Source organism: Glandiceps talaboti, chromosome 22, assembly GCF_964340395.1.
Source record: "Glandiceps talaboti chromosome 22, keGlaTala1.1, whole genome shotgun sequence".
In the NCBI taxonomy this organism is placed as follows: Eukaryota; Metazoa; Hemichordata; class Enteropneusta; family Spengelidae; genus Glandiceps; species Glandiceps talaboti.
This window is the reverse complement of record NC_135570.1, coordinates 9,991,154-10,048,728: the sequence shown is the minus strand read 5'-3', so window position 1 is coordinate 10,048,728 and position 57,575 is coordinate 9,991,154. Positions and strand designations below refer to the sequence as shown.

Genomic DNA, 57,575 nt, shown 5'->3' with positions numbered 1-57,575 from the left:
GCATTCATTGGTTATTTTTGGACCGAATATCAATAAGTCTTATATCTGTTTCTTGCATTTTTTTTCCTAAGATCGTTACTACATCTACGTTCTGGGTAACAAAGACACTGTCATGACTCTACATGTTTAGTATTTTAAAAGATAGCTTGTCTGGAAAACATTGTCCCCAAGGCGCCCTTTTGTTTCAAATTCAAGCGTCATTCGACCGCCTTAAATTTTACAAATCACTTTACTGGAAAACTTGGCAAGTCTATTGACTATTGTCTAAACATGACTAATAGATGTAAATTACGTGAATGACACTTACGTCCGCGCCTTGAGGACAATTGTTTTCCAGACACGCTAACTTTTAAAATATTAAACGTGTAGAGTCATGACAACACATTCACATTATCACACTACATGTCAAAAAGTATAACGACAGAGTAAATTGGGGTCCCAGTGTTATGTGCAAGCTTATGGACTTGACAGATATTACAGGTTGCAGGCGGTATTTTGGGGGGGGGAGGGTCGCTTTTTTTCATTCAAGTGTTTTGGGGGAGAGTCACCATATTTTGTGCATGCATTAGAACGAAGGTCACTTTTCATACATGGATGGGGTTTAACATTTTTTCGTGCATCTAACTTTTGAAAAACACCGGCCCTCCCCCTGTACTTTGCAAGATATTCCGATAAATTTAAGTGGATTCGCAACATAGAGGATACGTTTGTTTTTATGTAGGTAATATTAGCATAAATTATGCAAATTATTACTGGTGTTTCGTTTTTTTTTTGATTATTCGAAACAGGTAGGTCCCAATTATTTTGTTTCCTGTTTCCTTGGTCACGTACCTATCTGCCCATAGAAAACACGTGACACAATATTATGTACTAAATTGGTTTTATTTCAAGTAAAATCATATTTAAACCCTCATTGACAAGAGTCTACACATGGAACGATATATACATCGAGTAAAATATCTTACAGGCCTACTTGCACTGACATTCAATACGTTACATTTCTCGTCCATCCCATATATGTAATTGATTTCCACACCCCTTCCAAGGAATGTAGACGCAAAAGGGTCGGTTAAAATCGGTGAAGGAGGCATCACACTGTCGTCTTTCACTTTTCACAGCTAAAATGGCGTAATTTTAAAACATGAAATATATTTGTATTATTTTAAATATCAATATATACAGTCATCTATTTGCTTAAAATCCCACATTTTCTATGTGTTCTCGAACATTTGACAACTACATAAGCTTATACACAAATATGTGGAGGTAAAACGTTTCGGATTATTCTTCACCGAAGTGGCGATTGTTAAGTTCGACGTAAAGTTGACATTGTATAGTAGGCCTAAACCTTTAGTAGTTTTGATGGGCATACAACTTGTTGTGTGATGTTTTTCTGAGAGAAGTTCTTGAGATTGTCGGCGATACAATGAGTAATTGATACATTGAGTCGTAAATGATGGACACGTCTTTCTCTTTTATGTAAAGCACCAAAAACTCTTTAACACCAATCCAGGTTTTCAAGTACAGTACCTTTAGAGTTTAAAAAGAAATAATTATTGCATTTTGACGATTTCGACCAACTCTGCACAAAATGACTTAATATTTATACTGAGTGCTATGCCTATAGGCTACAGTTGATTTAATACGTACATTGCAACGCAATAATTTTTGAAAAAAATGAACAACTGAAGCTAAAATGGAGGTCTATTTCAGTGTTATTGATGAGAAAGGATCATACTTACTACTGCCCGTGATAAAAATTCGAGCTCAACTATTGCTATAAATCGAAATCCAGATCATGGACATTTAAATTGACCAACACCAGTCAGTCGTCCACTGCACTGGGACGCCGAGTCAGTCTTCAAACGCCAATGTGCGAGGGCGCCCTCAGCGTTGGTGGTAGTGTGTGCTCTCGTTTTAATAGTATCACATAATGATTTTTTTTTTGATTAACAGTGTGTGCGCCATATATTAGGTCTGTAGCAAATAAAACTTTAATTTAGTTAATTAATCTATGGTCTTTCATCTTTGTTTTCAGTGATTGAACAGCTTGTATGGACACCTATGAACAATACACTCCTCCCACTTAATTTCTAGAGGCTTGTTCTCGGATTTGCTGTTACTCTATACATCAGTTCATCGATATCTCTGGAGAAAAGCACACTGTGCCCAGATCTGAGGATTCTGTAAATGATGTATTTGGACTGTAACTGTAAGTATATCTACATTAGCAAATATTTGACTGTAAGGGAATTGTAAAATTTATTCATTTGAGAAAGGTGGATAAGAATGAACACAGCAGCCAACTACAGCTTGTATAATTTCAAGTAATATAGGTGGAGTCAGGTAATCGGAACCAAACAATTATTTTTTTAGGCCTTAGCAGAAAACTCTGTGTACAAATTGACTTTGACTATGTTAGAAAGGCCATATACTAGACTTATGTGTAAAGCAATTGAGAAAGTATAGTCTTACACGTGATATGAATTCTATAAACGAGTGTAGCACATAGGGAAAGTGCTTTACTTCAGTGTTAGTTGTACTAGCAAATGAAACAGTATACTATTATACTTGATGTGAATTCTATAAAATTTAATTAGTGTGGCACTACTGCAACATATTGATACATTACCAAAGTAGGTTTGTGTCTCTGTACAGAATTTAGTTGGGTCAGATCAAAGATGTGCTGCAACTAATGAGTCTTTGTTGTGAGTAGTTAGGTAATTTTGCAGCGATAGGTTTCTCATTGGGGTGAATTAGCGCCCTCATCGGTTGCCCAGGACAGCCTTCCTCCCTTTGTTTTTCCCATGATCCTTCACTGTCAGCCATTACTGTTTTTGTTGTACCATGGATGGTTGTACGCACATTTGCTCAACGACACACTCCCTGCTGTGTTCTTTTTTGCTTCATTACTTCAAATTTGCACCTCTCCAGTTACCAAAGTTTATTCTCTAATACATTATCATGATTATTGTACATCTAGCCAAAATGATATTTACCAATAGGCTGGGTTTATTTGCACCCATTTGGCAGTGTTATCAAAGTAAAGTGGTAGTCAAATTTGCCACTCAAAATCCTATAGTTAAATCTACATCAGGGCAAATTCAGTAATGTATCAATATGTTGCAGTGTAAGGTGTACACCACACTCACTCGGTCACAGGTCACAATCATTCACTCTTGAATTACAACACAAATGTCTCCTTTTTGGAATTATATTTTATTAATCAAATTCTATCTGTAGAGATACAGAATTCAATTTATTGAAACTACTCACTATGGATAAAAAAATAGCATCAAAATAGTTACTCAGAAAGAAAGATATTGTTTTATTTATCAACAACACATATACGGAAAACAACATCAAGTTAATATGTGAATTGGAAATCTACATTTCAAGTGAAGGTATAATGATAATCCTAAATAATACACATGTTCTAATTGGACGATCAGTGACTTTTGCATTAGTATGCATCACTTCTGACCAATCATGTATACTTTTATAATCCCCTGTAACTGTTGCACCAGTTTTGATATATATAAAGCTTATATTGGAGAAATGGGTAAACGGCAACAAAAAAGTCTGAAAGCGAGATTATCAGAAACCCTAAAGATGAATGTATTCATATGCCATGTAATAAAGGTGCAATTTCTATTTCAGTTACCACAAGAATAAAGTTAATTATGGTGAAGGCTAAAAGAAGGAACACCTCCAACCAATGATCATCAACTTTGGTTGCCTATCTGGGGGCGCACTCCTCTAGTTCAACCCTCGGTAAGCATACAACTTTTAAATTACTTTGTCAGGGTGAGTTGGACTATATACATACACACTTAGACTTCAGGAGAATATCATGAAGACTAGTGTGTACTCGCATAGGTCATGACCTTTGAACTCTGAAGCACACTTGGTCCAATATTTCTGTTCTGATCGTACCTCTCTGAGGGACAATGTGAAACTATATTTAACAGGGCTTGGTAGTAAGGTTATAAAGCCAAGTGAACTGTTTCAGTTACAATTTTCAATTAATTTTCATTAGTCTTACAGACTAATACACCCCCCTTGTAATTTGGTAGTTGAGATACAATGTCTATGTGCCCTGGGATAGTTATGTTAAACCTACAGGTTCAAATTGATGTCAACCAATTCAAAATTATGATCACAGAAACAGTGGCCTCGTGTCTATCAGATGTACCAATCTAATACACAAATGAGCTGTTCTTAAACTAAACCAGAATAACTCCTCAAGATTGGTGATTTTGACAAACTGTCTACTAACATAGTGATGCAATATGAGATATCTTGCAGACAAAAATAAAATATGATTTGAAAAAAAAAATAAATTCTTGCTAAAGTTACAGGTTTGGATTTTTTTGCTTTGAAATGTACAATACAGCAACTAGTTCTAAATCTCTTGTTCATTGCAAATTTGGGGTTCTACACACTTAAATTTTGAGTAACAGCATGTACTTTATGTAAAAACGATGTTTCACTAAGAATCTGATGAGTATTTTGTTTTTTGTATAGCTGAGTTTACGGAGACAAAATAACATTGATGCATAATTAGTAGAAATCCTCTATGCTGTAAAATATGGCATTGATAAACACAGTTACATCTATTTGAGAGTATGACCTGTATCGATAACAATTTCATGTTTTGCTAATTAATGAAGCAGTTAATTAACTATGATACATACAACGAAGTGATATAACATCTTTTATATGTACAGTGAAATCTGTCTATTGACCCACTCCCCCACCCCTTGTACCTCATTTTGCCATAAATGCTTTTAAGCCTAGGAAAACAACTATCTGATGTTTGTACTGCATTACTCACCTGAAACAGAACTAAAGGTGTCTTCACAGGAGGCAAATATTGATGATTCTTTGATGGCTGTGATGATCACACTCACACAGGGAAGCTGCCCACTCAGTGCGGCATTTGCATGTATGTATTTTGATAGACAGAGCAAGGAAAGAAATGCCACTTGTCTGCCCTTTACAAATTTATATCTAGACATTTTCATTAATTTAGACTATGCCCTCGATAACATTAGCAGTTGACCACTTCCCAGGACACATTTCACTGTACATAGACACATTCATACAATATTACAATTTACAAATTGGTAAAAACACTGACATTGGTTACTTTCAAGGCTTCTAACTCAGCATATTTCTGATCTCTTTATGCATGTGACACAGGAAATCTACATATGAAGCTCCACCATTGAATCCTTTATCTTCACACAAGAAATGTTTGAACCACGGTTCCAGTGTATCGCGTTGTCGTACAAACGTCAGCTGAAAAACACAAATGCAGACAACCACAGTGATATCAAGGTACTCAAAGACCTGTAGGGGACATGCTAGTAGCATAGCTACAGTTTTAGTGTTCGACTTTTGTTAAGAGAAAAAAAACAATTGTGTGTTTCCGATAACATGGCCTCAGAAAATAGGGTAGGTTGGGATTTTATTTAATTTTTTTTAATTAAAATTTTTATGAAATGTTGGTCAGATTACCCCCTTCTGTGATAGTTTGATGAAATATGTACATACATCACTGGGGAAAGAAGGTCAAGATTTTTTTTTTCAAATGTTTAAAAAATGTTTAGTGTTGGGTTATCAGACACATACAATGATTTTCATATTTGCTTCTATATACACTTTGTCCAAATAAGTTCAGTTGGGTGAATTGTTGACCCCATTAACAATTAGAAAATGATGTATATTAATGCTCCATAGGATATATATGATAAAAACCCTCTATGCATACGAGTTTTGTAGACTTTAGTAGTACAGCTTCCAGTACTGGTCAGTAAAGATTAGTGAATAAATTGTAAGAGCTACATACCTTCATATATCGTTGCCTTTCTTCTCTGACTTGTTCAATAACATTTCGTACTCTAATAGATATAGGGTTGTCAAGCGCTAGTAGTTTGCCGGCATCGATGTCGATCTGTGCTGGGGAGTGTACACTGAACACATTCTGTACCCAGTCAGCACTGACATGAAGTCCAATCCACATGTACATGGAGACACCATTCTCTAAAAGGTACACACCGTCTTCTCTAAGTCTTTCAACTGAACATCTAACAGCTGCTGGCAACTCAGTACTGCCTGGATCCATATCATGCTACAAAACAAACAAACACACTGCTTAATATGGCACTTACAAATCTACCATCTTGAATGATGCATTGTGGGAAATGTGGTTCCCTTAAAGGGACACAAGCTGAGTTTATAACCTTTTTAACTCAAGTGAAACTACTTAAATACAACCACATTCCAGTATAATATTAATATTGATGTCCTCTGGCACTGTTACAACAGTTGATTGCATAGTATGAATTTCCTGAACATTTTTTGATAAATCGGATCATTTATGAGTTATATCTTAATACCAGGTTTTAGTTAAGTCAATTGCAAGTGATGGATAAATTTAACCATAGTAGGTACAATAATGTGAGTACCTTTTAAATATGCAGTAAAAGCTACGCCTAAACTCGCCTAAACTCAGCTTGAGTTTATATTAATCCATATATTGAACTATTCTATTGAAACTGTGGGGTGGATAGTTTACTCACCAGTGGAATCAATCTTGGGTAGAAATAGACGTGTGATGATTCTATGTCCATGGCAGAGACTGTTTGCATCAACCAACTCCTGTCATCAGTTGTAATATCGGCACCACCAGATAAGGCATCACTCTTGATCAAACTATTTGCATACAATGGCAGTAATTTCATACATTCTGGTAAAATTAACTGTAAACAAAAGATATGAAGGAATTAATCGAACATTCTGACAATGTAAATTTTTTAGACAACTACATAAGCTGTCACCTTTACTACTATCATTTTATGTACATTGATTATAATATGCAGTTTTGATTTGTTGTATTTTTAATGTCAAATAAAATATACAATACTATATGCTATTTTCTAAATTCATGAGAGAGAGAGAGAGAGAGCAATAATATGGAAGGGTTGCCAAAAGACTGCATATCATACACATTTTCATGTGCGCACAAACAGTGCCTCTTTGACAGCAGGAGTATGGTGTTGTTTATATTTGTAATGACTGGTCAGTGTTAAGCGTGTGTTTCTTATCGATATAAATTGTAATTGGGGAAAATAAAATGTGTATGATATGCAGAGTCTTTCGGAGACCCTTAGATATTTCTGCTTGAAGTATTTACTCTATTTTAGGTGGTCTACTGTTCTACATCTTCTATGATAACATTAACAACAATGTAGTACCCTAATGGGAGACATCCATCATCTACTGCAATGGACTAGTGACAATTTTCTAGTACAGTACAGTACAACGCCTACAGACTTCCTTGGATTGTATAAGTTTACTTACTTGACCCGGTGAGGATGGGCTGGCACAATTTTTCCTGTAACATGTTAGAATTGTTGCACACTGGTTGATGATGTTTTCTCGGATTACTTTAGGTGTTGAATGGACTATTTGGTGAATGCCTGGGTAGAAAGAATAAATCAAATGATGAGATTTCAATGATTTACATTTAAAGACAATACAACTCCAAGTCTGCAGTGGTTGGTTACAAAATACATACATGCAGTTAATAATATATTGATACCCAAATTACACTGCTAAATTTGACATATTTTATAGACAATGTCACACAAGTTCAATAAACAAACTTCCTTCATTTAGGACACCCCCCTCACCCTAAAAGAATGTTCACAAGTGCAACATTGGCACATTTATATATGATGTAAACCATGATGAAAATTGTAGTGGTCACACCACTGCAGTCGATGCAATGTAAAAACATGATTGTAAACACATTAAAATACCACCAGAAACCCATCACTGTATATCACATTAGAAGTAAATTTTAATCAACTTAACATCCCAGTAGGAAATACAGAACCTGTTATCATTGAAGGTCTGAAATTTTTCGAAACTTTCTTAGAAGTTGGAAAATGAAGTTCAGCAATCACATTTATGCCAGACCCCCCCCCCTCCCCTACACAAATGAATGAAGATCATTTACTGAGCTTGTGTGACATTATGCGATCGTCCCCACTAGGTGGCAGTATGATCTGTCTTGGTCGATGAGCCTCATCAGAATGACAAATTCCGTAGTTACAGCTGACCACTAGGTGGCAGTATGATCTGTCTTGGTCGACAATCCTCATCAGAATGACATATTTCCTAGTTACAGCTGACCACTAGGTGGCAGTATGACCGGCCGATTGTAGATGTCAGGTAGATGTCTCTGTTGATCTTGGAATCTAGTGGTCAGCTGTAACTATGGAATTTGCTATTCTGATGAAGATTGTCGACTAAGACAGATCGAAAGCTCAATGCTAAAATGCTTTGAACTGGTTGTGTGTTATAACCTGTGTAAGTTATCATCCAGAATGACCACGATGGACATAGTGTATGTGGTAATGATTATTATACAATGCACAAGCCAAGTTGAACAATAAAATATGGAATTTATACTCTGACCGCTCTATGCCATGACAACGTGTGTCTATGTCACTAGTTCTGCTGTGTTCAAAATATGAGTCAAAATGTTCAAAATTAACATCACTTTCCCCGATTTTCCTTTCATTCAGCTGGAAAATGCTCTTGACCTAAGGGTTGTCTCTACAAGTCTAGCAACTTGTAGTGACAAAGCCCCTAAGGTCACTCATATTGTCCTTGGCTGAATGAAGAAAAATATTGGTCAATAAGTATATTTCCTACATGATCATATATTTTTCTAAACCATATGGTGTATTGTTTTCTATTACTGACCGTGTTTAGCAACGATATTGAGTACTGCGTCCATCTCACAACTACGGAACATGTCTGCCATCTGATTACAACAATTCAGTGATAAGTTGTGTATTCTGAGTTTACGCTGACCAGCAATACTTGTATACAGTACAGCAATCTGAAAATAAAGAAATGTATCACAATGTAAGCTAACAACACAGACATACTAGAATGGAAAGCACTCAGCCTGAAGAGATAGATAGAAAGAAAGGTGTCAACAAGAAAACCAAACATAGAAACACTTTAGACTAGAAATTGAAGATATGGCCACAAAAAATAAAAAAGCTGTTCAACGGGGCGCAATCTTGCCCATCACAATGGGTAGGTAGGTCGATTATTTTTTTCACAATGTTGGACAAAGGATGTAAAAACAAGCCCAATATAACAATGGCAAAACATTTCAAGTTGAGTTTATATAGTACTTATTTAGTCATTTTGATTTTATCTTTTGCAATTTGTCTCTATGGCAATCGATTTCTATCAGTTCTACAGTTATGAAATGTACACAATCTACGGTCAAACAAATTTTGTCGCTTCTCTCCCTCTCTCCTCTCAAGAAATGTTAAGTGTTTTTGAAAATAAGACAATGTAGGAGGCTATTTAGAGGATTAAAATATCAAACCATAGACATAATTTAAAATCTTCCAATTCTTGAATATGGTATTAAAATACCACTATTGAGATAATTATACTGTGCAGTACATATTATCTGGCTAAGAAGTGTATTTTTTTGTGACAAAGCTGAAGATATTTTGCAGATGTGTACTTGGTAAATGAGTTTAATTTGGTTCCAAAAAATCACAAATAAAGAGCCAACATTTCATGTACCCCTTTCAGGCTATCAGAATTTTGATGGCCCAGTGACTTCTCAGCCCCCTTCCCATAGTTGTACATTTTGTTCATTCCTTTTAATTGTACACAAATTGATGGATATGCAATAGCTTAGTTAAATCTCAATTCACTCTTGTATGCATCAATCACCAGAGCCAAGTAAATCATCGTATAAGATACTACATAATTTGGAATTGACTCAAATGTATATGGTCACATGTATTATTCAGAAAATATAATTTTGAAGAAATTCCCCTGAATAATTGAAGAAAAGTGTGCATAGTAGTCCAACAGCCTTTTTACTGATGTGTGAAGGATGAGGATATATTGCACATCACCAAAAAAAAAAAAAAAATTAAAATGCCAAAAATATGGGTAGCTTTTTTTATTTTTTCTGGCCTGGAGATATAAGATGAAGATAGGTATGAAATAAAAGAGTAAATCGTATTTTAGTGTTGTCTGGATTACACAGTTCATAATACACAGTTTTTGCTAATATTGGGAAACCATGGAGACAGAAAAGGGAGAAGGGGTTTAAAGTGACATAGTTTTTCATACAATCTATCATAATTTTGTTTGGGAACCCCACTAAAATTACTGGAGAACCTCGGTAGATTTTACCTGCTTACCTCCCTTAACTGTTAATCATGTATTTCACAAAGGTGCAGTGAAAAATAGTACGTGTGTAAATAATATTGCATTTTTCACTATGCATGTAGGGATAAATGCAATGGTATGCAGTTTCACAATTTACAATTGATCACATTCCTTTTTCCTCTCCGTGTACTCAACTTTTTCTGCTTAGGTGAAAAAAAAATAACCGTGTCTTTCAAATAACATGGCCTCAAAAACATAGGGTAGGTAGTTTGGAATTTTATTTTATCTTATTTTATTTTATTTTAGAAAATTATTGCTTTGATCCAAAAACAACCAAAATGTTCGTCACAATACCCCTTCTGTTATAGTTTGATGAAATATGTACAGACATCACTGGGGAAAGAAAACAGATGTGCATGAAGGTCAAAGAAGATAAAGAATTCTTATCTTTTTTGTTTTAAATGTTTTAAAAAAATGTTTACGGTCAGAGGCTTAAACCAGGATCAGTCAGGTTATCGGAAACACACAATTTTTTTTATTTGCTTTAGTAAACGAAAAATATCATCAGGGGTGAACAAATCATTTCATGAACTGGTGGTCCCTAGACCAATGCCTTAAAAAATCCAGTGGTCCTGCTGAAAGAATTAGTGGTCCAAGGTCCCACTAATGTGGAACATTAAATCTTACCTATGAATCTGTATATTCAGATGACTTTTTAACATAATTATTAACAGTATAAGGTACTGGTCCAACGGACCAGACAAGGTAAAATGTGTGTGGGTCCGCCCCAAAAAATGCTAGTTCCGGATCCAGGACCAGTGGATTTGTTTTCCCTTGATTATTTCTCATCTACACAAAACAGCAGTAATTCTGATGACATCAATGAATGTAAACTTGTGTCCTACCCTGTGTAAATGAATGTAAATTTGTGTCTTACCTGTGTAAATGAATGTAAATTTGTGTCTTACCTGTGTAAATGAATGTAAATTTGTGTCTTACCTGTGTAAATGCACCGGTTTCTTCTTGTAACTTGTCATCATGTTTAATCTCGACTGCAATGGCTTTATCACTGTCAATAGATCCTAACTCTACATCTGTAGTATTACTCATGTAGAAACTACCATAGAACCCTGTAGGTCGTATTCCAGTACTTGTACGCACCCTCATGATGGCGTCAAATGCTATCTGACGTTCCATATTACGTGTTAAATCGTAAATGAACCTTTCACCATCAGTTGATGCCTGAAAAGAAAATATACATATTACTTTATAAGAAATGGGTGACAAAGAGTTACAAAAAATAATATTTTTGAATTACAAGAACAGTAACGCTTTTAAACTATCTGAGGAACATTCTTTTCACAAATTACAATTCCTTCACTGAAAGACTAAAAGTTCTATGAATAAATTACTATCTGTGGGGACACTAACAGTTCATAACTGGGCTAATAAAGTGATGGTGACAATCGTAGTTCAATCTGAATTTTATGATTTTAAATTCACAGGGGGAAGTATTTGTATTGTCCACCTGTGATGGTAGACTTCATCAGTAGATAAATCAGAGTTTGAATATATCATCTTATTCTCACCTGGAAGTAATTGTATTTAAAACACTGTCCACCTGTGATTGTACAGACTTGACCAATAGTAGCTAAATCAACGTAGGCATTAGGGAAGAGGAACAAATCTACTGAACACCCGGCAGCAACACAGTTTTGTGCAATTTTGCTGTAGAAGTTGGTCTGTGGTTGTAAGACAGTCTGGAAATATAAGAAAGGAGTACACTTAGTGTTATGCTGTAAACCTAGAAATGGTTGCAAAAGATTAATTATCGTGTCTTTCACTGAAACAAAATTGTGAAAATAAGTAGCGACTAAAATGACATCTTGTACATGAACACAATGTACCAGTCTGGTAATTAGTAAAAATAAGTAGTGACTAAAATGTCTTCTTGTACATGAACACAATGTACCAGTCTGGTAATTAGTAAAAATTAGTCTTTGTCTGACTGGATAGATGGAGAAAGGGTTTCATGTTGTTTCCATATTTTTGTTTAAAAGGCAACTTTTGCTCATATCACTGAACCATTATTAGAGGGGGAGGGTGGATGACTTGACAGATGGGGTGAGGGGAGGGGAAATATTGGAATAGTTTATTACAAAGTTTTCTTTAATAAACTATTTTTGTTATTTATATCACTAATACACACATTTCCGATGCACCACAAATTGTCCTGATTACACCCCAAGGACTTTGTTATTTACTGTCAAAACAGTGTTAAATTATATTGACAACAAAGTCTACTACTACACACCTTTTCTTTGTCAGATCCAAGCAGTTTTCTATCATCTCTGTTTTTCAACTTTCCAGGAGCCTCTGCTATTGGTAATGATGAATGGAAGATAAAAATTTTACCTGTACAGTCTGCAGCCTGTAAATGGTGATAAACAATACAATGATCAAGATAGTTATAATGTAGTCAGTAATTCAAGTTTGCAAATATTGTTATAGCTATAGCAGTGATCTAGTAAGAGTTGAGATGATGCTGGACCTGGCCAATGAAATGCTCCCTCTGGTGGTGAATTAAAGCTATGGTGTGTGGGAGGGGCAGAAGACAACTACTAACTGTAGGACATATTATAAAATTATCACCACAATAAACTGCAGTAGGTCTGCACACTGAACATATTAATACTATATTGTATTTGAATAAAAATCCTTTAGAATGATGTGTATTTTGTTGATATTCAATGTTTTTCTAGTAACAAGGGGGAATATGGTAAAGTTTGCATTTGGAATTACTTAGTCATAATAAAAACAATGATTGAAACTATGGTAAACTAATATGCTATCATCAGAAATATTGAGATATTAGTATCATGTACCATCATTACTATGGGTGTGGCACTGTACAATTTTTTACCCATAACACTCTCTGATTTGTACTGTCGGACATCATCTCCTTGAAGTTAGATAAATCTCACCTGTGTACAGGATTTTGTAAGAATATTTTTTGCCATTTGGAAAGTATAGAATTGCCACTGATGAGTTTCTGAATACCCATTTTCATCGGTTATGGACTCAATAATTTATTGCAGGAGTAGCAAGCATAGAAATTTGTCAACAGATTTTCTTGAAAGACATGCAGAATAATTGCAATGAAACTAAGGAAAATATATACGCCTGTTATGACCCAAAGATATAGATTTCTCTGAATAGGTATAGCAGAAGGAATTTACATATTAAAGCTATTCATACAAACTGGCTACCCAAGTTAGTGATACTTTGACATTTGCAAGTGTTTTATTCAGAGTACATGTTTAATTTAGCCTAAGCTGATGAATATAACTTCATATTACACCAGAATTTTCAAGTAGCTCACCAAAGTGTTCGCCAGGTACGCACCATGGCTTTTTCAGTTTGATTTAGTTAAGTTAATTTTTTGACAACATTTAGAACTTTACTTTTTATTGCTAAGCATTCTTTTGTTACATACTATTAAAATTTACTTGTTATGATTAAAGAGTTGAGAAATATGGGTTATTGAAAAAGTTCTAAAATTACGAACCTCCAAGCATACTTATCAGAGAGAGTTGTGGGTACGACATTGTACAGTGTGTGGTCTTTGTTGCTAGGTATCTAGTAGTGTATTTTCTTACCTTGAGTGCTTCAAGACCAGCCTGTACTACAGGACCAAGCATTGTTTCTGTTTCTCTAGTTTCACTAAACATCTGTGGGATCTGTTCCAATAAACTAAAAGTCAAGAAAAAACACACAAATTATTCATGAGACTGTATTCTTATAAGTGTTTTTGCTAAGGTTGGGGAACCTTGTAACAGAAAGGGAGAAAGAGGTAAAAATGGCAGTGTTTCTGATAATTTTCTTTGGGAACCCCAGTAGATTTTACCTACTTTGCAAAAAACTGTATCCCCCCCAAAAAAACATAGGAATATTCATTTCATGTTTGTTGGCTCTCTTTGCAAACAGAACTGTTCAGAAACTTTTGACTACAAATAAAGTAATTGAAAATGTTTCTGTTATTGTCATATTTTGTTAGTCTTTGCTAAAGACAGTCTGTGTACAGTTAAATAAAATCCTGGTTAATACCATTCAGACTTTCATCTCTTCATTTCTAACATAAGTAATACATTACTACTAACTGTAGTTGACAGATATTTGGTTTATTAACAAACTCTGTTTAAGAGGGAACACAGGTAAGGCTTGTTTCATCTTAGCTGTATTTGTTATGCTTGGGACAAACAGAAAAGAAATGTGTACCAACCCTGCATTACATGTATGTGGTCACTGTAAAATACAGTTATGAAAATTAGCAAATTTGGCAGAGAAGAAACTTGCTGGACACTGGGGTGAAGCATTTTGGGAAGTAAATGAAGTTAGGAGCTTCACAAATATTGTACTAATGCCAAAACAATGCTAAGGCTATTTCTTCAAGAGGTGTGAAGCTCCCACCTAAATTTATTTCTGAGCTGGCCTCTTTTAAGCCAGATTTCACAATTTCAAAGAGGTCACACTATACAGGACAGGTGAAAATGATTTTTCTGGGTCACCTCCGCATAAACAAATGTAGTGGAGATAAAAATCAGCCACACCTTTGACCCCCTTTAGTTATAATCTTTATGACCCAGGTATGGGTTTTGTGGACCGAGGTGGTACAGCCGAAGGGTCCGACTGTAAGAGGGCCGTAAAACCTATATCTGGGTCGTACATGTTTTATCATATACTCCATGTAGTGGCAAAGAAATGTCATTTGAATCACATAATCAGATAAATTGGCACTGAAATATTATTTTATTTGCAAAAATGTACAAATAGTGAAGAAATTAACAAAGCCAAATCACTGAACAAATGGATATCGATGAGCGTGCCATTTGCCATATTTGGGCAAAGTGTGCCAGGCCGTGATACTGAAAATTACTGCCCAGGTTCGATGCACATGTATATGATAAAGATACTTACCTATCTATAACAGGTCTAGCTTCCGATAATTTAACTAAGAATCCATCTAATAGTGGCATGAAAACATCATTGACATCTGATACAACTAACATTTGTGGCTGGGCAAGAGCACCATTGATATTGTAGAAATGTAAAGTGTTATTATACGTAACAAAACCAACACGCACTGATGACTCATCCTGACCAGACTCTCTGAAAAAAGATGAAAAGTTGAATCAGTAATTAGGAGAGAAAGACTGAGGAACACTTGGATCACTACATATTTTTGCACCCTATCCTGTTTTGTAAGCCAATCAAAAAGGAGGAGACTGGTAAGATTAGAGTTAGGGATGTTAGAGTACCCACCATGGCAAGACTGAAGAAACGCAACCCAATATATATATTAGGTTCCCTAGTCTGTTTTGTAAACCAAACAAAATATAGGAGGTAAGTAACATTAGAGTTAGAGATATTACAGTACCTACATGACAAGACTAAAGAACACTTGACCCAATATATATGTTGTGTTCCCAAGTTTGTTTTGTACAAACCAAACAAAATGTGATAAGTAACATTAGGGTGAGGGATAATAGCATAATGCTTGTGTTGTTGATAGATTCAATTTGTTATAGATTGTATCTAGTTCAAAATTGTTACCACACGAAGAGCAGACTATGAACACAAGTATACTATTTAGAACAAATAAACTTAGGTTATTGGAGCAATCACAACAAAATAGTTGCATTTTCATTTGAAAACGGCACCATATAAACGGACCTAAGACACCCAACTTACTAAAACACTCTACAAAAGATAGAATACTAAATTATGTAAATAAGTAAGCTAACATAATACAAAATATATTTACAAAATAAGAGTTATTATGAAAAGTCAACTTAACAATACATTTATAACACTGATTTAATTTAGCCTAGGAAGAAACTGTTTTACATAGATGTTGATAGATTACTAGTATTGGTTTCAATGTTAGTCTCCAAGTTTACTTCACTTGTAGAAGTGTACAGTAAATTACTTGAAGATTTTATGATCTTATCTCACTTGGATACTGATAAGCAGTCAATGGATTTGCCTGAGTGAATAGACAACTTTATAAAGGAGTTTTCTGCATGACCAAGTCTTGCTTTATTTTCAGAGATATATGCCCATCAATTTTGTGTTTGAATGAGTCCATGTAAATATCTGCAAATTATAACTATGACAGAATGAATGCACATGTTCGAAGTAGAATTGCTTACTATCGTAGCAACCATATCATTCAAAGAAAATACACTGGACTTGTATTTCCAGACAAGGCAACAATTACAAGTGTAAGTTTGTGCACCCTGGTGTTTACTGCTGATATTATCTCTAAGTTTTAGTGTAACTTCAACAATGTCTGTCACTGTTGTAGCAAATGTTGAGACAAAGTTTGAAACCAATTCTAGTAATCTAACAATATCTATGTAAATATATTCATTCTAGACTAAGTTAATTCAACTGTAAAGGTAGTCTCAGTTATCCAGACTCTCACTGGGGGCTCTGCATAGAAGACCTCCCCAAACCGAGAAACTGGGGAAACCAAATCTCAACTCGCAACTCTTGCCTGGGTGGTCTCGTAGAAGAGCCCCCACAGCAGTGAGAGTCTAGGTAACCGAGACTACTGTAAAGGAACCAAGTTTTGACTTACTTTGGTAGCCTGTCTAATAAACTATGAAGTTGTTTACAAAGTAAGGGAACCATTCCATTCTTGACACTGTTATATGTTACATCAATCATAAAGACAAAGGCAGGAGGGTTTGGTAATTGATTATTCTGAAAACAAAATAGATTACATTAAGATAGTATTTCAGCATGTCTTTTGATTTACCATACCTTCTCTAGAATTCAGATTCAGAATAGTAATCTCCACCAAAATCGATTCAATTAGTCCACATCTCACGGGCAATGCACAGACAAACAAATAAACACACAGACAGACAAACAAACAAACAACAGTGAAAACAATCTCTATCCAACCTTGTTCCCAGAGGTAATGAACACAGTTGTGCATATTATTGTAACATTATATTTTATGTCAGACTGGATTGATATCTTATTGTCAACATTTCCACAAACAAACAAACAAACAAACAAACAAACAAACAAACAAACAAACAAACAGCAGTGAAAACATAACCTCCATCCAACCCTGTTGCCAGAGGTAATGAACACATTTTTGTAACATTACATTTTATGCCAAGACTTCATGAATGCAAACTGACAGACCATAAAAATGTAAATACACATGTTGTGAAACTTACTTTGCAGTAGTCTGTTGTGGCTACAAATTCATACGACCCAAGAGATAACTCTGGTCTCTCATAGTAATCTATCCTTCGACCCATGTGATCTAAATGCTGAAAGTATTCTGGAGGAACTGGAAAAAACAAAACAGAAACAACATCTATCAACATCAGTTCAATAAAAAACCCAACTGACTGGGATAGGTTGTTTTGAGTAATACATGTACCTTGTGTAATCAGTATGCCCTCTAAGGCAATTTGACACAATGACGATCAGTAATTTCTTATGATACACCAAGATTTGAAGTTCTCCTATTCCTCACTTTGTGGTGACTCACAAGAAATCAGTCTATATAGTATTTTCACCCACAATTATATTTTTTCATTTCATCAGAGGGTGAAACTCCTTCTAGCCATTTGAGCAGATTCTAGAGTAATGCAATTGTATGATTGATTCCAATCATGAAAAGCTAACTAACCAATAAAATTACCCCAAAATAAAATCATACTCAGGATATAAAAACCTTTGCAATCCGTTAGCTAGCCTGTCCACAGCACTGGATCTGTGACTGCGCTAACTCCTGACCTACTATGAGAGTTAGCATAGTCACAGATCAGTGTTAGAGACATTCTAGCTGACTGATCACAAATTTATTTTATTGCAAATTCACCCATGATGTAGAAGAAGTAGTCTGAGTTCATCAACGTCTTACTTTGGATAATAAACATTGTAAGCTAAGGTTCTAGTTATCGTCTAAGAATATTTTAGTCAATTTTTCAAGAATGATATTGCATTTTTCATCCAGTGAGACAAATGCCAGCATTCCCTATAGACGTAACATCAACCCCTTCCTAAGAGGACTCAGATCATTCAGTTCAGAGCATAAGTAGAAAATGCATCCATAGAAGCCATCCGTATCTTTCTAACTTACAAACTCATACTACATTCCTCACAACCTGCTTGTAGTAAACATAATCATTTTGAAAGTTGGATTGAACCTAGCTTCATATCAAAAGTTAGTCTTGTTGTAAGACACTAGATCTGTGCTGGGGGTTGCTTGGTACAGCTCACAGATAATGAGTACCTCTGGGCACAGGCTAGCACCCTCAGTAGCAACCTTCGGTCAGCTATAAAGTAAACAGAAGAGCCCGAGGAGTCTAGCAGCAAGACTAATCAAAACAGGGAGTATAAACTTACCTTCAGTGATACAATTACAGAAGCTACATTGAAACCTTCGTCCACCGTCAATAAATTGCATAAATGGACACATGTATGCCTTGCATCTATTACATCGTATTGGTCCATTTGGTCCATGGTCTACCAGAGGTGGTTCTTGCTGTTCACGAACACAAACAAAGTTTAACATGAGTTTAGTAGACTGAATACTTTTGCACTGACCACAGTATACCATTAATCTACAACACAGTTTAAAACTTTGCTAATACACATTTCTATTCAATGAATCAAAATATTTCTTGAGGGCTAATCCTAAATTTTGCGAACATCTCGTCAGATGATGCTGATGAGATGTTGGCAAAAATTTGGGATTTAATTGCTTCAAGGAAATATTTTGACTGTGAGTAGAAACTGTCATTAGTAACTATGAACTCTGAGTCCATGAACATTCATTCTCACAGCTGTTATTTTAACTTTGTAATTAAATAAAAACTTTAGTAATATCAAAATAGCATGACAACTTCTCTTAAACTCGCAATAAGTGTTGCAATTTTCATTATCACCTCAATTAACCAATACCCACAATACACTTTATGCAAATACTTTCAAATACATGAAATTCTTCAGTCTTGGCATAGCCTTAACATTTGTAATGCTAATTCAATGCGTCTCAATCATGTAGTTTGCTTTTTACAATCGCTGACATCAGACCGTGGACAAATGGAAACTGTTACAAACTGGGAAAGTAAACATGAATTGGACTAATAACACTTGGCACAACATGTTTGAGAGACTTATATTACATTCAATCATTTGATAAGAACAGTTGTTTGGCCTCTTTACATAATAGTTCAGTTCACAAACAAATTTCCAGTTTCCATGGTAATTCATGTACATGCAAAGAGGCCATAAAACTGTTATCTAAAGCTAAAAATTCTACAAGCGAAACTTTAAAACAGGCTTTGATGTGAGGATCAGGTATACTTGCAGCATCTTCATGTGACTTGGACATTACTATTATTCCAGAGGGGTGACTAACAGTTCAACACCTTATAGCATATGTCTGTGGGTCCCTAAAAGAGGGTCACTAACCCTCTGAGAGAATGACATGATCTAAGTCCCTGTTTAGGTACAGTAAACAATCTGATACAAATATTATGAACAGGTTAATTCTATTCTCACCTCATCTGTCTTGAGCTTGGCGAAGGGTGAGATCACAAACCCAATGGGTATCTGAGACTGTTTTATCATATCTTGAGTACATGGAATATTGTACATTGTTGAACGTATAAATCTTGGACTGGCATTACCTGAAAATGAACACAAGATTATCGTGAATCTAAAGTGATATATTGTTGGAGAATTAAAATTAATGAGATATTAATAATTGTCTTTATTTATACTGGATAGTTCTTTAAGTATATAAACACTTGTCGCCAAAGAAGTCCAGTGAGGGCCATCCCTCATGGGTTCAATGGAGAGTCAAACTGAACGACACTCTTCTTTCATAGAGTGGTAAATTTAATCAAACCCTGAATGGGTTTGAACCCCGACCGCTGTGGGAAGAGGCAAGTGGTGTAACCACTCGGTCACTGTCAACCCTATTGATATTATTAGGAGCTTATAATAGACAATCGAAAACTGGGTCTTGCAATAAAACAATGAGTTTATGAGGTTGAACATTGTCAAGACCTAACAGAGTCAAATTAGACAGTGTGTTGTTGACGACTCAAATGGCAAATAGATTTTCTATGGTCAAAACAGAAAATTAATCAATGAATGGCAAAAATTGGTAAGATCACTGGAGATTTGGGGCAACAGTGACCCAGTCATCACTATTGAATTTCAAAACAAGTGTAAAACATGGAATCAGATGTGTATACAATAGATTGCTCCATCTATAGTTTCATCTTTTTTACACCATCATTTTATCGACCAAATCAATTATCAATGTTGTAAGACCGACTAAACGATTTACCTTGATCTACTACCCTGAACTCTGTTGTCACAAGTGGTGGCAGGCTACCACGTTGATTTGTTGTAAATTGTTGGTTACCACGGTTACGTCTGTCATCTTCTATCACTTGAATCTACAGGTAAAACAAACATAAAATTCAAAAATGGGGTAACATTTCATAGTTGCCATAGCAAATAAATCTTGAATATATTCAATTGTTAATAAGTTTTTTTATAGAAAGGATTTCAGAATACAGTACAAATGGTATGTTACTGCATATATAGGTAGTTGCTGATTTGATGATGCTCTGAGAGTAAGTTAGTCACAATATTTAGAAATCTTCAAACCCAGTTTTGTTCAGACTATCCATTTTTCTAGCTGCATACAATGTGTTTTGGAAAGTCAGAACTAGCCCTGTCATTGATCAGTGGTTTCTTTTACTTTCTTCGTAATAGGAAAATTTGATAACTTACCGGACTTGGCATTTGGTCTGGGTCAAGTCTCCTCTGTTGTTGCTGTGGTTGTGGTTGAGGCTGTTGCGGCATTATTCCTGGGTGTGCTCCAGCCATTCCTGCACCACCCATTGCCATGGCTGCACCAGCTGGCATACCACCTCCCATGGGTGGTAAGCTCTGTAAACCACCCGGTCCAGGGGGTGGCATACTTGTACTAGTAGGTGTATCTGGAGTACCAGGCGGCTGATACGCACCCGGTCCAGAATAGTTGCTAGGTGGCATACCTCCTGGACCTGCCATTCCTGGCTGTGGTGGACCAGCTAGTGATGATGGCGGGCCACCCATTGAAACTGGTGGGACACCGGCTTGCATGTAACCAGCCTGTCCGTGTGGTGGTTGTTGATATGCACCAGGACCAGCCATACTTGAAGGAGGTGGTCCACTCATTCCAGTTGGAGCTGGTTGAACAGACATCCCAGATGGAGGTCCAGCCATACTTGATGGAGGCATTGCACCACCGTACGATTGAGCACCATATCCTGAACTTGGTGGTCCAGCCATACTGGACGGTGGTCCAGGCATACTAGATGGTGGTAGTCTTTGGCCAGCCATATTGGAAGGTGGTGGAGCCTGCATTTGGAAAATAAAATTAATATGCAAGAACAAACTAATTCTGTTGGTTATGGTTACATGTACTTTATACATTGTATATCATTCATATTTTTATTTAGTTAAAATGACATGTTAACTCCGGTACTTTTAATCTAGAATTAACAAAGCTACACTTCTATACTGTCACCATGGTTATTTGTGATTATAGGATAGCATTACAGCTGAATTTGGATACTATTCATAGATTTGCTTGTCATATTCATAATTATACGTAAAAATGAACATACAGAGAAAGCTACAATCAAATGATACAGCAACAAGGTACATTCTACAATCAAATGATACAGCAACAAGGTATATTCTGAAACCTAAATGTTTTCACTACAACAATACTATAACTTTTTATTGGACAGGTAGATGAAGATGAAGAACTGTCAATCATTGAAATATTTGAAGACTGCTATTTTACTGCATAGTTGATTGATGAAATTCAATTCTGTTGTGTATTTGTATGAAATATTCATGATTTTTTGTGAAAACTTTTCGTTGTTTGTGAGAATATTTCACTGAATATATACAGCTACTTCCTGACAAATGAATATCAATGTCAATGGGTCAATGAACTATAAGGAAACTGGTTGGTATGGCGATGGATCATTGCACCAATTTCAACTCCCCCTAATTTCAGTGCATCAGATTTGATTGCTTGTTTTTACTTTTCATATAATCTAAAATCTGGTTTTCTTACTAAAATGACGGAGGAATAAACCAAATTGATGTTTTTACGTCTACTGTAACATGTTTGATAACTAAAATCAGGAAACGCAATCGTGACTCCATTATAATCCTAACACAACTTCACAGGATTCCAGGAATTGATCCAATCAAACTTTGTAATTTATTTTATGATGGAAATCAAGATGAACGATGGGCACAAATAGTCAGGGAATAGGCCTTTACTTGTCTTAGTAGGTATTTTGCATGTAGGCTTCTATGTATCACTGCATTCCTGATTTTCATACATACACATGTCAATCACATTACAAAGATCTGAAAATTACTTTACAACATGATTTTGAAATGGATTGAGATGAGTTGAAAATGAGATGAGTTGAAATTGGGGTGAAGTGAATCGCAATCGGTTGGTATCACCCTGAACTCAGAAAATGTAATCTTTACAACAGCTTCAAGTCAGTTACATCATTTACAGCTTTTTTGACAAAATAAACAAAATTTTTTAAATAGATATTGATAGATTACTAGAATTGATTTCAAACGTTGTCTCAACATTTGCTACCACAGTGACAGACATTGTTGAAGTTACACTAAAACTTAGAAGGATAATATCAGCAGTAAACACCATGGTGCACATAGTTAGTAGTTGCCTTGTCTGGAAATACAAGTCCATTGTATTTTGAATGATATGGCTGCTACGATAATAAGTAATTCTACTCTGAACATGTGCATTCCTTCATGATAATTCATAATTTGCAGGTATTAAGGACTTATTCAAACACAAAATTGATGAGCATATATCTCAAAAAAAAAGAGCAAGAATTATAGCCAAGGAAAGCGAAAAACTCTTGTACATGTATAAAGTTATCTATTCATTCAGGCAAATGCATAGTCTACTTATCAGTATCCAACTGTGATAGAGTGTAATTACTGTACATAGTCTTCCACAAGTGAAGTAAACATGGAGACTAACTTTGAACACAATACTAGTAATCTATCAATATCTATGTAAACATTTTCATTCTTTAATTTCTCAAAAAAAAAAGAAGCAAAGTATAAATCATGCCACTGACATCTTTTGATATTTACTTATATTGTTTATTTATAAATACTACTGATCTTGAATATTTTGTGACTGACCATTACTCTTTTGGTGTTGGGGAGAACCCTACTGTAAACATTGAGATTTCATGAACATTCTCAACTTACCATTTGTTGTCTCTGTTGGGGTGCAAGCTGGGGCTGAGGTGGTCCTGAGATGGCCATTCCACTCATTTGATTGGATAGTTGGTTTTGATTGACAGGTGGAGGTGCTGCACTTCTCATTGGTTGAGATGGTGGAAGGGGAGCTCCATACTGACCAGGTACTGGTTGGCTTGGACCCCTGTTTAGAAAAAATGATATATTTTTATCTTTCTTGTGCACCAATTTGATAACAACAAGTGATACACTAATATGGTATTTTTTTGTATGGTAAAATCAGCAACCATTGACAAAATGCCTTCAAATAAAATAGAAAACGTTTCCTAATGGGTCAAAATTATAAAATTTTCTCTTTTTTCTTTTGTGAAACCTGATAGTAAAGGACAGAGAAATACTAAATCTTGGTGGATGATATCAAAATGCTATGTCAGTGTAAATGGCACATCAAATTGGCTTCAGAAGACATACCTCGCATTTGTCATGGTCACCTGCCAAAAATGAACTTGCCTCTAAACCAAGAAACTCAGATACAAATTGTGATAAAGAAACTAGGTGTTATGTCCATGCATAATTCATTCAAGTTGTGTAACACTTGTACTTTTGTTATGGATCTGAAATCTGGGGCCATGAATTCTCCTCAACTACAGAAAACGTCTCCGTTTTTGCTGGTTTTTATTAGGGGTCGAGAGTAGCACAAATACTGAAGCTATTTTGGGCGAGTGTGGCAGGGTCCCACTTTGCTGTACGTATATAAAAAGATGTGTCTTATTGTTTTAAGCTTGTACATATGGATCGTTCTTGGTACCCTAGAGCTGCCTATGAAATGTTACGGATATTAGACAAGGCAGGTTAAACCACTTGGGCTACAAAAATTAAAGAGCTCTTGTGTAAGTATGGTTTTGGTTATGTATGGTTTTTGAGCAACAAGTTGGTAATGTTGAATTATTTATGTCTACATTTCATCAAAGATTAACTGATTGTTGTCAACAAAAATGACACAATATAATTAATGAATCCCAAACCTCAGGTTTTATGCAAAATGTAAGTCTCAGCTAGAACCTGAATTATATTTACAAAGTATCCATTATAGCCATGATATTACTGACGCTGGTATAATTACACTTTTCTCCAACATTTTTCTTCATTCAGCTGGTAAATAGTAGTGACAAAAGCCCCATTAGGTCAAAAGTAATCTCCTTGGCTGAACGAAGAAAAATGTTGGGGTATAACATCAAACTCAATCCAATTTACTGTCTTTGGACAGACTGTATATCCTGGTTGATCTATATCACGATAACCTGTGTCTACGTCACTGGTTTTGTGATGTCAAAAATATGAGTCAAAACATTCAAATCACCATTATTTTTTCCCACTTTTTCATAAGTTATGCTTGAGGAGGTATAATTATATTACTCCAATATTTTTCTTCAGTCAGCCGGAAAATACTCATGTCCTAAGGGTTTGTCACTACTTGTCTCGCGACTTGTAGTGACAAGGACCCCTTAGGGCACTCGTCGGTTCCTCTAATGAATGAAGAAAAATAGTGGGAAATAATACCTAATTATGTTTACCTGTTACAATAACTCCTCTAATATTCTACTTTTTTTTTGTAATTTGTGCCTTTATACATCTCCAACATCTCCATGTATCATTGTTGACAGGTTCATGCATATATAATCATGCATACATAATTTTGCCTAGGAAGAACAGTCTACCATCTTTGGTGGCAGGTATTGTGGTCATGTTCAACCCTGGATTTTTCACAAGGGGGCACAGAGCCCAGAAACATGTTGTCCCCAGTTTGAGTTTGGAAAGGGAGAATATTTATAGCCGGTGGCCATGCTGGTAATATCACTGATAATTCTGAACAAAAATTGGAACTTGGAGGGTAGTTTTGAATGAACATGTGAATGCTCAGGAATTACACAGAAAATTATGATATGATCTGTATTGCTACTCATTTTTGATGTAGTCAATATACATTAAAGTTGTCATATTACATTTACACCATACTTTGAGCCAGTTATCTCTTGGAAGATATAACTTAGGACCTCCACTGACTACTTGACTACATAAAATACAATACTGAAAGTGAGAACATGTGTACTCTCAAAAATTTTAAGAAACAATAACAGAATGTGGGAAATTTACATAACAATAAGTGAGTTATGTAAATTACAATCTTACTTTCAGGACCAAGAGAAAACCATGAGAATTGTATCTTATTTTCTTGCATGACTTATAATACATTACACCATCAGAAACTTGAACCAAACACAGATCTATATCTTTCAAGGATCATATAATCAAATGTTAGCAAAAGCAAATAACAAGTGCATCCCAGTCAAAACTGACAGTTTGCCACATGTCAAAATAGTAAATTTGCATACATGGGTATTGGTTAAATGTGCCAGGGCAGTGAGCTGCATCAACTTTTGGTCAAGGAATATTTATCAGGTGGCAGTCACAATAGACCCTTGCCATACACTCCTGGCTCAAACTACATACTTAATACTCATCCTTGAATGGTTACACCCTTTAAATTTACTAGCAACTCATTCACCACTACCTTCAATACACAATGTACTGGTATAATACACAGACAGTTTGTGGTGGGATACAAGTGGGATGAGTAGATTCAGTTTGTTGAGAGTTGAGACTGAGACTTGGTCGAACCATATTCACAATAAGCATACACAATGTACGCACATTATTTTAGTACAGTTACATGTATATATCATATTCATTGTGTGTGTCACAGTGTGGAAATGGAATATGAATAATATGAAATATCATTTATGTATACACGCTCAAGGTCATCACATACTATTTGTCAATGTCATTCAGTTTCCCTTACATAAACTCAAAAATTCAACATCTGTTTTTCTTAATAACACTATTAAGTGTTGACAGGTGTGGTGGGTGTTTTGACGTGTGTTTCTAAAGTCACTTGTCTCCTAATCCTATACTAGTCTGTACACCTACCTACACGTGGGAATGACCCCAATGCTTTCAAACATATATATAGGCCATTTGGGAAATATTGTCACAACTGGTGAAGATTTTCTTCCCATTCTCACTATAATTAATTAAATCAAGTAGAAAATCATACCTTTGACTTTGTCCTTGGCCATAAAACTGTTGTTGCCGACTGGCATCTCCCTGTGCTCCTGAGTAGGGGCCATTCTGGTTAGCTTGTCCATATGTTTGTGGTTGGCCAGCATTATACATGCTAACTGGTGGTTGAGCCGAAGAAGGTGGTGCCACTGGACCCTTACTCACTGCAGGCGGTGCTCCATATTGTCCCATTGGGGCAGCAGGTTGTCCGTATGCCATATTTTGACCGGAAGGTGGTGGGGGACCATAGTTCGGATTACCGTACCCGCTTCCACCGGCTTGCGGGCCATAGGTCATAGACTGTCCGGCTTGTGGATTCATCATGGTAAAAGTAGTACTGGGGTAAAGTCAACTTGTTTTAGTGATTTCTATGTTATATTACAGCTGTTTTGGTACTTACAGACTTCCAACGAGTGAGTGTCTCATGAAACCGGAACATGCGACGAAGTGTTGATAATCACTATCAAAAACTTGCCCCTACCGTTCCCTTTACGCTGGTTTAAATGACCCGAGTCCCACCAAATGTAAAGATACGGTAGGATTCCCTTCCACGTTGCCCAAAACAACACGGAAAGATGACACTGTTTCTAAATATACTAAAAATTACCGTGAGTTTCTTATGCCACGTCGTATTCAGGGCTTCAACGAGAGGTCGCCCGGATGTACGCATGCGTACTGTAGCCACGTAAGCAAAATTTCGCAACGCCTTATGGGCCAATTTCCGGGTTGAGAGTCACCGTGACGTGTAGTTCCGTCAATGTTGTTGGACCACACTCATCATGACATTTGCATATATAGGGAAATATCTAGAACGTTAAACCTTGATTTTCTATGAGTGACACGCATTCATAATGTAATCATAGAAAAGTTGAAATAGTTACACACACAAGTGTATATTCTAACACAAATATACATAGAACTTTTAGTTTTAACTTTTACTAGAGAACTTTAGGAACTATGTACATTCGGGCCAAGGCTAAGGGAAGTTCGCTGTTAATTACTTAGTGACATAAATAATTAATTAACGAGTTCTTCAAATTTGCACAGATATAATCAATGGATCAAAATATGAACAAAAACATGGGGGGTGGGGTACCCGGCCGCCGCACTAATTTTGCAAGTATAGCGCCCTCTAGTGACAAGTTTGGTGTACTTTAGAATTAGGTATGTAAATATGTACTCCACAAACAATACTGGTTGGCATATACATATACTTTTCATTATTTATTTTAGTTGAGTTAAATTCTGACTGGTACAACTGGGCAGCAAATATCATCACTTTTGGTTCCATCATGAACATCTAGGTGTAGCCAGAGAGAGAACAGACAGTAGAGAGACATAAATTCAACTATCAAGGTCAATAAAGCATGTCTCAAATACAGACTGCACACAACCTCCTGGCATGCATGTTTGTTATTAGATTTCCTCTTTATGTATTACAATGTCAGGATCTTTTAAAAAACAATATGTTGTAAAATGGGATATTGATTTTTGGTCAAACTTAAAGGAAGGCTCAAAAATGGAGTCTGACTCTTTCTTTTCCATTGTGTATGTTTTAAAATTAACGTAATCATTTCTTTTCCCAAATGAAGCTGATTTTAGTCATCCTTGTTTATAATTGTATAAGTTAGTTCTTTCGATGGAACACATGTACAACAGATGAGAAGACTAGACAACATTATACTACAGGAATTACCGTTGAGGGCAGTATAACGAGATAAAGTGAACCTGCGAGATAGCAGCACCAGCACATAGATTTTTATTCTGTGGGGTTAAACATGAACTACATGTAACAACAAAGGAAAACTGCTGAGAGAGAAAGAAATATTTCAACCATTTCGGAAGTACATATATTGTAAGAAATTTGTCAGTAATGGTTTACATTGGGACAAGAAATATTCTTCAATGAAGTTGCAATTCATTTTTCAAGTAGTGTGAGATTTATTGGCACCTTGTATTCTGTCTGTGTCACTTTGTTACCAAGGAAATAGGTTATTTCTCTATCTTGTTACTAAGGAAACAGGTAATATTCTTGATCTTGTTACTAAGGAAACAGGTAATATTCTCTATCTTGTTACCAAGGAAACAGGTAATATTCTTGATCTTGTTACTAAGGAAACAGGTAATATTCTCTATCTTGTTATCAAGGAAATAGGTAATATTCTCGATCTTGTTCCTGATGAAACAGAAAGTATTCTCTATCTTGTGTCAAGGAAAACGGTAATACTACTATCCTGTCACTATGGAAACAAAATGTTCTCTCTTCTTAACAACAGGAAACACGTAATATTCTTTATCTTGTTACCAAGGAAACAGATATCTCTCTTCTAACAAAGCAATGAGTTAATAATCAATAATACTATATTTTCCAGTCATTCTCATGTAAATTTCAAATGCTTAACAAAAGAATATGTAATTTATGTGTCGAGAGAAATCAGTGCTCTTGTGGCACGTTGAGGGCGCTCTTCTATAAGTGGTATTAAAGCTTGGTTGTGGCACTAGCTGCAACTGGGATGTTTTTTTAAAAATGATTTGTTATGTACAATAACTTACTCATACTATCATACACTGAGAACAGTATTATATTGCCTGTGCCAGGGTAAAGCTGTATACATGATACATCAAATCAATTTGATTTTTGGTTCCGCATCAAAAAATCAGCGCCCTCAATGGCGATCATGATTTCACTCTGTTTCTGTACTGCTTATGGCTAATATCAACCACTGGGTAACAGTGAATATATTGTGGTTATCTAATCGAAAAATGATACTCCAGTTACAAATAGTGTAGTTTGAACATGGCAATACATTTAAAACCGAGCTTTTGCTGAAGATTTCAACTTGTCACTACACCACCTATATATTACATTAACAGATACAATGTCTTTTTATATGTAACTGAGCAACTTTAGTGAATATATCTTTGATTATTTGATGAAAAAAAATTCCAGTTAAAGCTAGCGCAAGTTTAAATTTGCATGAAGCAAATGTTTACCGAATATGAAACCTCATTGTAACTATGCAAATGGCATCCAAAACAAACTATCTGTACAGTTTCATTCCTGTGTTTTTTTTATACATAATTACACAAGTGTTGTGATTTGACAGAAATACCTTTGTTTACAGTTTCTTTCGTGTAAAAAAATTGCAAGTGAAGATCTAAATAAATTTCTTTAATATTTCTAATCCATATGTTCATGAATCTCTGCCCAAGTCCGTACTCTTTCCATGATTCTATCTCCGAATTTTTGTTTGAAAACGTAACAGGAGAAACCAAACAAAAAGATAGTTGAGAACCAGAGGAAATAATCGGGTTCCTCAATGGGCTTGCTAGGTAGTGGTCCAATATAGTCCATATCTGATACTTCAACAGTTGGATCACCTTCAATGCCTAGAAGACAAAATACCCAGAAAGTTAGGTGAGTAATTACAGCTGTAAAGTTCAGAATTTATTTTCTACATATTGTGAATCTGAATGTCGACTTGAACCTCACATCTACATTTATACAATATGTTACAGGAGTCACTCATAGCTATGCCCTGACAACCAAGTGAGACGGTCAAACTTTCAATCCATTTAATTATAGAGAACTCGGAAAGTGGGTCAAAGACGATAAAACTATAATCAAATAAAGACAGGAATGAACAAATAAATGTCAATTTTCATAAATCCTACGAAAAACATTTTTCACTTCCTCTAACTCTTCTCGCGAGGACTCCAAAATCATCAGATTCACAAAGATGTGTCAATCCAGGCCAGGATTTCTATTTTGAACTACAGAGGGCGCTGTTGTAAAAAAAATACAACCAGTGACAGCACATACACTGATAAACATATCAAAGGCAAGCCCATCTATCAGTATTAGCTCACCTGCATGAAACAAGATCAGGGAATGTAAAAGCGTGATACAAGTCTTAAAGATTCAAAATGAAATATGAGAGCTAACTTTATATACAAGAAGATACTACCATACCATGCACAAGCCGAGCCTTATTCCTATCCAGTATCGTTACGATTTACACCTAGTCTAGTTCCTATATGGTATCGTTACAATTTACATCTCCATTCACAGTATATTCAAAGTCGCTACTCTAGAAATCCTGATATGCATGAGATGCAATATCAAAATTCATCCACAGCCACCCACACAGTCATTAACATCATGTCTTTGTTAATCAATCACAAATTCTAACCGATAACACAGTCCCTAATAATGTTAGTTTTTATTGGGGCAGTTACGTAATGTCCAAATATGGTATATTTGTCAGCTCAGGATGCTACTTATACACTGTTTACATCACTGTAACAGTTGGGGTTCACTGATTGGATGAACAACTTTTTGTGCCGACTGAGGGACTTTGACCAAATGTGGTTTAGTGAGAAACCATGTTGGCATCCAGACTAGCACAAGCCAGATTCAATGAAAAAATATGGAATATATACTCAGGTCGTTGTACGTCATAACAACACATGTCTATGTCATGACAATGCATGTCTACATGTATATCATTGGTTCTGCTGTGTTTGAAAAATGAGTCAAAACACTAAAAATTGCCATTACTTTCTTCGATTTAAAAAAAACAACTGACGATGGTATAATTATATCATTCCCCCATATTTTTCTTGATCAAGCTGGAAAATACCCGTGACCTATGGGTCGTCACTACTCGTCTAGCAACTCATAGTAACAAGGGCCCCTTAGGTAACTCGTATTTTCGTTGTCTGAATGAAGAAAAATATTGGTGAACAATATCTATTTACGAGAATACATATCAAGAATTAAGCTCTGTTTCGGTATCACATTAATATTAGGATCTGCTACACTGATTGTCAATTGAAAATAAAGCACTAGTACGTATTTCATGATGACTTATGTGTGTTTGAGTATTCATGCATTATAAACTGGTCACCTCTAAGCCTAATCACTATCCTTACACCACTTGATATATACAATGTACTGTTACAGAATTCTAATGATTCCGGTATTGCTGATAGGCATACACAGTTAATAAGAATGTGGACATGTGCCCTGATGCGTGAAGTTGAGCAAGCTATGATACAAATGAACAATCTTACCCACTGGGTGTATTTTGGTGAAACATTCATGTGACCCTGTGTACATTCAGATCTATATTATCCTTCTTATCTTTATCAGTGTACAATAATCTACACTAAAATTTTAGTGGTACAAGCTAAGTTTATAGTTTTTTTTACTCCAGCAATAGCATGTCCATAAAACCTTGATTAAATAATTCTACTATAATGTAAATATTGATGTATGCCTTCCAAGGCAATACAACTGTCCTTTTAATAGTGTTGGTAGAACAGTTGATGGAATAATTTGACATTTTAGTATGTATATAAAACCCTTTTCAGGTTAGTGTTCACCATCTCTGTTTGCTACAACCACACAGAAACCAACAAGAAAGTACATATTCTACAATAAAATAACAAGATTGTAATTTCTTGCTACATTTTATCTATTATGAAATAAACCATTTACAACGAATAACACTGAAGTAAAGCACTTTCTCTATGTGCTACACTCATTTACAGCATTCACATCAAGTGTAAAAGTATACTGTTTCTATTTTTAAAGAAATGCATAAGGAACTTATGACTGTTTCTATTTACAAGCCTAGAGCATGTGGCCTTTCTAATGTGGTCTATTAGCGAATGAAACAGTATACTTTTACAGTTGATATGGATGCTATAAACGATTGTGGTACATACAGAAAAAGCTTTACTTTGGTGTTATGGGTTGTAAATGAATGTAGATGCGGACAAGCAGGCACCAATGTTTTGATGTCTACATTTGTTGTCTACATGGTGGCATGTTAGTTTATTTCATTTAGACAAAATGTCACAAGAAACTATATTCATTCGATCTTGCTATCTTAATGTGCAGCATTTGCAGTTTCTCATTGGTTGTATCTAACAGAGCGGTAACATGAAACGGACTGTATATGTACAATGCATTACGTCATAGGATCAACTATGCCTGACCAGGTTTGAGTTCTGTTAATACAAAGTGATAGTTATGAATGCTCTGCTTGTAGAATATATTACGCAGAAAATTAAGAACCACAGAAAAATGTAGTAATAGAACTTGGAAATTGGATGTAGCAGAAAAACTGCTCTAGGTGACTACACAGCCGAATCAAAAACAAAGTGTGTGTCGAAAATGAGCATTATGGCTACTGTACGAGTACTACTGAAGTAAAGCACTTTCTGTATGTGATTCACTCATTTATAGCATTCATATCAAGTGTAAAATTATACTTTTTCAATTGGTTCATTTACAAGCCTAGCAAGTGGCCTTTCTAATGTAGTCTATAGCAAATGAAACAGTATACTTTTACACTTGATATGGATGCTATAAATGATTGTGGTACATACAGAAAATGCTCTACTTTGGTGTGATGAGTTGTAATAAGTAAATGACAAGGAAATACCAATATCCTTTAGAAGAAGGATCTATAATCAGTGTGTTCTAACTACAATGACATATGAGGCAGAGACATGTCAACAACCACGAGATTGAACCAAAATTGATGACAACACAAAGAGTGATGGAGAGGAGAATGATCAATATATCATTATAGGAAAAAGTTAGACACTCCCACATAACACAAGAAACAAAAGCCAAAGATATCATAGAGAAGATCAAGGGAATGAAAAGGAGATGGGCAGGGCACTTAGCTAGAAATCAAGACAACAGGTGGACCAAGAGACTCACAGGATGGCAACACGAACAGGGAAAAGAAGAAGAGGAAGACAAAAAAGGAGATGGAGAGATGAAATAACCATATACAGCAACATGGAGTAGAATTGCAAGAAAAAACAGACGAGAATGGAAATTGCTGGATGAACATAGCCTCAACTAACTAACAACTAAAAAGTAACTGCCTAAAACTATAAAGTTACATGTACAGACTGTCTTTCTTAGTTTGAAGTTTGTGTTTTGGTGAGACAAACAAAACGGGGGAAGATGAAGACATGATAAAGTGTTACTCTTAAATTTACGACAATTTGTTAATTTGCATATACACAGAACTGTCTTACTTAACAATTCAATGTTATTGACTATTTTTTATTTGTTAATGGTGTGGCTGGCGTCAAAACTCTCTCTTTAATGCATCCCCAAGATAAAGTAAAAGGTTACCGCAAGCTAATGACTTCATAGTGTCATGTTTTATTCACTGTTTTTATGTCTGCAGTTCCACAATAAAACAAGTTACTGGCACTTTGTGAAACAACAGTCAGACTAAACTCCTATGAATTACAATGATATCTTGCAAACTTTCAGAATACAGAAAAAAAAATGTTGGCGATTTTGTTTTGCCTTTACTCATCTTTGACTCATAGTGGCAAGGCCCCTTAGGTACTCATACTTTTCTCTGCTGAATGAAGAAAAATACTGGGGAATGATATTTAATGGTCAACTTGGAATCACCATTTGATTTGATATTGGGTGTACTTTCATATAAATGTGACATCATGCCCTAGGTTTTCAAGTCAGGATTTCTAAGAACCATACACAAAATTATGATCATGTGATATTCAATGGTCACATGTGATCATTATTATTGCAACATGTATGCAAATTTCACTTTCCAGGTATATATCTACCAGCAAAGACATTTGTGAGTCTCATGAACACCAATAATATAATTTTTTTCATCCATTATTTTTAAGTTAGTTAAGAGTTGTTTATCATAGTTACATGTGAATATACTACAGTTATAAATTACCAATAAAAAGAACAGAAAGTTTATACATCATGTAAGTATATATAATATATTTATAAGTGAAATGTAACGATCACACCAACTGGAGTAAAGACAAGAACCTACATGTAATTATTTTTTTATTTTTTAAATATTTTTTTAAAATTTTTTTACAATCTCTTATGGCATCCAATAATATCATTATTACTATCATTATTAATATTCTGAGATCTATTTCAATAAATTTATCTCACCTGTGTGGTTTTTTATAAAGGCTTTAAAATGTTCAAAGGTTCGCTCTGATTGGTTAAATCTTGCTACAGGTTTACCATTGTGGAATAGTAACAGGTTTGGTACGGCTACTGTCCCAAAACGTGCATTTAAACTGAAAAGAAAAGAAAAAAAAGCATTTCAATATGGTTATATTATGGAGTGAATGGTTAGCATGGCCGGCTTGGAATCTGCAGGTTGCAGGTTCAAGCCCTGTCGGTGCCATTTGTTTATGAAAAGCTAAAGTCCTTGGACAAGATTTGAACCATGATTGTGCCTCAGTCAAACCAGCTGTATAATTGGGTACCTGGTAGGGTAGAGGTTGCAATGTGAATGCTTTAATCCTATGTGCTTATAGAGTCTGCTCCCCAGGGGTATAATTGTGAGCGTCTTGAGCTCTCAGGAGAAAAGGTGTACACAAGGCGCTCACAATTATTTACCCCACCTTGTTTTTCACTGCTGACCCTAAATTTTTTTTTAAGTATTCAAGAAGAAAAAAAGAAAAAATTGTGAAATCATGTGAGAAATAGTGGATGAAGAAACTGACATCAACTGAAAAAGACAATATGAAACAGTTCTTCCAATCTGTAATTGCTGTACATCTGATTGGAAGAAACCAATGATACAGACACCATATGGAAAACAATGGAAAACATAACTACCTGAACTAGACACTCACACATGACAAAAAAAAATCTACATACCTCACCTATTCTAAAATTGAATGTAATCGGAATAACAACATTTTTTTAGGCCTTAAAAAATATTATTTATCGACCAAAAGTGGCACCAAAACATGAATATTTTCAATTCTACTACATGTAAATGTTCATGTGTTTCATTTCAGGTTTGTCGGTGGCCACTTGCCTCTTACCACTGGTGTCGGGGTTTGAACCCATTCAGGGTTTGATTAAAATTACCATACTGTAAGTAAGAAGAGTGTCGTTCAGTTTGACTCTACCGAACAACACAGGTCTTCCCCAGGTACTCCAGTTTTGTCCAGCATTAACACTGAACCCATGAGGGATGGCCCTCACTGGACTTCTTGGGATACAAGTGTTTTTTACAATAAAGAACTATCCAGTATAAATAAAAGATGATTATTATTATTATTATGTGCCAAAATAATATGTTCAAAGTATACTAGTAAGTTGGGTCATGGCATTTTTCTAGACAATGCACAAAAATGTGGCAAGATGACCAGGACAAAACCAATGGAGCTAAAAATATAATAAATTTATCAAATTGAATCCTTGCATCAGATTTCAATCAAGACATCCTGTCAAACCTAACACAATATGTGTATGGGTAGGTATGTACTATTTGTCACTGCAATCAAATTAAAGTGTATGTAGGACCAGAAGGTGAACAGATTGAATAAAAAAGACATTAGAAACTTTGATGACATTCTTGATAAAAGGTAAAATTTAATGTGAACAGTGAAGGCAAGACAACTTTTAAGGGAGTCAATCTCGTATTCTCCGTCATTCTGTATCAGATTTTGATTTGCCCTTATTATCCGTGGGTACTACGTTTACAACTATCAATGACAATTTTACTGTTTTTTTCAATCTAGACATAACAACTTGAACAATATTTATTATGATTTCATTGATTTAGTTCTGACAGGATATACTGTAAAATCACAGGTAATAGAAACAAGTGACCCTTTGAAATAGCACTGTCTTTTTATTTTTGTTACTTAAATCATGATACAGAAGATGGACAACGTGAAACTCAAAAGTTGTATTAGTTGAGTATTTTCTAGAAAAAAATTCAATTATGCTTCAATCAAGAACACGCCTTCAATGCATTGAAGGCGCATAGAGTTTCAATTGATTAATTTAGTGGGCTAACGATTCATGCGGTTCTCTTTGTGAAGTTTCATACTGAAAAAGGGCATCGGCTTCCTCTTGAAGCACTAAATATCTCTGTAACATTTGTTAAAACACTGTCCTTCATCGTAGACAAGGACAATTTCTTATCATTATCACTGACTATAGCGACAAAGTGACTACTACGTGATCTTCAGAGGACATGGCACCTCATAATGTCATTGAAATTGGTTTAGGTGTTGTCAATCACTCTCAATAAGGATAATTTCTTGTTGATATCACTTACAATTTTCAGCCTGGTACTTCAATGAATTCTAATGACTATTCCTGATATCTAGTTAGTAGGATTCTGAGATGTGGTGACATTTTTATATTTCTATTTTATTCCTTTAAATTGACTCGTCGGTCAATCAGATAAAATGAAACGAGAACAAAAAGTGTGTGTGTGTAAATTGTACATGTAAGGTCTGTGATGCTCTGAAGTTGGACAGACACTGTGAACCATTTGGTTCATTTAAAGTCCTGAATTAAAGCGATAAACAATCATTTTTGTCCAAATAAGTGATTGTCATGTCGCCATCTTACATTTATCTGGCCATAGAGGGGGTAATTTTTCCATTTCTGAGTCAGATTCCCTAAATACAGAGAAGGCTGGGTCATGAGAAACATACACATATAACTACTTAGGTCCACTTCAATACAGTATACAGTATTAATGAGAATTTGTTTTAAAGTCACCATGTGGATGAGAATTTGGCATTTATTTTGGATTCATAAAACAATTTTATCAAGCGCTTTCTACTTGCAAAATCAATGTGAAACCACATTCATTGACAAAGTCTGTGTTTGCTACTCAGTATAATGCAAAAAGCTACAAAATTGTAACAAGTTTGTTATTGTACGTACAATGACAAACATTTTACACATTTATTTAATCTTTTGCCAATTATTGCACACATTGTTTCCCATTGATTTTTAAAGCAGGAAGCCATGATGAAATATTTTTATATAAAATTAAAAATCAAAAATAAATACGCAATCTTCATCCATATGGCCAGTCCTTCACTCTCAATAAACATAATTTCTTGTTATCACTTTAAAGTCTGATTGCTAAATTACCTTTAACGACTACTTCCTGATTATCAGGATATGAGTTTCAAGACTTATCAACGAGATTCTGTTAAAGTGCCGAATGGATATACGTAAATATTTCTTTTCACTCAATGTGTTGTAGACATTTGGAACAGTTAACCAGAAAGGGCTATTGCTACTATATCAATTAATCATTTTAAGGCGTGTATTGGTAACCATTTCAGAAGAGTAAGGGGTCTTTAAAAACCTCACTGGCTTCCTACTACATGTAAAATCATGGTAAATTCACGTTTTTACCTGCAAGAACTGTCGTTTTAGTTTCCCAAAGTGGGATGAATAAATTTGAAGTAATTCTGATTCTGATTCTGAAGTGAGTGTTCCATAAACAAACCATGCCATCCGTATATTTACTTTATATTATATTTATTATTTTATATTTGTTTTGGATAAACATATGCAATATGCAATATGTAACAGTACCCCATTTCTTGTCAGTGCTAATCAGGTACTTAGAGTATTTAACCTGTGCTTCTTTTTAACCTGTGCTTGTGGTCTTTTCTGCTGTACTTTCACTCACTTTGCTGGTGAAAATAAGGGATGCAGAGAACATTGACAGTCCTCATGCTAACTTTACTACTAAACCAGAGTGACTATATAGTTTCAATTACTATCAAACCAGAGTGACTATAGAGTTTCAATTACAACCAAACCAGAGTGACTATAGAGTTTCATATACTACCAAACCAGAGTGACTATAGAATTTCAATTACTACCAAACCAGAGTGACTATAGAGTTTCAATTACAACCAAACCAGAGTGACTATAGAGTTTCAATTACTACCAAACCAGAGTGACTATAGAGTTTCAATTACTACCAAACCAGAGTGACTATAGAGTTTCAATTACTACCAAACCAGAGTGACTATAGAATTTCAATTACTACCAAACCAGAGTGACTATAGAGTTTCAATTACTACCAAACCAGAGTGACTATAGAGTTTCAATTACTACAAAACCAGAGTGACTATAGAGTTTCAATTACTACCAAACCAGAGTGACTATAGAGTTTCAATAAGGCAACACAATGTGTTTTACTTTTCACACAAGGTTTTTTTGTTACAAATAATTACATAAAATAAAATACAGACACTGATAGCATGCTAGCATATAAAATTATACATTGTATCTCGGACGGAAAACAAGAAAGATTCAAACGCAAAACTTTATTTGTGTCCACAGTAAGATAAAATGTAACATTTCATGTGTGCATGTGTGTGTGTGTGTGTGTGTGTGCACTATCAATTCCTGTATTTTGTTTGTGTAATTCGTTACAAAAAACACTGTGCGAGATGTAAAAAAGATCAAGCTACCTAATTTCTGGTTTGGAAGTGACTATGAACACACTACATCACAGGTTCTGTAATATTACTATTCTTCAATATAGTACAAATGACTTTGCCTTGGTGTTTTACTCCTACAACATATTTTTTACACACACTAAGACAACTTCAAATACAAAAGAAACACTTATAGATGTGCTGCTCACATTGGGATGTAGATGTAGTCAAGTCACCATTGGTTATCAGTTGGAAAGTAAACGATTCTGCTGTGTTTGTTGTATCTCTGTTATTGTTAGTCTAGAGTTGAAATATATCTATCTTTGTGTCAAAAAACATAATGTCCCCATGAGTGAAACACCATGCCAACATCACTTCTACTATATTTACCAGTTTATACAACTATAATGAGTTTTCACTTACCTACTGAACTCAATAGCATCTATAGCTAACACATGCAATGTTGGATATGCTCGTCCCAAGGCATTGACATGAGGCGCTACATTAGCACTGAATCTACACCATGGTGCATAAAACAGTACAATGGAACAAGGACCTTCAGTAGAATTAGTCCTATTTAATAACTGAAACAAATCTGTGTTATTGATTATCTTGACTGCAATTGTTTCATTCTCCTGAAGCTCAATGTCAGTGCATGTGTATTTGGGTTTTTGTCCGCCATCCTCAGTTTGGTTACCTTGGTGATTGGACTCGTTTTTAACAGTAACGTTATCTTGGCACGGTTCTTCAATAATAGATTCACTGTTTTCATCGTTAGTATCCTTCAAGTCCCCCTCCTTAGCCAACCCCTCCTCTTCCTCCTCAGCCACCTCCTCCTCCTCGTCCACACCTCCACTTTTCTCCGTTTCAGCTAGTCTGTTTATTATCTCAGTGTCACTATCCGTTGCAGCAAAGTCTGCGTCTAAAACATCTATGGTATCGCTATCATCCACAACAACTGTTTTATCATATTGACAATCATCATTACAAACAACAGGGTCTTCACTGTTTACTAAGTGGACGTCTTCATTGATGTCTTCACCAATTCCTGTCAGCGAAAAATGAAAATTACGTCATTAATTGTAACCAAAGAGTTGAATTATTAACATGCACATTAGTCAACAAAAATGATAAAAGTGGTGTCTTCTGACAAATATTTGTCAATAGATTTTTTTATCTCCAATTAGTTGTCATGGCAACAAGTGCTCATTGACGAGACAATATGTTACTGTAGCTTACATTTATCTATAGTTATGTTGGGTGACATACCAATATCTTTTCGACATCATAGCCTGCATTGTCGTATAATATCCCATTATTAGTAGGAAAGTCATACAGGGAAATTAATTGGGTAAAAGGGGACATATTTTAAATGACATTATACCATGCATAAGCCAAGTTGAACAAAAAATACGGGAAATATACTCTGGTCATTCTACATCATGACAGCACATGTCTATGTCATGACAATGCATGTCTACATCACTGGTTCTGCTGTGTTGAAATATAAGTCAAAACATTCAAAATTGTCATTATTTTCCTCAATTTTTTTTTTTATATTACTGACATTGGTATAATTATATTATTCCCCAATATTTGTCTTCATTCACTCAGAAAATACTTGTGAACTAGCATCTATTGACTCGTAGTGACAAAGAGCCCTTAGGTCACTTGTATTTTTTCCTGGCTGAATGCAAAAAAAAACACTGGGGGATAACATTTAATCTGTTGATACTATTAATCTTTATGCATACAGATTTTTCTAGAGTAGCCCTTGGAGTGTGGCAAAATTGGACCTTGAAAAGCAACAGTACAAGTGGTGATGACAAAACAACATCATGGCGTCACTCGTCTTGTCGGTAGACAAGCTAGCATTACTTGTAATTCACATTTTACACCTCTATATTTAATGCTCTTAGTTGCTGACAGACATTCTCTGTATCCTGTCAGGGTTGATATAGACAACAATGATTACTTATTTGTAGTAATGTAGATTGCTGTGACAGCTAAGAAGATCATTGGGCAATGCTCCTGTATGCCAACATATGACTTCCTTGTCAGATGTGAACATTACACAAAATAGTATATACTTATTTATTTACAAATTCTGATTTTCGTAAAATACATGTACTTGTATTCAAAATGAAATCTAGGAAAGTTCTAATGTTTATTGAATGTATAATCAAACAGATAGTTTCTTACACTGGTCAGTACACATTGCCAATACATGTAAATTTACAACAGTCTTAGAGTTAAAGTTACAGCTTGGCAATGTTAACAGAGGCTATAATAATACACTGTCATGGCATACTAGATAGTCTTGTAACTAAAGTGTTTATTATTAATTTCATAAATGCAATTTTATGAATACCTATAGGTCTAACTCATTGTATGTAAGTGAACAAATGTACAATGTACATGTAGTGGAATCATGATTGTTGAATGGTTACAGTGGCCGGCTTGGAATCTGCAGGTTGCAGGTTGCAGGTTCAAGCCCTGTCGCTGCCATTTGTTTCTGAAAGTCCTTAGGCAAGATTTGAACCACGATTGTGCCTCAGTCAACCCAGCTGTATAACTGGGGACCTGGTAGGATAGAGGTTGCAATGTGAATGCTTTAATCCTAAGTGCTTATAAAGGCTGCAATGGATTGTATGCGCCCCAGGGAGTTGATGAAGTAAACAGCCATTGTGCCACTATAGGTCCATGCCAGGGGTACTAATTGCAAAGCACTCTGACTTAGTGTGCACAGTGTGGGAAAGCATGAAAAGTGCTATGTAATATTTATATATAATCACCCTTTATTTCAAATAAGTGCTACATCATTGAATGATTCCCCTCATGTTGGCCGTATCCCTCCCAGCCGACAGAATTTAGAATTTAGGGGAATCATGAGTACGAGATGATGTAGCACTTATTCACAATACCGGGAGATTATTCATTCGTTATATACATAGACCCACTAATTTTTCTATTTTGCTGACGATTTCAAACTAAAATATTTTCAAAATTTAGGGTGAACAGGCATTAAGGTTACGAAGTGAAGGGGCTATAACGCTCAGCTGTTCATTCACTTTTCAGAATGTAGTAAGCATCATGACTGCTGCCATTGCTACCACTACATGTATTAACTTAGACATTGAGATCAGTGACATCACACCACAGACTTTCAGGTAGGGAACATTTTTTCAATGACGATATGTTCTTCAAGAGCAAAGACTTTTTCTTTGACAAACTATACACACTTTCATAGGAAAAAATAACAATTACCGAGACACTGACCACAAATGGATGCCGGTTATGCATAGAAGTTAGCTCATGCCCTAAAAACACTAACAGTGGCAAGTTAATACATAAAAAAACAGTTAAGACATAAAAAATAGGGTGAAGTATTCAAAATCACAGTCAAAAAATCATTCAAAAATGCTATCAACAGTTGGATTATGACGGATTTTAATTGGTAACATTTCACTGCAGTGCAACTATCACAAATATACATTTATACAATGTTGTAGACGTGTTTATGTATGCATTTGTTCACTGTTGATGATGGTTGATGTGCGGCAATTAATGAATTGAACATGAAACCATATTTCCAAATGTGTTTTATTATTTATGGTAGCCACAGCAAGTCTACTTGTTGCAAGCTAAATGTGCAGGGGTGTTTTCAACTTTCAACGTGATGTACATGGGTGACTGATCAACTCGTCCCATTTCTGCTCTTCCTACTCAACTTGCCCCATATTCAACTCGCCCCAATTTCAACTCGCCCCATTTTCAACTTGCCCCAACTCTTTACATTATAATTTACTTGTGCATATATGAAACTCAAAGCTAGTAGTACTCAGTTTGGAGGGTGTGTGGTATCTTGTATTACACTAATGAAGTACCACTTGCGCTGTAAATGGGGTATACAGTATGTACTACAATACTTTGTGTTAACTCAGGAGAGGAGAACCGTCTCCAAAACCCATAGGCGGGAGTCGTAAGCATGTCAGTCATAAATATTCTCCCTGGTTATTATCATTATTATTTGCATTTTAAACATTAAATCATACTGCGAAAAGTGATATTCCATGACTGTAGAAAGTTGTAAACACCGTTGCCTATCTGTGCTAGTGTAAGTGCTAGATCTAGAAAAAACGATTGCGATTCACTTCGTGACATCGTCTCAATTTCAACTCGTCCCATTTCAACTCGCCCCAATTTCAACTCGCCCCATTTTTAACTCGTCCCATTTTCAACTCGCCCCAACAACACTAGTAAACGTTTATAAATCTAAACGATACATGGACTCGAAGTACGGGTACCGAAAAATTTACATGATTTTACCTACGTGGCCAGTTGAAGCGTAGCTAATGTAACATTTCGTAGCAGAAAGTGGTGTGGGTTTTGGCTAAGTGTTTGCTAGATCTAGAACTTATACTGGCACAACAACTTTCCTCAGTCATGGAATATCACTTTTCACATTAGGACTTAATGTTTACAACCTAAATAAGAAATAATAATGATAATAACCAGGGAGAATATTAGTGTCTGACATGCTTACGACTTCCGCGCGTACGGTACTGGTTTTGGAAACTTGTCTCCTCTCCCTAGTTAACGCAACTAAGTATTGTAGTACATGTATGTACAGCGCAAGTGGTACTTCATTAGTGGAATACGAGATACCACAGACCCTCCAAACTGAGTACTACTTGCTTCGATTTCATATATGCACAGGTAAATTATATTGTAAAGAGTTGGGCGAGTTGAAAATGGGGCAAGTTGAAATTGGGGCGAGTTGAAAATTGGACGAGTTGAGTGGGACGAGTTGAAATGGGACAAGTTGAAATTGGGATGAATTGATCCGTCACCAGAAAAAACACCTAGCCCAAACCCACATACATGTGACGGTGACGGATCAACTCGTCCCAATTTCAACTCGTCCCATTTCAACTCGTCCCACTCAACTCGTCCAATTTTCAACTCGCCCCAATTTCAACTCGCCCTATTTTCAACTCGCCCCAACTCTTTGCAATATAATTTACCTGTGCATATATGAAATCGAAGCTAGTAGTACTCAGTTTGGAGGGTCTGTGGTATCTCATATTCCACTAATGAAGTACCACTTGCGCTGTAAACACATACATGCTACAATACTTAGTTGCGTTAACTAGGGAGAGGAGACACGTCTCCAAAACCCGTACGCGCGGAAGTCGTAAGCGTGTCAGTCACTAATATTCTCCCTGGTTATTATCATTATTATTTCTTATTTGGGTTGTAAACATTAAGTCCTAATGTGAAAAGTGATATTCCATGACTGAGGAAATTTAAAGTTGTTGTGCTAGTATAAGTTCGAGATCTACCAAACACCTAGCCAAAACCCACACCCGTGACTTTCTGCTACGAAATGTTACATTTGCTACGCTTCGACTGGCTACGTAGGTAAAATCATGTAAATGTTTCGGTCCCCGTACTTCGAGTCCATGTATCGTTTAGATTTATAAACGTTTCCTAGTGTTGTTGGGGCGAGTTGAAAATGGGACGACTTAAAAATGGGGCGAGTTGAAAATGGGGCGAGTTGAAATTGGGGCGAGATGAAATGGGACGAGTTGAAAATGGGACGAAGTGAATCGCAATCCATGTGACCACCACTTTCTGCTATGAAATGCTATATTTGCTATGCTTTGACTGGCCACGTACGTAAAATGATGTAAATTTTTCAGTCACCGTACTTCGAGTCCATGTATCATTTAGATAAACATTTACTAGTGTTGTTGAAAATGGGGCGAGTTGAAATTGGGGCGAGTTGAAAATGGGGTGAGTTGAAAATGGGGTGAGTTGAAATGGAACGAGCTGAATTTGGGATGAAGTGAATCGCAATCATGTACAGTACATGATGTACGTATAGCATCGTAACAATGTTGTTGTTGTTGTTGCTGTTGTTGTTGTTGTTGTTGTTGACATGTTTTGTGTCTGAGACAGTAGGCGATGTTACTGACAGTGGGAGGAGTTTTTGTCTATTGTTTTGATGACCACGTCCAATCATGGAAGTATAACGCCAATCAATTATTTTTTTCATTGCGAAATTATGCTTCACACATTTAACAACAACATTGTAACAGCAGGTTGATGTTTACACACAATTGCAATGCAACGTAGTTACGACCATATTACTATACTTCTGACGTCAGAAGTATAGTAATGTATATGCTATGCTTGTTTTAGGAAAGACCCTAATAATACATCCATACTCTAAGAATTATTACTCCATCTGGCATCTGCAAGCAGGACTGTCAATCGGACACTGATGAATACGCTAGATAACTACCATATACAATTACACTGGACTGTATAAGAACTCAAAATTACTAGAAACGATGGCGCTTAATTAATTTTACAAACGCATTTACCTTGAGTTACGCAGAGAATGAGAAGAAACATCGCTAAACGTATCCTGCGATGGATAACATCGGTAATGTTTTTGAACGTCGCCATCTTGTATGACCCCCTAAATAACTTGGATTTAGCAATTAAACTTATCTTCATTAGCTAAAGGGCTTATATGTGTCGTGAGAGGGCGATCTTTCCAGTTTTCCTATACAGATAAATTTATAACGTAAGATTAACTTCCAATCACGACGCATCTTTACATGTAAAAAAAATATATACTATGTCACGTGTTGTTTGGGCGTGTCCATTAACTTAAAGCACGTCGTTCAAACTAACGTTGTGTTTGCCCCATACTGGAGGTAAGTGAAACGATTCTACATATATAGCGTTACTGATATAGCTAGAGTAAAATGATAACCTTATTTTCTAAACCAACCGGTCGAAGATGTAGAAAATTCACATATGGGCTGAAACATACAAAATTCATTTTTTTTTTAGAAAAAAAAAGTTTAAATGCTATTTCAATAACATTCTTGCAAACCAGAGCTGTTATTTCTTCCGCGACACTACGAAATTTGGTGGTGCGCCTTGGACAGTGCCGTAAAAGAGAGTGTGGTTTACGACGATGTTTCAATAACGGTTTATTCGCCGTCTCTATTCTTCAAGTCTTAGTCAAGTTATCTCCCGGTAGTTAACAAATATTTTCGTTTGCTGAATTTCAACAGTTTCTCTGACTATCTCTACAGACAGCACCATCTCGGTGTCATTCTGCAAGTCTTCTATCTATTAGTGTGTTTCTGTCTTTCTCGTTTTAAGACAAATCACATTAATATAAAAACATAAAAGTGATATAATCTGCAAATACGACTTATGATATTATCTGTTCGTAGCGATTGTTTGGGTATACTCTCGCTAGATCATAATTCATCATGCCTGTCATCCAAATCTGTCCGTTCAAAAAAAACATCATATTTACTCGGCTTAATTTCCAAGCTTATTCCTGGTGGTATAACAAAAGTCACGATTTAGGTGCATGTTGAAAGTGAAAATAGTGTCGCTGGCTGCGTATAGATTTGCATGCGATACTGTGATGAACTTGTGCGGGTTGGATTCCAGCATAGCAGAAACACGGGTTGTTTACATGGACATCATAAATAACTGGGTTGACAAAAAGACAATTTTCACATTTGTGAGAATTTTGCATGCAACCGTAAGGGATCTGGAAATAGACACGGTAGTGGTAATAGGATGGACATGTACCGACAAATCTATTCATCTCGGTATAGATAACATGATGATATATGTGACTCGTACAGTATAAACAATTTATGGAAACACAAGCCCGGGGGGGGGGGTGATGGGGGGGGGGTGATTTTTACCGTCAAAGTAAAAAATCGAAATAATCACAATGTTATTATTCAGCACAAAAGTGGAAGTGATCCATTAATATTGAGATGTCGCAGAGTACATTTAAAACACACTCGCGATCAGTTATCTTCGAACGATGATTTAGATTCATATATACTTAAAAGGTGTTTGTTGCTGAAATCGGGGAATAAATTAAATTAACTACGTGTAGTGTCACCATGGTTGTCTTTGCAAGGATTCAGCATTTCGAGAAATGACAGGGAACGATGATGGCAGCCATGTGAATACATTTCCCTCTAGACGTCTTTCAAAATAAGACAGTGCCATCTATTAATGCCTCAAAAATGTTCTGGGAAATTTTTGATAATTGTCCATTATTAGTACAATTCAGATGACATAATGAAGTCTCATGCGACTTCAAAAATATCTTACATTAGTTTGTAATGACATCTCAGATTTTCAAATTAAAAACCATTTCATATTTCAATAGATTTCCCTTGGTAATCCATATACGATTTGTGTTGACAAACGATTGTAAATCAAACTATGTTGGGCCATTCAAAAGACACCACAACGCGTTTAAATCAACCATAGGCCATCTTCTCCGAAGTATAGTCATTACATTTAGTGACACATTTCATGCATATGATTATAAAAAAACACGACTCCATATCCAGTCTACACGATCGCCATATATAGTCATGCTATTTTGCATATATGAATATTCATGATTAATTCCTTATATGGCGATCGGCTCGACTGATATCAGAGGTTCAAGTATTTCAGTTTATACTTGCTTCATCAACAAATGCAATACCCATGAGTGGACAATGTAGCAATGGTAAACGTATTAGCACTAAAGCTGATGTAGCCACAACTGGAACGTTCTTTTTTGAAAATGTTTAGTTCGATATAATAACGTAATCGTCATATAATACACCCTGAACTGTATTGAGTCACCTGTGATGAGTAAGCATATTTGAGTATCAATACAGTAAGTATGGTGTAATATATCCAATCAAAGGGATTTTTGGGTCCGCACCAAAAACTCAGCACCCCAATTAATCATGATTTAAACTTATTACTATACTATTATAAGATAAAATGCACCTCCAGTTAACATGTGTAATGTCTAACTTTTGGAATTGTGACAAGTTACAGTAAATATATATATTTTGGTTGTCCGATACAATTTATACCCTAGCTACAGCTAGTGCAGAACATCCCTCCAGACTTGAGATCAAGTGATATAATATAATCTAACACTAGTAGTAGAAGCAAATGAACTGTCTTGAAGTGTCAGATTAGACTAGACTATATGCGTACATAATTCAACATGTACGGATTCAAAAGAGGAAATTTGTATCAACAATCGTATTTGTCGACGGAAACATACCATTACAAGTAATGTGTGCATAGTATCCTCCAAGCCCTTCTCTTTTTCATGAATAAGTTATATATTAACTTTAAAGGTATTTGAGTTCGTTATATTTTCACTTTGAGGCCAAAGTGGCATATTTAGGTTGTTCAGTACTAGTACTAGTCCTGCTTGCATACGGAGTAATCCGGGGCTCGATTCTGACAATTGTCCCTCCTTAGAGTCAAGTCATTAATATAGACTCGTGCAATACCTGTAAGCAGGGCTAGTTCTGTACATGCTCCTTGTAGAAATTAATACAGCACATCTGATCCGATGTCAGTTTTGGATGCTAGCATAATTTGGCACAGTACATGCACAGTATCATCCAATCAGCCTATCTCATCTTCAACTTTAATATGCATACATTATACATGATTTATACAAGCTATTTGAGTTCCACTTAACTTTGAGGCCGAGATGTCAAGTTAAGTACATGCTCCCTATAGGAATGCATACGACACATCCCGTGCGATGTCTAGTGGATAATTTGGTTTACATGGTACACAATACTACATGTCAATTAAAAAACCCTCTCAATAAATCATAATTCGAGTGTCAATTATTCATGACGCTATATAGCGTCCGCTGTAACATTGTGTGCTATTCAAGCGAACCGACAAATGCTGACCTCAGCTTAAAGGCGGAAGTGACAAGCACTTACGTAAAGTACCAGAAATTGGATTGTTTACAGTTAAATTGATTTAGGCTTGGTGAAACACTCATGTGACATGACATTTAATTCACACCCTCACACAACTTGAAGTCTTCTAATGCAAAATAAACAATACCTGGGAGCCATGGACAGTGAGGATGTAGAAGAAGTAAAGTTGAAATGTTGATTATCAAATTAGAAAATAAACAATTGCAGCCATTAAAATCAATTCCATGTGTAATGTTTTCTTAAGAAGCCTGTTTGAGGATAGTAATGCTAATTAGTGTTCAATATGACTGGGCAAAGGATCCTGCTGTGTTTACTGCGTCTCTGTTGTTCTTAGTCTAGAGTTGAAATATTTCTCGCTCAGTGTTAAAAACGTAATGTCCCATGAGTTAAACATCAAGCCTACACTATTTTAGTTGTAATGGCCCATGCGTGAAACACCAAGCCTACATTATTTTAGCTGTATTTCACCATATACAAAAATGACATTTATGTAAATGTAAAAGAACGACTTTTTTATAACCAGGTTCATAGATGATGCGAGGGACACAGACAAAAGGTTCGTTTTTGAATAGTTTAGTCTTTGATACATACAAATAAATAGAAATACGTAATTCCACAAGACACCAAGGGATGATACAAACTAAAGTTATAAACACCGTATTTCAAATCCCAAATACTACTTTTAACACTATTTTAGTGAAAGAGGAACACCAGTCCAGAGACATTTTCATAACCGTTGTGCTCTGGAGAGTCATTTCATACTTATTCCGATTTCAGAGAAATATCAAGTTAATCTTGTGCATTTATAGGGTATCTGTTCTATGAGGCATTGCATCATGGGAGTCAGCAGAATTAATGTGTTCAAGTTGCACACTGAATATGAGTTAAAACCCATATTTCTGTTCGAACGTGTTCAACTGGTTATGTGTGGTGTAATTAAAGGAGTCATGGCTACTTTCTAAGATATGAACAAATAAATCCATGTTTGATTTTTCTAAAAACAATCTAAAAACATTTTATATGAATAAAAGATAGACCCTGGAGTGGATATACCCTAGATTCGCTCCAGGATCTACGGTTGCAAAATGGGGCTGTCAGTAATAACATCGGCATGGGCGTGACAGGAAGGTATCCATAACCTAATGTTTGCCACACGGTTGGAGACCACCACATCTGTGACAGAATTTGATTAGCAGAAAATTGGAGTGGATTATATATTAATGTAGAACGATCACAGAAAGGGAAAAACGGAAATAGGACCAGCATGAATACGGTATTTAGCACTTACCTGTGTAAATAAGTATCGATTGAAATCCGCATTTGAAATACAAGTAGTCAAGTTTTGGTTAGCGAAGATCAAATGCCGTAAAATACTTGAAGTTGTGCTGAACTGAATATTACCTTACAAGATTGTTTCTGTATTGTCGCAAAACAACACACCTTTTTACGGCACACTCCGAAACGCATATTTTTCTTTGCGTCAGAAGACGAGTGTGTGTAGATTATAATACTTCACTGCAACATAAAAAAAGCCAAGTAGATTGTCACATGCATGCATAACAAGAATTAGAATAATCATTATGTATTTATGTCACCTAAAATTAGCAAATATGCCGGCCGGGGTAGCTAAAATGTTAAAAAAAGATAGTTAGTTTGCTACAAAAATACTGGAACAAATAAGAAAAGAAACTGAAATTCCAACAAACATTTGTCAATGTCCCGGATGTACATGATTAAATCTGGTTAAGAGTCGTAAAGAGTCGCTCCGAACCTCAAGTCATGAATAAATTTAATTTGTATATATGCCCAGTTGTGATAGGTATTTTAAAATTCAACCTGAACCTCTAATTCTTAGGGGTTTTTTTTACGTCCTGGATTTCAATTTAATAAATAAATATTAGTCTTCGTGGTCAAATAGTCATGTATCCATGCTTATTTCTGAAACTGTTGACGCGTGCGTGTAAATCTGGTTGAGATTGAAAGACCACCTACGGCATCACAATGCAGAGTTCGTGAGAAGGCCTAACATAATATACACGCAGTTTATTAACTTAATAGTTAGACTGGAACGTATTATGACATAAACCCTCAAGTACAATTTGTAGCACTGCTGCATTTTTTTTAGAGTTTTTAAAAAAAGAAGTTAGATCCATAAATAGAATTATGTCTTTAAACTGATTTGATTAGACAACATTGTAAATAACAAGATAGTTACGTGATTCATGAGACAAACTCGATATATTCCCTGTCTTTACACGTTATATTCAAAAAAGTCAGTTTTACGACAGGACGTGCAAGACTTGACGTATATCAAAACTCATGTTATTGTAACAGCTGCGTTTATGGGTCGATCGATAGGATCCACTTTACGAACACTTTGATTGAAATCAAGGACGTCGCAATTAATGGCTGATGTATGTATGTATGTATGTATGTATGTATGTATGTATGTATGTATGTATGTATGTATGTATGTATGTATGTATGTATGTATGTATGTATGTATGTATGTATGTATGTATGTATGTATATATATATATATATATATATATATATATATATATATATATATATATATATATATATATATATATATATATATATATATATATATATATTCACCCATTAATGTTGAAGTCCCTTGTTTAAGAATATTCATTCGAAACGTCCGGATTGAATTTATTTATCAGGTCTGTTCTACTCATTACTTTTGCACTCCTATACACCTGTGTCTCTGTGTGTATCTATGTATATACTAGTATTTATGTATCTATGTGTGTATTTATGTTTATGTTGTCACAAAATGAAACCCAGAATGTTGATACTAGTTACACTATCATGTAGGCTTTGTAGAGTTTTTTTCTCTTCTCATGCAAAGAGATTGATGACTAGACATAAAAGTAAACTTTAAATAATACAATAAACAATAAAAAAGTCGGTATCTCCTATATACTGAATATATCACATAGTGTGAACAGATTGCAAACGTTTCGCCATTGTTCTACCTGTTCACGTTTCTGTCAATGTTTACTTGTATACAACAAACCACTATATATAACAGAAAGACGGAGTGTCAGCCAACAGATTGTTAATAAAAAGGTTTACAACCTATTCATGTTTCTGCCAGTGTTTACGTATATATAACAAAGTACTCCATGTAATAGAAAGACGGACAGACCAGTCTTCGTCTATATTCGTTCATTGGCACAATATAGATTCACAGTACTAAAACCACGATCAGCGTTGTATGTAACTTGTAGTCTACGTAACATCAGTGAACCAATCGTCACCCCTTTTCCATTTTAGCATACAGCTCAGTGAAACCGTCACTGAAAATAGTTTTTACATTTATTGATAATTGTGCGACAAGTAAATTACAATGTATTACTCTCATGCGTTCACAAATAAGTTACCCCCCCCCCCCCCACACACAAAGTTGTTGTGTTTGGTAAACCGATCATGAATGGACATGTGATATCAACATTTGTTTTGAATAAACTGTCAAATGTATCCCCTTTAGTAATGCACTGTTGCAATGACAGTCTACATACTCAATAAGTCGGTGTCTTGGCACTAAGTGAGCGGCGTTTTTGAAAAGGAAACACTAATGATGTCTCGTAGACTACACTTTCCATACAACTCTGATCCTGGTTGTAAAACTACTTTTCCCCGAAGTGATATCAGTGACACACGCAGATGTGATGGAATTACTATAGACACATTGATTCACATCCAATTAAAGTGATTTCCCAAGATATCTAATTATTGAAATAAATTGAAGTGTCAGTATATATTACTATCAATCTATTAACTGTATTTTAAATTTGATGTATAGTAGTAGCAACGACACTTGTTTCAATCACAAAACGGTAACAACTATAATAATGATGAGAATAATGAGAGGATAATAACATTAATAATAATAATAATAATAATAATAATAATAATAATAATAATAATAATACCAATAAAGCAATAATAAAAGGCAACAGTGACAATAGGACAAATCACATCAATAAATAATACATACAGAAACAACAATATCAATAAGCAGCAACAATAACAACAAGAACAAGAACAACAGTTATAACTATCGACTATGACGTAATCAAAGATCATAACAATACCGACTATGACGTCACAACTACAACTATGACATCGACTATTACGTCAACAACGTGACTATTACGTCAACAACGCTAGCAATTAGATCATCGCCTATGACGTCAACAACAATTGGAAACAATATCGAGTGTGATGTCAACAAAGACAAGAATTACAGCATAGCCTATGACTTCGACAAGAATTACAACATATACTATAACTTCCAACAACAATTACAGCGTAGACTATGACGTCAATAACAAACACAGCATGGACTATGACATCAATAAGAATTACAACATAGACTATTACGTCAATAACAAACACAGCATGGACTATGACATCAATAAGAATTACAGCATAGACTATGACGTCAATAACAAACAGCATGGACTACGACATCAACAACAATTTCAGCATAGACTATGACGTCAATAACAAACACAGCATGGACTATGACATCAACAACAATTACAACATAGACTATGACGTAAATAACAAACACAGCATGCACTATGACATCAACAACAATTACAGCATAGACTATGACGTCAATAACATGGACTATGACATCAATAGGAATTACAGCATAGACTATTACGTCAATAACAAACACAGCATGGACTATGACATCAATAAGAATTACAGCATAGACTATGACGTCAATAACAAACACAGCATGGACTATATGACATCAATAACAATTACAGCATAGACTATGACGCCAATAACAAACACAACATGGACTATGACATCAACAAGAATTACAGCATATACTATGACTGCAACAAGCATTACAGCATATACTATGACATCAACAAGAATTGCAGCATAGACTATGACTTTGACAACAATTACAACATCAATGACATCAATAAGAAACAGCATGGAATACGTCATCGACAGCAATTATACCATCAACTATGACGTCAACAGCAACAATTACAGCATCAACTATGACGTCAACAGCAACTATAAAAATGTAAACCATGTCGTTAATAACAACAGATATAGCAATATCGATTATGACGTCAACAACAACCATAACAACATCAAATATGACGTCAATAACAGATATAGTAACATTGACTATGACGTCAACAACAACACCATAACAACATCGACTATGACGGCAACAATGAAATAACATCAACAACAACAATAATAATAATTACATTGATTATAATGTCAATAAGTCTTAACAATAATAACACTATCAACACAATGGCATCTGAATGTAGGTAGATACAGCAGTAATAATGATAAATTGATCATAACGATATCGACAACAATAGCAGTCAACAGGTGGCATTTAATGTAATGTAATATTTATACATCACTGTCAGTCTTTGTATTGACCCGGTGTTGTCATTTTTGCAGTGTACGACCGTGCTTTCAATTTCAAAGTAGAACGTATAGATAAGTTGTCAATTTCAAACTGGAATGCATAATGTGTTTTCAATGTCCAAGTAGAATAGACATTGCATATTTACGATATTGTCCAATTACCGAAACATCAACAATTATGCAAATGAATCATTATGATTATAAGCTACACCACCAAACTTATAAGACAAAAGCACTTTGTTATCATCAACGTATACATCAAGTTATATGAACTTTGAAGTTTGTATTCTAAAGCTATCATTAATTACGCAAAAGGCTAATTACAATTAAAAATGAACATTACAAAACTATATCCAACACGTCCACTTTTTTTATTATCAATGTATTTACCAAATTATATAAAATTTGAGACTTACATTCTTGAGTTATAGCCTAATTACCGAAATCATTTATTATGGAAATGAATCATTAAAAGTAACAGCTATGTCAACAAGCTTTACAGGACAACTGGGTTTTGTCATGGTTGACGTTTGTACCGAATTATATGGAATTTGAAGTATGATGTCTAGATATGCCTATTTATGCAAGTGACTCATTAAAAGTACAAGCTACATAAGAACCTGTATAGGATGTGCGCTTTATTCTTGTTGATATACTACTATGGTATATGGAATTTGAAATGTGCATTCTTAAGATGTAATCTAATCACCAAAAATCACCAATTATGCAAATGACTCGTTAACATTCATATGCGTACGAAAACCTATTCAGCTCTTACAGTTAGCGGAGAGAAGATGTGTAGTAAGTTTCATTAGAATTGATGCTGTAGTTTTTGAGACACTGTATTTAGACCTACAGACCTACAGACAGACCTACAGACCTACAGACAGACAGACAGACAGACAGACAGACCTACAGACAGACAGACATACAGACAGACAGACAGACAGACAGACAGACAGACAAAAACACAAGGTAAAAATGAGTATAGATTTGCGTCTCGTTGGGAAGTAAAGGCACTTTAATACAGCATGGTGTCACCATGTCATACTTTACTGCAGAGGTTTAGCACCTGATTTATGAATCTTTAGGTCGGTGGGGGTCTGAACCAGCTGTCTAAATCGTGTGTATGAGAATGACATGTGGTTGTATCAGGTGTAAATGAAGAGAACTTATCGTTTCAAAAATCCCCAATGATGCACTTTTGATAAAAATAATGGAATATATAGACAATATCGTGATCGACTGCGTTAAATTTAGCTACAAACATTATATGTAGCAAACAAGTGGTTGAAAAAGAAGAGCTTGCGGAGAAGGGGGTTAATTGATAAATGGGTTTCCGCTTATGAAATATATGTCATTGGGGAGGAGAGGGCGACATATGGTAGAAGGCATAAAATGTATGCATACTATGAGGTCAATTAATTGTCAGTTGTGGCGTGAGGAGAGAAGTGCGTCTCACATGGAGTTAAAATAGTTGGGTAAGATAGGGATAATGAGATGCTGACCTCGGTCCCGACAATGTCGGGGGTATGGCCATCTAGCGTTTGGAAGTTAACGTCATGGCCTTCAGCTCAGCCAATGAGATCCAACCACAGGTATTGATTAATGAAGTGCCTTGGTAGTAGTTGGAAAATGACAATGAACATCTTCTGATATATTTGTTTTTTTATTTAGCATCACAATCTTCATGTTTTGTTATCTCTTTTAAAAATGACACTTTACAAGTAAAAATCTGAAAAAAATAGTTATTCAATGTTTTTGAAATTTGTATTTCATCAGAAAAATATCAAACACGTGTAAGTGAAACTGACAACAGTGGGATCGAATCCTTTAAAATTGATTCTAAGACTAGTGTCCTTTTCCATGTCTGACAACATTTTAACCATGTTTTAAAAATATTTCAAAAGGGGAGGGTCGTGTTTAGAGAAAGGAAATTGAGAGAGGGTCACTTTTTAGTACAACAGAATCGGGGGAGGGTCATATTTTACGCAACACCCTGGTCTGAACCCCCCTCACGTAATTACTGAAGCTCCCTGAGGAGCAAGGGAGTCTGAATCAGTGAAAAAATGTATCAAAATAATGGCCAATATTCTGGCTATTGAAAAAATAGTGGTCATTATTTTGGCCAAAGGTGAATTTTAAACTGATCAATTTCAGCAATGTAAAGTTGAATATAAAGATTAAGTGGTAGTAGGATATATACATTCTGTGTTTAATGCTTGCTTTGCTTTGAAATGTGAAAAACAGACGTTTTCCAAAAATTATCGGAATTTCCGAAATTAATCTGGAAAGTGACGTTTAACTACAACGGTGTTTGGAGCATCAGGGCCAGTCTTTATAACCCTAACATATTCAACAGCCTTTTCAGTATCGGGGCCGAGGTTTACAAACACTAACTCATTCGGCAGGTTTTACAACATCAGCGCGGAGCTTTATAAACTTTCAATAACAGTAGAGAACAAGCCCGCATATATGACAAGATTGAATAGGATTTCTGTGGCATGTATTTTTTGCCATTCGACCTACAATCGCAATTTAAGGAGAGATATTCTTTTATCAACCGCCCGACCTGATCGAGTACACAAACTATAAAACGCCAGGAATATATCACCGGCAATATACAACTGCCGACATCGAAGCATTGACGAACGGAATCTGTTACAAACAGGGAAAGTAAACACATTAATTCAATTTGACACTTAGCACAGAATGTTGGGCAAGCAGAGACTTGTATCGCATTTCATGTTTTGATAAGAACGGTTTACTTTTATGACCTCTTTCTGTGTACAATAAAAACCAGGGGAACTTCATATTTGTTTGTGAACGTGAAATATCATGAGATGGAAGAACTTATCAAGGACTTGGAATCATACTTTCGAACAATCACTGCATCAAGTGACTTGGTTTCGAAAATCATTTGCATAATTGGTGATTTTTGGTAATTAGATGATATCTTAAGAATGCACATTTCAAAGTCCATATAAGGTAGTAGTATATCACCAATAATAAAGCGCATATATCTTATAATTTAGGTTGTTTATGCAGTTTGTAGTTTTAATGAGTAACTTGCATAAATAGGCATATCTAGAAATCACACTTCAAATTCCATATAATTTGGTATAAACGAGAACTCTTAAGATTTGATGATGATGAAGTATGAAGTGACGTCTTATTACATCCTGGAAAGGTCAAAGGTCTATGTGTCGATCTGAGGCCAGCTTGTAAACAGAAGTCAGTCAATTATCAGGTGACATCATTAAAGTGCTGTCAATTCATTTTCTTTCGTTGATGTCGTGAGAAGTAACTAGTGAT

General features: G+C 35.4%; 2 protein-coding genes across 2 annotated transcripts; both read right to left on the bottom strand.

Moving 5' to 3' along the window:
* Positions 1-3,246: 3,246 nt before the first annotated feature.
* Positions 3,247-27,412, bottom strand: LOC144451921 (protein transport protein Sec24C-like). Its single transcript, XM_078142829.1, has 18 exons — positions 26,720-27,412; positions 23,614-23,788; positions 21,076-21,687; positions 20,624-20,735; positions 19,828-19,955; positions 18,667-18,805; positions 17,487-17,602; positions 16,874-16,998; positions 15,208-15,399; positions 13,890-13,983; positions 12,545-12,661; positions 11,820-11,990; positions 11,230-11,472; positions 8,782-8,920; positions 7,369-7,487; positions 6,588-6,767; positions 5,855-6,136; positions 3,247-5,304 (listed from the first exon to the last, which is right to left on the bottom strand). Exons 1-18 carry the CDS (start codon positions 27,046-27,048, stop codon positions 5,164-5,166), a joined length of 3,414 nt encoding a protein of 1,137 aa, XP_077998955.1. The 5' UTR covers positions 27,049-27,412; the 3' UTR covers positions 3,247-5,163.
* Positions 27,413-29,853: 2,441 nt separating this feature from the next.
* On the bottom strand, positions 29,854-45,465 carry LOC144452518 (thioredoxin domain-containing protein 15-like). The gene is made up of 4 exons (XM_078143620.1): positions 45,381-45,465; positions 39,412-40,036; positions 34,709-34,839; positions 29,854-30,114 (listed from the first exon to the last, which is right to left on the bottom strand). The coding sequence occupies exons 1-4, from the start codon at positions 45,463-45,465 to the stop codon at positions 29,906-29,908; spliced, it is 1,050 nt and encodes a 349-aa protein (XP_077999746.1). The 3' UTR covers positions 29,854-29,905.
* Between the last annotated feature and the right edge of the window lie 12,110 nt (positions 45,466-57,575).

Coding starts and splice junctions, on each gene's coding strand:
- LOC144451921 (XM_078142829.1), bottom strand. CDS start 27,048: ATGATGAATCCACAAGCCGGACAGTCTATGACCTATGGCCCGCAAGCC. Junction 17,603..18,666: donor CTGTAATTGTATCACTGAAG/GTAAGTTTATAC, acceptor TGTTTTTTCCAG/TTCCTCCAGAATACTTTCAG. Junction 13,984..15,207: donor GCTAGACCTGTTATAGATAG/GTAAGTATCTTT, acceptor CTTGACTTTTAG/TTTATTGGAACAGATCCCAC.
- LOC144452518 (XM_078143620.1), bottom strand. CDS start 45,465: ATGGCGACGTTCAAAAACATTACCGATGTTATCCATCGCAGGATACGT. Junction 40,037..45,380: donor CATTCTCTGCGTAACTCAAG/GTAAATGCGTTT, acceptor TTTCGCTGACAG/GAATTGGTGAAGACATCAAT. Junction 30,115..34,708: donor CTTTATAAAAAACCACACAG/GTGAGATAAATT, acceptor TTTGTCTTCTAG/GCATTGAAGGTGATCCAACT.